Source organism: Beta vulgaris, chromosome 1 (assembly GCF_026745355.1).
Source record: "Beta vulgaris subsp. vulgaris cultivar EL10 chromosome 1, EL10.2, whole genome shotgun sequence".
In the NCBI taxonomy this organism is placed as follows: Eukaryota; Viridiplantae; Streptophyta; class Magnoliopsida; order Caryophyllales; family Amaranthaceae; genus Beta; species Beta vulgaris.
Genome location: NC_079202.1, coordinates 41,239,597 through 41,311,685, shown reverse-complemented (window position 1 = coordinate 41,311,685; position 72,089 = coordinate 41,239,597). Strand labels below are relative to the sequence as shown.

The 72,089-nt window shown below is 33.8% G+C and overlaps 3 protein-coding genes across 4 annotated transcripts; all 3 read right to left on the bottom strand.

The window, feature by feature from the left end:
- Positions 1-33,484: 33,484 nt before the first annotated feature.
- On the bottom strand, positions 33,485-34,699 carry LOC104905919 (uncharacterized). Its single transcript, XM_010694575.2, has one exon. It carries the CDS (start codon positions 34,697-34,699, stop codon positions 33,485-33,487), a length of 1,215 nt encoding a protein of 404 aa, XP_010692877.2.
- A 114-nt stretch (positions 34,700-34,813) lies between these two features.
- Positions 34,814-35,467, bottom strand: LOC125492564 (uncharacterized). Its single transcript, XM_048635192.1, has 2 exons — positions 35,350-35,467; positions 34,814-35,235 (listed from the first exon to the last, which is right to left on the bottom strand). Exons 1-2 carry the CDS (start codon positions 35,465-35,467, stop codon positions 34,814-34,816), a joined length of 540 nt encoding a protein of 179 aa, XP_048491149.1.
- Positions 35,468-37,287: 1,820 nt separating this feature from the next.
- On the bottom strand, positions 37,288-40,634 carry LOC104905920 (glutamate decarboxylase-like). 2 transcript variants are annotated; one of them, XM_048643375.2, is made up of 3 exons: positions 39,293-40,634; positions 38,709-39,177; positions 37,288-37,591 (listed from the first exon to the last, which is right to left on the bottom strand). In XM_048643375.2, the coding sequence occupies exons 1-2, from the start codon at positions 39,680-39,682 to the stop codon at positions 38,800-38,802; spliced, it is 768 nt and encodes a 255-aa protein (XP_048499332.1). In that variant the 5' UTR covers positions 39,683-40,634; the 3' UTR covers positions 37,288-37,591; positions 38,709-38,799. The 2 variants fall into 2 exon arrangements, with proteins under 2 accessions (XP_048499332.1, XP_048499338.1); XM_048643381.2 differs by having other exon boundaries at positions 37,580-37,702.
- Positions 40,635-72,089: the final 31,455 nt, after the last annotated feature.

Genomic DNA, 72,089 nt, shown 5'->3' with positions numbered 1-72,089 from the left:
CTCCATTTTCATATTTATGCGAGATTAAGAGTTGGTAATTTCTAAATTATTTCATTTCCTCTTTATCTAATCTTGTTTAGTTTATATTTTACTTGGTTAGATCTTGTATTTATTAGTTTATTATTTTCGTTTGCCTCTTTCCCCTGTTGAATCCTAGTTTTGATTATGACAAAGGAAGAAAGATACAAACTAAGTAATGAACTAACAAGTTGTTAAGTGAATGAATTTTTGCAAGGTACCATTGGCAAGAGCAAAGAGAATACTAAGTCAGAAGAAGAAATCAAGTTTGGATTTTGAAGACTACTAAGTGAAGATGCTCAAGGAACTGATACTAGAGATGCGTTGGAACAAGAAGACCAAAGTAAGGCTTATGTTTCTAGTTCCAATGTAAAGGGAAGAGTAAGAATTGGTAAGAAGTTGCGGTAATTTAAAAAGAGAATGAGCGTCTGGTCCTTGTAAGGAACAAACGAACTGGCACTGTTATGTTAAGTTAAAGGAACTAACTATTAAAAGGAACTAGACATAAGTTGATGCAATACAACGGTTAAAATACGGCGCTTGAATGTTTTACGTCTAGATTATAGCTAGGTAACCGTTTTTTAATTAGAATATATAAAAAGATGTTGTAAAATTAATTAGTTCTAATACTCTACAAGACCTGTAAAAAGGAAAATCAAAGAAAAAGCTATATCCACAAAAGAAGGAAGAAAAATAAAAAATATTAGTATATATACATGATTCAATAGGTTGGGAATAGACCCAATGTACATCAATTTCAGGATAATAAGAGTCGTCTAAAGAGTGATAAAAAAGATTTGATGGAGGATATAATATAGGGGAAGAAGTTATGAAGTCAAGACTTTGAGTAAAGCAACATGAACCTCAAAGCAAGCAAGTGAAACTGATAAAGACTCGCGAATTACATCATTCTCATCTAGAGACTTCTCCAAGGAAGGCTTTTCAACCGAGAGTTATTATTTTCCTTCAAAATATCCATCACATTGATCTTTTTTTATGGGCATCAACATCATCAATAATATATGGTTGGGGATGAGAATTTAAGTACAATAATGAAAGTCATATTATGGTGAGTAGTTAAAATCATTCACTAATGTCACATCACACAAATAAATAGCACGAGAAGTAGAGTGACGATTCGAAGAGTAATGTGTTGTAACTTGTAATACATCTAAGGGGTTGTTAGGGTGGTCTAGCAGATAAAGACATATTCCACTCATAGTTATTCTTAGCCAATCGCTCAATTAAATTCTAACAATGATCTGGTGATTGGGTTATAAATCTTCTATTAGACATAGATACAAACACCACCCTAGTATTAAAACCCCATAAATGCACTAGGCACATACATCAAATTTGGATTCCATGGTTAGGTATAACAGATTGCCAAGTCTACAATAATATTTCCAAAATAATTCATTCTCATATTGTAGAAATGAAAAAATTGCTCAAGAAATATTCGAAATAATATTGAATTCATGGAACATATATGATAATTCATGAGAACTCAATGAAAAAATTGGGAGAATTTTGATATGATGCATCAAAAATATGAAGCCTATTAGAAGAATTATCCCCATCAAAATAATAATATTAATCCATGATAAGAAAAGGGGGAAAAATATATATTCACAAAGGAAATTAAGGAGAAAAAAAATTATATATACAGTCTAGTCTAGCCAAAAATAAAAGCTAAATAAAACAAACTATTCTGCGGCAACGACGCCAAAATTTGATTGCCGTTCGCGCACCTAACTAAATTAATCATATAAGCAATACTCCTAAGTATATACTCCCTCCGTTTCCTAAAGATCTTCCCACTTATTGTTCCTACAGATACCAAGGAAAATCAAGTTGTGTGGGGGCATGGTGTGAGTAAAGTAGGAGAGAGAAAGGGGTTAAATAAATAAACAAATAAAAATGGGTTAAAGTAGGAGAGAGAAAGGGAGTAAAATTGAATTAATAATGTAATGGTGGACCATATGATAGTGACATGAGAGGGTAAATAGGGAAATTTATTTTGCCAAATAAGGAATAAAGCAAAAGAGGGAAGATCTTTAGGAAACGGTGGGAGTAGTTAGGTATAATTAGGGTCGATCCCACAAAGAGAAAGTTGTTCTATGATTAGCTCTTAAACAATGATAAAACTAAATATCAAGAGTGGTCGAATCACTAATAAAATTTATAAATAAAAGACTCTAGAATAAAGTATCCCTAAATATCATGAAATAATACAAAATACTTCCTACCCCAAACTAATATATTATTAGATGTTCACAAGGAAAAGTACACCCTATAAATTACCATAAACCTCTCCTGAGTATTTATGGATTCCCAGATCTGTAATCAAGCATAATCTCGAAGAATCATGCAAATTAAAGATATTAAACATAACACCCTAACTTCCTAACAATCCATTATATCTACTCCAGTGGAGAATTTATGTTCTTAATTGAAATCCACAAATCCATCAAAACTCAGCTTATGTTGTGATCAATACAATGGATTAATAACAATATTAGTCATCTCTAATCTAGTATTGCAATATGTACAATCAATTAAGCAAGAATAATTAAATAATTAATTTGGGATTAAAGCCATAATCATGAATTATTTCATACTAGGGCTTAACGTAATCATAGATAAAAGAACTACTAGAGCATAATTGAAATAAATAAACAAACTTGAGAACATAATTAAACTTCATAATATAAAGCAAAGAGAAATGAAGAAGAAAAAAGTACCTAAATTAATATAAGAAAGGTAGAGTCTTGGAGAACAATGGAGATTTACAAGTTTTTCTCTCTCTAGGTTCTTTTTAGAAACCCTAAAAAGTGTATACAAGAAAATATCTCCCGTAATACAACGAGTAAAATATTATTTATAGCTTTTGAAAATAACAAAACGGACAAAATAAAACACGCTACGGACGTGTTGACCTAATACTACATAAATATTCTACAAAAGATATGTTTTTTCCTTAATGAAATCAGGTTAACACGGTCGTGTCAAAAGTGGCACGCTCGCGTTGACCTGTAATTGTCATATCCTTCAGCTCAACTTCCAACAGGTATAACTTTTGATCTAGAGATTTTTTTTCACATGTAATGTAACGTTGGAAAGATCTTAAAGTCTAGTTTCTAACCCCAATTATAATTACTTTATTATCATCTTTATACAATAAGTTATGAGCAATATGGTGAAAATGTATCATATTTTGAACAACTATACATAGCGTTAATGTATTCTTCAATTCCAATGCATTTTGGGCATATGATATATCGCTTCAAAGATAATCCAAGTGCCTCAATCATCCTATTCTCAAACAGGAGGAGTACCTAAGATTATATCAAAGGGCCAAAAAAAAACACGTGAAAGCACCGTAACTTATAAGAAGGGACCTAAATATACATAAATGCAAAGTAAATGCGCTGATACTACATTAAAATGTACCTTAATATGCAACTAAATGATGTTAGAATATGCACTTATCACACTGTCCAAATACCAAAAGGTATTTTCCTTCACTTTAGCCTGCAAGAATTGTTCAAATGTTAGTTTTGGGAATCCAAACTGTTTAGGTCCCTTTCCAGAAACAACTGCCTTAAGCAAGTCAAAACTTACTTAACATTTTTGCAAATACTTCATATCCTAACCAAGCATTTATGCAACCTTTTCCCATTTCTACTATAATGATAGCATACATACATATCCTTTACAAGTACATACTTACCTCTTTTGAATTCACTTATCCAAGTGGTTTCTCGGGGGTACGAGTTGGATCTGTTCCTGTCTCTAGTATAGCCAAGACATGTTTTACCTCCATTTCCTCCAATTGAGGTAATCTTATCCAACATATTATGGCACGTAGTAGTCTGTTGACATGCTTTGTGCAATTTTCAAGTTTATTTTCTTTGGTTTTAAGTGATTTACACAAAGAATTGATCATACTGATTGCATTACTGAAATTTGAATTTGATTTTTTAAAGTCCGTTTTAATATTAGAAACCAACAACTCATTTTTCATGTCAACATAACTACAATGTTTCCCCTTTTTGAGTTGCTGCTATTCAATTTCCAAATCACAAATCTTTATCTCACACTCATCAATTAATCGACACACACATCCAGACTAGAAAAATCATTACAAACAGTTGTTTGAGAAGCTTATTTAGACAAACTTATTTATGTTATTATTCAGCATCATCAATCAAGAGATTGAATGCATGCAACATCCATATCAACTTCAATTTTTTGCTTTAACTTTAGCTTCTTCAAGGTTAAAAGAATCATTCAAGTCTTTTGAAAAGTTAAGTGGAGAAACATTTGGATCTTCTTCACTATCACTAGAAGCATTCACATCCTTAATTAGTGAAGAGGATTTAATTGTTTCTAACTTAACTTTACATTTATTTAAAATAACTTCCAGTTCAGCAACTTTGTCTCTTAGATTGAAGCAACCCTTTTCCAAGTGATCACAACTAGCACTAGCAATTTCACATACACGAGTTTTTTCATTTAGTTCTCCTTTGTTAGTTAATAACTTCTCACTAACCACAATAAATTGATCAAAAGCACTTTTAAGACAATCAAAAAAATAATCTCTATTATAATCTTGCACTTCTTCACGAATTTTTTAGATATTTACCTTATGCTCTTTTAAGCGGTAATTCTTTGCCATAAAGCAAAAGACTGGTAAACTGGTTCCCCCTTAGGTTCTATGGGGGTGGGGGGTACCAGTTGACTTGTTATATGACGTGTATTAATCTAGAAAGGCTATCATGCAGGTTTTAAACTTAGATGAATCTTCTTGTTCATCATCAAAATTTGATTCACAGTCACTCCAAATAGATGTTAACATAACCTTTTCAAGTGCCTTCTGGTATGCAAATGAGTACAATTGCTGATAATTCGGCCTTCTTTGTAGGAGTGCCATAGAGAGTCAAAAGCACCTATCTTTTGATTGCCAGTTCAGCAGGAGAAGCATCAAAACATTTTTCACTGGCTGGGCATGACTAGATATCCAAAGGATATCGAGGAGATGATAAAGTCGACTCACAAGAAGAGATTCAATAAATTTAGAAGAAATGTGCTTCATACGACTTTGATGTGTATAGTTTATTATATTTTGATTGAAAGGGATAATAATTCTTTGTATAGATAAAGTGGTTAGAATCATACAACATAATGTATATCATAGAATTAATAGAATTTTGCCTAAGAGTGTAAGTAGTAGAGATCATAGATGGTTTTCTAACCTCCTAGTGAGGCAGTTTTGGTTGGCTATATGTTGCCTGTTGTGATTGATCTTGGTCAGGGGGCATGTCTCATGTCCTTAAGTTTCTTTGTTTTGTGTTTTAATTGCAATATATACTTACACTTCCTTTCAAAAAAGAAGTGCCTTTTTGTAATAGGAATTTCGCTGTTTGTTGATTTATTTGAGACAATCCTTAATTAGATGTACAATATCACCACATCTGAAACATACGACACTTTAAGAGTTACTCTTTGAAAAACCTTTACCTCTCATTAACTTTCCTTGTGATCTTTGTAATGTTCTCAAAACGTTTAACCACCATAGTTACATCATATTCTTCTCCATGATTTGTTCCTGTCAAAGCAATAATGACTTAGCTGGTACCTTCTCACTCTTGGAGTCAACAACATCACATGGGTCATAATAGATCTGATCAGTTGCTCCAAGAACAGTTGAGTGAGATCATTGGCTTCATAAATAACAGTCACTTAGGTTGTCCATGCATCTGTCAATCTTCTTAACCATTTTTCACCAAATCCTCATTAGTAATTCTTTTTACCAAGAGATTTAAGGTCATTATTAGTCATATCTATCAGAGCAAGTGTTAATATTTTCATCTTCATATTAAAGGCGTCATATTAACAAATCAATATTTACCTCACTGGTACCCTCATAACCAAGTTTTAGAGTATCTCGTATCTCCTTGGATGATGACCATACATATATCTTGTTTGTCTTATTATCTCCAATGGCTTATTAAACAATATACATTGCCTTTGCATTCTTTTCTAGCCTTTTGAAATCAGAAGAATCATAATCACTTTCTTTCTTAGGCTCCTTGTTCCCTTCAACATCCTTCTTGGAAATAGCTAGTTGCTCATTCTTCATAATCATCCAACATTCACAATCAATTTCTAGTGATGATGTTTTTGAGTATGTTTTTCCACCAAGCATAATTTTTTCTCGTTGAACTTCGGGGTCTTGTTGTCATATCCCATATTGTATATCTCTCGAGTACTCATGATCTTACGACTCCAGGTGTTGCCCTTACAAGAAGAATTTGCTCTAATACCAATTGAAGTTTCACCTGAACTCAAGAAGGGGGTTGAATTAAGTACGCTAAAAAACAGTGCGTTTTAAAAAAATTAGAATCATGGGAACCAACTGAACTAGATCTGAGCTGCAGACACACTTAACTAATGAAAACGATACAAGTAATGGCATACAGATTTAACGAGGTTTGACTCAACCAGATTCCATGTCCTCCACCACTTAGTCACTCTTGTTAATCTCCTCCGAAGTAAGAAAAAAAATTTCAAAGCTCATGAATAGTTTGATCTACTCCAAGTAAACAGTTGAACCCCACACCTAACTCTAGATGTGCAAATTTGCACTTAACCTTTCAAGCACTCATGCCTGACACCTCAAACGCTTACCACCAATAACCTATTAGTGGCTCATATACAAAATAAAAAATTTTCTCTCAATAATGGTTACATACCAAGTTAAGTAAGAGATGTTGAAATCATAGTATATTGTGCACTCAAAGTAGAAAATCGGTTCAATTGTATAATGAGGTGCTCTTCAAATAATACTCGATTTTTTCTAGGAAAAGAAGAAACGAGTATTAGAGAGTATAATCAGTATCTATAGGCTTTGGAAAAGTGATTTCGTGATCTAGAATTAGGGCATACCTTGGGTGTTCCAAAGTTACACAAGTATATGGAAAGTATCTTGTATATTATCTAGTTTCCACAAATGAAACAAGATAATATCCAAGATATTATTATGAATTCTCTCAGGGAAATTCCCACTGGCAACCCTATACAATGAAACATTTACAACGGTAAACCATTTTTTTAATTTCAAAAATAACCCTGCACTTAGTAATAATATACAATCATGACATTAATGATGATTAAACTGTTAATTCAACTTTTAGTGTTATTTATTTACCTAATTGAGGTTAACCCCAACCCTCAACCACTACCTAGCCTACTGATATCGTCACTTCGAGGAAGAGAGAGATAAGGATATCACCAACACCAACAAGTCGCGGTCACAACAAGAGCAGTGCAACAACGGTAGCAACACTACCATCGAATTAAAGAGAAAGAAAAGATGCAACAGCATATCTGACCCCACAAACACTACCAGCAGCAGTAACGTGAAGGGGGAGAGAAGAGAGCGGCGACGAAGATCTGGGAGGGTAACAACGACATAGAAAAAGAGATTAGAGGAGAAGTCACGGGGAAGGAGTGACGAGAAGAGATAGAAAGTTATCGGGGGGGAGAGGGTGATTGAGGTATGGTGTTTCCGGTGGAAAGGTGGTGGTAGGGTGGGGATCTAGTGGGTTAGGTAGTGGGTTCAGGTTAATTTGGGTTAGGATACTAAATAGGTTTAAAGGTTGAAGTAACAGTTTAACCATCATTAATATCACGGTTGTATAATATTACTAAGTATATGGTTATATTTGAAAATCAAAAGACAAATTGTTTACCATTGCAAATGTTCCATAGTATAGGGTTACCATTGCAAATATTTAGATTAAATTCCCCTTGAGTTGGCACATTTTTTTTACCAGAAGTACTTTTAGGAAAGCATTTTCAATAATTTATGAAACCATATAAAACGGACAACTCTAAAATAGGCAAGTTAATAGTTTTAACAAATTATTTCCTTGACCTGGTAGTGTTACGAATAATCCAACTGGTTCCCGTAATCATAATCCTATAAATACCCAATCAAGAATAATCTAGTATTTCCCCTCATTTATCATGCATACAATATTAGATACAGACTAATTATATTAATAATATTCTTTATCTTAATACACTGAAAGAGTTGAGCTAAATTTTTGGAGACGTCTTGATCTTTATGAGTAAGGTTTCATTGAACTCTCTCTTGGAAATGACTTGTTTGCTGCCCAGAAGAACAATAGAGAACATAACAACAAACCTAGTTGTTTGTTTGAACAACTCAACCATATGTCATCATTTCAAAGCTAAGGCACTCAGCACATGATCTGATGATGTTTTGAAGGAGGTCCTTGTAGGATAGTAATTTTGTTGGTTTGCTTCACACCTCTGGTTTGCCAACTAATTAATCGCTAAGTTTTTTCCAAGTAGAATTTTGATGATTAATCGGTATGTCTTTGTATTACTTAATGATATAATCAACCAAACCTAAAACTCCCAGCCACAACACCCTCTCTCTAAAACCCTAAACTAAAAACTCCCCTCCACCTATTGTCTTGGGTTCGCCAGTGGCTGGCAACCAGCCTAGTCGTTGTCTTGTCTCCCTCCCCCGCATTTATCCCTACCCTCCCTCGCCGCCTCTGTTTCAGTCATTCCCACACTGCCGCGTCACCCCCTTCCCCCGCAGTCGCGTCTCCTCTTCCCCCTCCCCTTTTCATGTCGTTCTTCTCCCTCCCTTGTCGTGTCACCTTATTTCCCCCCTCCTTGCAGTCGCATCCCCTTCTCCCCTTGCCCGCCGTTGCGTCAACCCCTCACCCTTCCACTCAGTCGCGTCGAATCTCCCCCAAATCACGTTGCCCTTCCTCGTAGTTAGTTTCTCAACTTGGTGTTCAGATTCACATTCGTAACCTGTGCTTCCCTCTTCGCTTTCTGGTTTGGCTACTACGTTTAGTTTCACCTCCCGTTCCCCTATTTCTGGTTATTGCAGTTCAAGTCATAGGTTTCCCAGGTCATAGGTTTAGCAGGTCATAGGTTTCCCTTCCTTGATCCACGGTAGTGGTTAGGTTTTAGTATCCCCTTCCATGTCCCCCTGTTTTAGTCTCACTACTACATAATTGATCTAAGGTAACACTATATAGTAAAACTTTTTGAGATTCAACTTTCATTAACAAATATGTAACACGTTATTAACAATTTATTGATATGTAACACTTACATGTAACACTTTTTGATAGGTAACACTTTGACGGTAACACTTTTTCATAGGTAACACTTTGACTGTAACACCTTTTCATATGTAATACTTTAAGATAATATTTTTTCTATATGTAACATTTCAAACCTTAAAGGTAACACTTTTTGATATGTAACACATCAAGGTAACACTTTTTGATTGGTACCATTTTAGTTTTAGAGGGTAACACTTTTTGTAAGAAACATATTTGGTCTTTTAGTTCACGTATGTTTTATGGTATTATAGTATTTTAAGGTACCATTATAAAATTTTAATTGTCCAAAATCCTTTTTTACAATCGCAATTGGGTCCGAAAATAATTTTACCCTTACTAATTAATTTACTTGAAAGGTTTTTGATTGTAAAAAAAATACAAATTCCAAAATCTCTCGCATTATCTATTGGAGTTTGGAGACAAGAACTGCACAAATTGCCTAATAAGAGGTATGGGAATTGGAAAATGAGGGTGTTAAAGGAGAGTTAAATTTATTTATTTAAAAATGAAGTAAGAAATTTTTTTCCCTCTCACGTATTAAATTAGAACACTCGTTCACTATGTCTCTCGTATCACCAAACTTATAATTATAGCTGCCACATCTAACAAGCCCAAAATACACTAGTGGAAAAAAGGTTTTTGCTACTTGTCAAATGTTCTGATTATTTCACAAACGTAGCATTTGGTGAATTTATTCAATATATTTATTAAAAAGTTTCACAAAATTGTTGTCGTTTATATTTATATTCTTATTTTTATTTTTATTTTTCCTCCCTCCCAATTTTCTGTCGTCGCCTCTCTATCTATTCTCTTGCTTTACGTTTCAACAAACTGGTTCTCTTTCTCTCTCCTTCTCTCTTCCCTCGTCACCGTGGATCTTTCTCATCTCCTTCTAGATTCAACCTCCGAAACATCAACAACCTCCATTGCTGCTCTCCTTTTCTTTGTCATCACCATCGTTTTCATGCTAAAACCCCAAGTTCATTCTCTGAAGCTCAGACTCAATCCCCTATTTAGTTAGTTTCTAGTTCAATGTTCTCTCGGATTGAGCCCCATCTTCACTAAAAGTAAGTGGCTCGAATTTGTTTTCATATTTTTTATTTCTGATTGATATTGTTCGAAAACTCGAACCCTAGAATGCATATTAGGGCTTTTCGATTTTGCCTCTTTTTTGCTCGAATTTCATGATTGTTTGTGTTTATTTTTTATGTTGGTGGCTAGCTATGTTGTGATTGATTGTTAGAATTTTGCAGTTTATGTATTTCTAGTTTTTAAAATTTTTTATTCTTCCAAATCTAAACTTTGAGATTTGAAAATCTGTTTTGTAGTTTTGTTTTGCCTTAAATTTGAATTCGTTTGGTGATTGGTATTTGTTGATGAGAATGAAAAAATCTTAGTTGGTGAGCATGGAACTCACTATTTAAGATCCACGAACTTTACTTCTTTCATGAAGTCCAAGTGCACTGAAAGCTTAAAACTGAGAATGTTGTGCAGGAAGCAGTTGTTAGGATAATAATTAATCGGACTACTATTATGCATGGTAGCCTATTGCTTGAGCATTGTTTGTAATTTTGATATGATTGTAGTCATTCGTCAAGAAAAGGTGGTTGAGAAAGGTAATTTTGCAATATGAATGTTTCCCTCTGACATGTCTTCTTCCCCTCACCTCGACTCCCATACAAAACAGCTGGTTGATAATGTGATATTCTCTTTGTTTTATAATATGATAAGTGTTACTAATGTCTATGGTTTGTGAAGGATATGAATTTCTTTCGTTGCTTGTTGATGAACAAATCTAAAATTGGCTTCACTTTCAGCTATATTCACCTCCTTTTGGTTCACCACCACCTAGATGGGTTAATTTCATGCATGGATTGTTGTTCTTTCTATTATTTGAGGGTTAGACAATATTGGGTGTATTCTCTTTAGTCCTTAATTTTTCTTCTATTGACTCCTCCCCTTAAAAAAAATTCATGCCCTCGTATGTTTGTTGTGGCTGAGCTGTCAAAAAAAAAAAGGAGAAGTTCGCATCCATAATTAGGAAGCTTGCAATGTCTTTGTGAGAAAATACATACTCAAGCATAATGAACGTTGGGATTGTTAATGCATGGATAGGCAACTTATTTGGTGAATTGTGTAAAATGAGGAACTGTGCTTTTGGTTCATTCATGATATATAATCCCATTTTGGCAAAAGCTTTGTGACATGTCGTCGTGCTGTTGTGCATAATAAAAAGGAACATTCTTGGATACATTCATTAAGGAACCCTTCCATTCAATTTCCTGGTTGATTCTCAAATTAATAGCTCCTGGTATATATGCTATATGCTACATTAAAATTTGACAAAAGCGTGTAGTTGCCTCATATTGTCCACTACTTAAGGGGCGTTTGGTTGTAAAGGGGTAAAGGGAATGGAATCAAGAAAGGGGAAGATGGGGAAAGGAAACCAAAACCCTTAGATTTAATGTGTTGTTTGGTTATTACATTGTCTTTCCTCTTTCTTCTTCTTCCACCATAACACCACCATATCCCCCTCTCTTGATTTCCCCCGCCACCTCCCCCACACCCCAATGCCGCCGCTGCCTCTCCCCACCCCAGTTTCGCTGCCGCTGCCACTCCCCTTGCCGTCGCGACCACCACACCACCACCCTTGTTGCTGCAACCTCGTCAATTCCACCTTAGCCCCTTGCCGTCGCAATGTTTCCCCTCCCCTTGCCGCCACGACGTTCCCCTTCCCCTTGCCGTCGCATCCTCCCCCTTGCTGTCGCTGCATCTTTTCTCTCCCCTCCCTTTCTCTTGACTCTTCCATTTTTTCTAGGGTTTGTGGGTGGGTGGTGGTTTGGATGGTGGGTGGTTGTGGCGGATTTCAAGTGGTGGGTGGTTTTCACGTGTGTGTGTAGCTTGGTCGGGCGGCGGTTGGGCAGTTTTGGTACCGGTTGGGCGGTTGGTGGGCAGGTGGTGGTTTCGATGGTTGGGCAGTTGGGCGGTTCTGGTGCTTATTGGTGGGCAGGTGGAGGGGTTGAGTGGTAATAGTGGTTGGGTTAGGTGGTTAGGTGATTAGGTGGTCAAGTGGTGGTGGTGGTTGGGTGATCAAAGATATGGTCAATGATGAATCAAGAAAGGGTAAGTGAAACCTTGGGGGGGTGGGGGAATGAGAGTAGAGGACTTTGGGGGTAAGGGGTGGGTAAAGGAAATCATTAAATTGAGCAAACAAACAACAATTAAGGGAATCAAGTAAATTGATTCCCTTACCCTTTCCAGAATACCCCAAACCAAACGCCCCCTTAATGTCTCTGTGTAGCTTTATATGTTTTTCACTGTTGTTCAAAAGTTGCCACTTCTTTCTCTGTGTATTTTTTGATATTTTTCTTTGTTCCGTTATTCATTTGTTTATGATTCCTAACATGTTTATTTGCTTTGCCTATTAATAGATGATATTGTTATTGAGGATCTCACCTTAAAATTTCTTTCAGGATCAAGAGAATCAACATAATAAATTGAAATAGCATGTATATCAAGAGTTCAAGACCAATAGGAAAATGTATGCATTGGGAAAGATGACGGAAGATGGAGAAGATATACATGACTATTAGATTTACTTTCGAATTATCATATGTATTTGATGCTTGTTGCATCGTTTGATTTTATATTGAACATAATATCATTTGGTTTATGTTTGAAAATAACACTAATATCTGTACATAATATATTTTCATAATAATATAATTATCATTTATATATTAAATTTCTTCTTGTTTAATTATAACTTTTATTTTAATATTTGTTTCTAATAAAGAAAAGTGTTACCTATAACTCACAAAGTGCTACATAAGATGAAAAAAAGTGTTGCCTAATAATGTACAGAGGGCCAAATGAGAGGAAAGAAAGTGTTATATAATATTGAATAAAGTGTTACTATAGGTAAATATTAACATTATAAGATTTAACTAATTAGTAAGAAAGTAATACTTAAGAAATTACGAGTAACACTTCAAAAGTGTAACAAAAGGTATTGAAAGTGTTACCTAATAACATAGGTAACACGAGAAGATGTAACACCCACTTAAGTGTTACCTATTAGTTACTGTAACACTTTAGACACTTCAAGTAACACTTTTTAGGTATTACTTAAGCTCAATTATGTACTAATGTCTTGAGTTGAGAGTGTAGCTCCCCTTCCCCGTTCCCTTTTAGTATTGGTTGTTGTGTTTGGTTGGCATGGAAGCATTAGTTAGGTTCGCGAAGTGGTTGAAGATTTAGTGTTGTGGATGGTGTGTTATAATGGTTAGACTATTCGCTTAGTTTGCTTGTTTTATTAATATAATCGGTTTAAGTTTTAGTTTAGTTTTATGTAGTTTCAATTATCCTTGTTTTTTTGTGTGTGTATGGGTGTGCTTGGATTTTAGTTAGTACTTACAGGTGGGCAATAGAAAGTTCTCGGAGTAATGTGTTAGAGAAGAGAGGAGATTTACTCTTTAATGTTATTGTGGTTAGATCTTCTATGTTCGAGATTGCAAGGTTGCATCTTCGGATCTGAGATAGGGTGAATTTTTTATAATATAATTCGCCCAAAGTTCATGTGATGACCTTTGGAGTCATCACACCTAAAAATGCATCTTGGGGGAGGCCCTTAATTTAATCTGGAGCAAGTTATGACCTCCACGCATTTTGAGTTTCAGTCTTGCGAGACTAACCTTTGGTTACCCTTGCAAAAGGGTAAGAAGTCACCAATGGTTACTTTACCCTGGGATTTTGTGGCTAGTAGACATTGGGAGCTACTAGTTGAGTTGTGCAAATCAGCTTCTGAAGCTCGTCTGAGTGTCGTCTTTCAACAGGTTCCCTCTCTTATGAGGTCTGCTTAATCAAGACCTTTATTCCACACCCACCTACTATCGCATGAGCATAATCTAAGTTGGTTTGAGAATGTAATAGTTTTTTTTTTTTGTTTTATAGAGTCAGTAAGAGAAAATGAAGCTCTTCTAGTTTTTATTTTACTTTGTTTTATGCTTGGTTGTATTAAAATAACACCGTACTTTCAATCTTAATTAATACAAATTTTTCATTTGTAAAAAAAATAATATTACTCAACCAACTCCGAGCAAATCAAGTAACAAAATATGTACCTTCGGTAGTTAGGGTATCACTCTAGAAACCACCTCATTGATCAATTAGAAGATGTGTAAAACCTGCACACTTGTGTGAAATCTTCGAAAATTAGTTCCACGAAATATTGCAGATTCAATAAACATGAAACATGTATCGAAATATGAAAGTACCATATGTTAGGTGAGAAATTAAAAAAAAAAAACAGCTAAAATATTAAAGTATGAAGTAATACTAACATCGGATCTGACACACTAACTACTGCATATGCAAGAAGCAGTTTTAACGTGGGAATATATAAAATGATGAAGTGCACATCAAAAGGTAATCACTTGTCACGGGCGGCTAATCCCCCAAAAGGCCAAAAGGTGCACATCTTGCCGCAGCAACAGAACTTATGTGAAACGACAAATATCGGTTCACATTGCAATTTGTTTTTTTATAGGAGGCAGACGGCAGATCCAAGAACGAAAAAAGATATGAGGTTTTTGGCTATTGAATGTTTTTTTTTTTGGTCAACAGCTATTAAATGTTAGATATCGGGTTTGCTCTATTTAATTTTTTTTTTTAACTTATTTAAATTAATCTGCATTTATAAGCCTTTATTGATTCTTAATAGACCATATTTTAACTTTTTTTTTTGAGGGAATATTTTAACTTATTTTGTGATAGAGTATGACCTCATTTTTACTAAATTAAACTTATCTAAATTTAGATCTTATGTGTACTTATTTTAATTTATCCTAAATTATCTAAACTTTTTACGATAAGGACTGAAAATAAGGTAAACAAAACAACACGTTAGGTGCTCTATTTAGGCCCTAATCTGTTGCATTGAATTGAACTGAATGAAATTGTATTCAAAAGACCAGTGGCGTATCCAGAAATTTGAACCTATGGGTTCGAAAACAAACAAATCACCATTCATCACACCTATATAAGTTTAAGGCACTCAAAGACAATCTGCCCCTTAAACGCTTCATTTTGGGCCAAAATTATGGAGAAGTTTCACTAAATTTTTTATTCCAATTATTGGACACATACACTTTCCGAGCATGAGTGCTCAACGTTGAATTACAAAGAATTTTAATATACGTAAGGTAAAACATTATTTATTTGAGTAATAATCTCGAGATAATAGGATGAAATAGCGAAATAATATAACATATGGCATTATGGTAATACAATAAACATTAAAATATAAAAGTAGATAGAACATAATTTAATTTATATGATTTCAAATAAAAAATATATATAAACCCCCATCATCATTCTATGTTGGAGAATTTTTACTGTTATGTTTTGCTTTTGACTAAAACGAAGCAAAGAAAAGAATTAAGAAAAAAAAAGAACCTAACAATCACACAATTTGACAAATTATAAATTACTCCTAAACACGTTACTGTAAGGCAATGCACAAGCTAGTAAACATGATCTTATAGTAAGACTTGACCTACTACAGTAAACAAACAAAACTGAAGCCTCGTATGATTTCAATAAAAATATTATTGCAAGGTGGAAGTTTGAAGACAAGCTACAAGCTAGAAACTTTAACTTAGGCTTATGACCACCAAGACAGAGTTCTTTCTCTGATATAATACAGCGGTAATAGAAATTTATCTGATCCACTATGGGTTCAACTGAACCCAGTGAACCCATAGTGGATCCGCCCCTGCAAAAGACTATGGCATTATTAGGTTTAGTTTGTTGGAATTGTTATATATTCGATCCCTTTTTCCTCCATCCATATTTGTTTTTTTCTTTATTTTTTTTTTGTATTTTAAAAAAGATTTCAAAGAGGAAGAACCAAGGTTTCCAGGATTAGGATCCCATTTTAAATCGGTAAGTGAGGTAGTATCGAATCTATAGAATCGAATCGTAAGATCGTAAGATCCTATAAAATTGCAAAAAAGAGCCAAAAAATGCTACTAAATGACTAAATACACATCTTTAAGACAATATAAATGCTAGAAAAATAATTTTTTTATATCATAATATTGATGTATATGTCATAATAAAAGGGCAATCATATAGGGTGCTGACATAAAGGTTACCTTATACGCTAATTTTTTTCCTTTATTCCTTAAGTATCATCATGTCTTAATCTCCAAAAACCATCCTTCACAAAATCAATAGCTTTCTTAACCAAACAAATAGATTTTTGGTTTTCATGAATTATGATTAGAACAAGAAAGTAAGAGGAACGTATAACAATTGGCAGCAACAACAAAAAACTTCCATAAGGTTTAACTCTTTGCTCCCAACTCCAAATTGAGTGATTCTTGTGTCTAAATTTGATAAAGATTCGAGAGCTACATCTTTCATGAAGGAAGTATATGCAAATTCTGAATGTAAGAAGAATATATTGGAGAAAAACAGTACGACAACCTAAAATCAAAGGATAAAAGAGCGGGTATTTAGGACCATTCATGGGTACTCAACAAGAATAAGACACATCCATGGAAATTCGGATTTTTATTTGGTGGTTTAAATGGAGGTTGTGGTTATAGTTTTTAATTTTCAAGTGGGTGAGAAATGGTAAAATTAACCCACTATTTAAAGTTTGGGGAAGAAAAGTCCATTAAACTAATAAAGACTTAATGGTGAAGTATACTTGGTAAACAAGGTCTTTTCTAAGCCATGGAGAGCAAGGAGATGGAGCTTGAGAAAGAAGATGAAATGTGTGATCAATGGTGATTTTTCTTTTTTAGGAAAATATTAAAATTATATATACTATATTATAATAAGTAAAGTATTGCGACAACAAACATTGCTTCTGAAATAATTAAAGTAACTCTCTTTTAGAAAATAATCTTAACCATGATGGTTACGAAAAAGTTTAGGATACGCTAATAAACATAATTAGTATCTAATAAAACGAGATTAAGGTTTGGGGTATTACATCCTCGCCCCCTTAGAATAAGTTTCATCCTCGAAACTTGTAACATGAAACTTAAGGTTGTCCTAATCTCCAAATATTACCTCAATAGGTCATTCGAGTTCTAAATCCAAATTTTCATCTCGTACTTTCTAATAACCCAAATAATCATCAAATTTAACCTTAAGTTTTTCAATGTCTAATTCCCCTAGGATCACACCTAGGCGGTGCAAAGTCTAAGACTCCACACTTCCGGTTAGGTTTTGGCTACGATACCATTATGTAACGCCCCGAAGATTCATAACCTTAATTACACTTGATTGGCAGCGAAAGCGAAACTTAAGATGTGGGTTATGGACCCATTGATAAAATAATAGCCTTAAAATGATCACTATAGATATACAAACTCTTAACAAGAGTAATAATGATTAGTCATAATACATAATATGATAAAAATTATAAAATGTACAGAGTCACTTCAGCATAAATCATCCAGAGCATCCATGTCTTAACTGAACTTGGGCTATCTTCAAAAATACATGAATAGTTACATAAAAAAAAAGAAACACAGAAAAGTAACCTAAAATGAATGGAAAAGTCGTTAACTTTACTCTAGCCTGTAAAAATGGTTTAGTTCGCAAACATTTTCACGCACATGCACATACTACATCATTTTGGTAATTGTTCAGGAATACTTACAGAAAACATAAAATTGAATAGTCTACCGGCAAAGACCATTTTCGTGATCGTAGTCCTTTGGCAAGTACAGGTTTTAGACAGAACATGAACATTAACATTCAAGCACTATTGGTCCTTTACATCGTAAATAGAATTCCTCCACCTATAACTTGTCCATTTACCTGTTCAGTTCATAAGTCCAAGCCATCAGAAGCATTCACATTTTATAAAACTTGCATACATCAATATTTCCGAACAACACCCATAAATCATAAATAATATACATAGGATATACATCACTTACATAATTAAGATATACCATTCATGATATCATATATATCACACTTTATAGCATATCGTTACATGATTAGTATCACATGGTCATACATATACATATGGTCATACACATATTGGTTTAACATAAAGTGTTAAACATGATATATACGAGTAATTACATGTAATGCTAGACATAAAGGTTACACATAACCTATACGAGCAATCACATATAATGCTAGACATAAATTAACGTACACGAGCAATCACATATAATGCTAAACATAAAAGTTGCACTCAAAGTATACGACCAATCACATATAATGCTAGACATAAGGTTACACTTAACGTATACGAGTAATCACATATAATTAGTGATGGTCACTAGTGCGGGCTGGGCGGGCCGGACCGTGGGCCGTAGTGGGCTGGGCTGAGATTTCATGGCCCAGGACAAGACTGTGAAATTCATGGGTTGGGTGGGCTAGTCCGCGGGCTGAAAAATCTTGGCCCACACCGGTCTGTTACCGGTTTTCACGGTTCGTGGGTCTGGTAGGCTGGACCGGGCTGACGGGCCGCCATGAGAATTTTTTTTTAAATTTTTTAATCATTGAAATTATTCATTATTGTTACATAAAATCTTTAAAATGAATTAAAAGTATATACAAATATTAATATTAATGAATTATTTCATTATTTTTAAATTTGATTGAATTATAATATATGCAATTTGATTAAAATATACACAATTTGGTTCAATATTTACTTCGATTGGCTGGTATAGTTCATGGGTCGGGTTGGACCGGTTTCATGGTCCGGACAGGGAAGTTTTAGTAGTGGGCTTTAGTGGGCTGGGCTCAAGAAATTTGCCCACGACCCACACACCAATTTCATGGTTCGAGCTGGGCTGGATCGGGCTTTTTGCTGGTCCGGCCCACACGACCCACGAGGTGGGCTGGGCTGGATGGCCTAGATTGGCCCGCACGGTTGGCCATCTCTACATATAATGCTATAGATAAAGGTTACATACAACATTTACGGACCAAGCAAGCTTGGCCTAGTGGTAAAGATTTGGCCTCATGACTTCAAGGTCATGGGATCAAATCCCACTAGGGGCTCATTAGGGGTGAGGTTTCCCTTAGGGCCACCCTCCTAGGAATTTGACCTGCAAACCTGGTTGGTTATACTTGTGCGAGGTGCAAGTTCAGTAGGGTCCCTTCATCTTATCAACTATAAAAATATATATATAATATTTTGCTACACATAAAGGTTACATATAACATTTACGTGCTGGATAATCATATTGGGTGCTAGACATAAAGGTTACATATAACATTTAAGGGATCATATAGGATCCTTGACATAAAAGTTACCTTATACGCTAATTCATTTTCTTTACACCTTATGTATCATCATCTCTTAATCTCGAAGAATCATCCTCCATAAAATCAATAGATTTCTTAACCAAACAAATAGATTTTTGATTTTCATGAATTATGATTCGAACAAAGAAGTAAGAGGAACGTATAACAATTGGCAGGAATAAAAGACAACTTCTAGAGGGTTTAGCTCTTTGCGTCCAACTCCAAATAGAGTGATTCTTGTGTCTAGAATCAATCGAGATTTACAACTTTCATGAAGGAAGTATATACAAATTCTGAATGTAAGAAGAATATATTGGAGAAAAATAGTACGACAACGTAAAATCAAAGGACAAAGAGAGTGGGTAAATACGGGCATTCATGGGTACTCAACAAGAATAAGACACATCAATAGAGTTTAGGTTTTTTTGGTGGTTTAAATGGAGGTTTTAGTTATAGTTTTTAATTTTCATGTGGGTGAGAAATGGTGAAATTAACCCACTATTTGAGGAAGAAAAAATTCATTAAACTAATGAAGAGGTGATGGTGAAGAATGCTTGGTGAGGAAGGTCTTCTAGAAGCCTTGGAGAGCAAGGAGATGGAGCTTGAGGAAGAAGATGAAATGTGTGGTTAAGAGTGATTTTCCTTTTTTAGGAAAATATTAAAACTATATACTATATTATAATAAGTAAAGTATTGCCACAACAAACATTGCTTTTGAAATAATTAAAGTAAATATCTTTTAGAAAATAATATTAACCATGATAGTTACGAAAAAAATTTAGGACACGCTAATAAACATAATTAGTATCTAATAAAATGAGATTAAGGTTCGGGGTATTACATCCTCACCCCCTTAGAAAAAATTTTGTCCTTGAAACTTAAGGTTGTTCTAATCTACAAATATTACCTCAAAAGGTCATTCGAGTTCTAAATCAAAATTTTCATCTTGTACTTTCTAATAACCCAAATAATCATCGAACTTAACCTCAAGTTTTTAATGTCTAATTTCCCAAGGATTACACCTAGGCGGTGCAAAATCTAAGACTCCACACTTCTAGCTAGGTTTTGCCTCTAAACCATTATGTAAAGCCCCGAAGATTCATAAGCTTAATTACTCATAATTGACAGCGAAAACGGAACTTAAAATGTGGGTTATGGGCCCATAAATGATATAGTAGCCTTAAAATGATCTTTAAAAATATACAAACTCTCAACAAGAGTAATAATGATTACTCTGTATTATGATATAAATCAAAAATTGTACAGAGTCACTTTAGCATAATCCATCCGGAGCATCCATGTCCTAACTAAACTTGGGATATCTTCATAATTACCTAAATAATTACATAAATTAGAAAAAGAAAACACAGAAAAGTAACCTAAAAAAAGTGAAAAACTCAGTAACTTTACTCTAACCCGTAAAACTGGTTTTTGTTCGTAAACATTTTTCACAAACAGGCACATATATACTACATCATTTTGGTAATTGTTAAAACATATCATTGAATAGTCTAGCGGCACAGACCATTTATGTGATCTTAGTTCATTGGCAAGTACTGGTTTTGGACAAAACATGAACATTAACATTCGACCACACTTGATCCTTTACATCGTAAAAATAATTCCTCCACCTATTACTTGCCCATTTACCAGTTTAGGTCATAAATCCAAGCTAGCAGAAGCATTCACATTTCATAAAAATTGCATATATCAATATTTCTAAACAACATTCATAAATCATAAATAATATACATAAGATACACATCAGTTACATAATTAACATATAACATTCATGATATCATATACATCACACTTTATAGCATATTGTTACATGATTAGTTTTACATGGTCATACATGATTAACGTATACGAGAAATCACATATAATACTAGACATAAAGGTTGCACTTAACGTATACGAGCAATCACATATAATGTTAGACATAAAGGTTATACTTAACGTATATGAGCAATCACATATAATGTCAGACATAAAGATTACATACAACATTTACGAACCAAGTAAGGCTTGGCCTAGTGGTAAAGATTTGGCCTCATGACTTCAAGGTCATGGGATCAAATCCCACTAGGGGCTCATTGGGGATGAGGTTTCCCTTGTCATCCCCCTTCAAGGACTCTGACCTACAAACTTGGCTGGTTATACCTGTGCGATGTGCTAATTTAGTAGGGTCCATTCATCTTACCAACTTTTAAAAATAACATATAACATTTACCATCATAAAGGGTAGGTGCTAGACATAAAGGTTACATATAACATTTACGAGCAATCATATAGGGTGTGAGACATCAAGGTTACATATAACATTTTATGCGCAATCATATAGGATCCTAGATACAAAGGTTACCTTATACCACTATTAGAATAATTGCTTATTGTTACGGTGATATTGCTACGATTTTACCCATACGCAGCAATATATCACGTAAAAATAAATATAAAATATGAAATAAAGATATTGCTGCGGTTCATTCTTAAAACCGCAACAATATGGTATCTACCGAAATTGTTTTGAAAAAAATTTGACTATTTGACCAAATATATTGCTGCGGTTTTTGTCAAGAACCACACAATATATTAAAATAATATTAAAAAATAATATTTTAATGTATTGCTGCGGTTCTTGGTAAAAATCGTAGCAATATTATAAAAAAAATATAAAATGTGCGTTAGGGTTTTTTCCCCCTCTCATTCTCTCAATCCTCACCAGCCGTTTCTTTCATTCTCTCAACCTTCTCTCTCTCTCTCAACCTCTCTCATCTCACTCAACGTCTCTTTTCTCTCATCTCTCTCAACCTTCACCGGTTGCACGTTCTCTCTCAACCAGTACGTTCCCACGCGATCATCAGCGACTCGTGCATAAACAAAACGAGTCCAACAGCCTAAGCACATCAACACATTCCCACGCGTGAACGGAGCGACGCGATCTTCGTTGTCCACCAGCCTCGACTGCTCCCGTCAGCCTTTGAACAGAGCGACGCGATGAAGCCGCCAAGTCCACCGGCCTCGACCAGAGTGTTCGTGCCTCCTCTACTCCGCCGTTCGATCCAGATTGTTCGTCGACACGCTTTTTTTCGTTTTTGTTTATTTTTTTCGTTTTTAGATCTGGATTTCTTTTCTTTTAATATATTTTCTGCTTTTTAGTTTCTTTTTATATTGGGTGCTTATAACATTGTTGTAGCTAATATAACATATTATAATAATGTTACTGTAATCACAAGAAATTTAGGCCTTGAAAAATTTTAAGAATTTTTTTTTTACCTGCCTGGCGCCTATTGTTGCGGTTTTGGGCCATAATACGCAGCAATATTACGTGTCAATCAGATAATAAAAAATAACATTGTTGCGGTTTTGCCTAAAAACCGCAGCAACATTAGTAGATATTGTTGCGATTTAAAACCGCAGCAATATAATTAATACGTATTGATGCTACCCCCTTAATTGCTGCGCGCCGAAAACCGCAGCAATATGCCACTTTTTAACCGCAGCAAATAGCATTTATTCTACTAGTGTACGTTAATTCATTTTCTTTACTCCTTAAGTATCATCATATTTTAATCTCCAATTACCATCCTCCATAAATTCAATTGCTTTCTTAACCAAACAAATAGATATTTGGTTTTCATGAATTATGATTCGAAGAAAGAAGTAAGGGGAACGTATAATTATTAGCATCAACAATAGAGAACTCCCAGAGGATTTAACTCTTTGCGCCCAACTCCAAATTGAGTGATCTTTGTGTCTAAATTCATACACTACTACATTTTGAAGCAAATGCAACGAACTAATGCAACGGTCTGCTATAATGCAACACCATATTGCAACGACACACACTAAAGTAACGGTTTGTTGCAACGGGTAGTACTAACGCAACACCTATTGCAACGATTAAAAATCTATACAACGGTTTGCGCCTGGCATTGCATTAAAGTTTGTATAATAGAGATACCACGCTGCCTCTTGGTTTTCATTCTTATTTTCCCCGAATTCTCTGAAACCCTAAATCTTTGTTCTCAAATATATCACGAGCATCTAGTCACGCACTCTACCGGAAATTCTCATCCTCGTCGGCGCTGCCATTTCACATCCTCGCCGGCACCAGAAATTTTCGTCCTCGTCTTCGTCCTGCTAAGAAATTCAGTCACACTATCTACTTTAGAGTGAAGATAGGCGGCGAAGATTTTCTCAAATTCCCCTCAATTGGATTAATTCAGTTCATTTAGTTAGGTTAGTTCGAACTTCTACTCTTCCAATTCATTGATTTTCAGTTGAATTTTACTAATTTGTTCCTATATTTACATTGAGTTCGAACTTCTTTCGATCCTCTCTTTCATGGCTTTCTTTCCTTTCGTAATCCTTCACTTTTATGCCGGACTGTTATGATGATGAGAATTCGATCTTTATTCTGGAAATTTATAGGTATCTTTAATTTCTTAGATGATGTTGGTGCTATTGTTACTCTATATGAATTTCAGTTTTTTTATTTTATTTAGTTTGTGAAATACAGTAGAATGGTGCCATTGTTACTTTATATGAATTAAAGTTTTTATTTTATTTAGTTTGTGAAATACATTATAAGGGTGCCATTGTTACTCTATATGAATTTCAAAAGAGATAATTTGAAATTATTCTATGCATTGTTACCACTACCAAAAACAAAACATTAATGACAAATAATCTATGACATATTTAAAATCCCGTCGCAATTTTGATGGAAGCCCTTTGTAGATTGATATACAATTTTTGTTTAGTGATGTAATTTAGGGTCGATGATATCTGAGTATTAGTTATGGGGGTTGGATTCAATGATTTAAATAGTTTGTAAGTATAATGTAATATGCTTTTTGGAGGTACATTTTGATCTATCCTCAGGGTTGTGATGTCTTTAACCATCTCCTTAGGGTTTGGATTCAGTATAATGCATCTTAGCTAGGTAAGACAGGCTAATTGAATCTTTCTTATGTGAAAGACTTAATTTAACTAGTTGATAATTTGTTTAAGTTGGTTTACATAGGATTTGAGTGTTCTTCACTTCTCTGGTTTAATATACTTATTATCTTCTGTTATCAATTTGACTTGATGAGGATTTGTCCATCTTTGATAAATATTGTTGAATTGGATATAATAGGAGGGAAAGTGAAGTTGTTAGCAACCTCATTACAACATTTTCTTTGCTAAGGAAGCTATTGTGTACGGAACTTTTGTCTACACTAAAATTATGCTTGATGGGATGTGATCAAATATTTGTAGATTTATTACCAAAAGAGAATATATGTAGTCAATTGTTGTTTAGACAGTCAAGTCCATTTAATTGTGGTCGGTTAGCTGTAAGCTGCTTAAATCACGTGCCAAACACAGCTTGAATCACATATCTGAACAAATTAAGGGAAGCAATAACTTGAAGGAAATAAAACAGATCAAATAGAAAAAATGCCATGAGTTAAATAAACTCATGCCTTGGATGCAAACAAGCTCTATGTTGTGTTTTGCTCCCTTTTATGTTCACTTATTCTCTCCTTAGTTTTACTTTCAAATATGTTCTCTTTTATTGATTTGGTGCCATCTGATTAAATATGTTCTCTTGGGCCAAATGCCTTATGTTTGATATAGTAATACTTTTGTGAAATGGCTCAAACATAATTTGGGTGTATAATTTATGGTTATTAACTTACTATTGCCTGTGCATTATTATTAGATAGTTCTTCCAAGTTTTTTTTTTTATTTAAGTCTTTTACATTATTTGATAGCATTGTGTTTACACCAAATGGCTTATGGTCGATATGGTAACACTTTTGTGGAATGGCTCAAACATAATTTGGGTGTATAATTTATGATCGTGAACTTAGTATTGCTTGTACATTCTCTTGAGGAAAGCTTTATGCTGTCTGTTGAGTTTAATGGTTACACAGGAAAGGATGAAGTCTTTCCATCTTGTTGAAGTATATAACGAGCGTTTCATACATGTGCAGGTCTTATCTTCATCATGGTGGTGCTCATAATGATGTGTAACTACAGTGACTCGTATTGTGCTCTATTCAATATATACTCAAGTGATGCAGGACTTTTGGAGCATTTTATATATATGTAGTGACTATATAGCATGCTCTATTGTAAGAGTGATTTATTGCAACATTTTAAATGTCGACGTTCGCTCGTAGAGAATTGAAAATTCATGGATTTTGTTTAGTTTATTAGTTAATAGATTTGTAATTATTTACTTTGTAAATTTGCCCATGGGCATGAATATTGTATGCATAATTTTTGAATCAATTATAAAATTTCATGTTTTTTAATACATTGATCTACTATTACTACTACTAGACTATGATGAAATTAGAGAGTTGCATTAGCTAGAGGCGTAAGGCGTAGTAATAGGTGCTAAAATGAAGCATGATATTAGTAATAGAAATTGTGTTGCAATGTATATGGAGGTGTTGCAATAGATATCATAATGGGACACAATATGAGGTTTAGGGGAGTTGCAATAGCTATCCTATGTTGTTGCAATAGATATATAGGTGTTGCAATAGGTTATCTAGCTGATGCAACAACTATTTATACCTATTGCAACGGCTCTGTGGTAGCCGTTGCAATAGTCATAAATATCGTTGCATTAGGTCTAATGCAACGGCAGCAACAACAACGATTGTTTGACCATTGCAATAGCTCTATTGCAACGGTTTTTGGCTCTACTGCAACGGTTTTTAAGGGTTGCAATAGCTCATTTATGTAGTAGTGTCAATAACCTTTCGATATTTACAACTTTCATGAAGGAAGTATATGGAAATTCTGAATTTAAGAAGAATATATTGGGGAAAAATAGTACGATAACCTAAATCAAAGGACAAAGAGAGTGGGTATTTAGGGCCATTCATAGGTACTCAACAAGAATAAGACACATCACTAGAATTCATATTTTTATTTGGTGGTGTAAATGGAGGTTGTGGTTATAGTTTTTAATTTTCAAGTGCTTGAGAAATGGTGGCATTAACCTGCCATTTATAGTGATTTTAGGAACAAAAAGTCGACTAAACTAATAAAGACTTAATGATGAAGAATACTTGGTGAGCAATGTTTTCTAGAAGCCTTGGAGAGCAAGGAGATGGAGCTTGAGGAAGAAGTTGAAATGCGTGGTCATAGTGATTTTTCATTTTTAGGAAATTATTAAAACTAAATTGGAATAATTGATTCTAATAATACAATCTTAGTCAATCAATTTTTAATAAACCAACCTTTCAGTTATTCCTGAATAATGCAACCTTTATACCCCTTTTATTGCTTTGATTCAAAATGACTTAAAAAAATCTAAAATATTAACACGTAACATTAGAAGTAGGGGCATGTAGCCAAGGAAAGGGAAAAATGGCAAGCTGCAAAATGTGGCTTACCAAGTAAGCTGATTATCAACATGTCAAAGCCCATTAAAAGCAAATAACCCCAAAAGGTTGCATTATTCAAGAATAATTGAAAGGTGACTTATCAAAAATCAATTGGTGAAAGATTTTATTATTAGAATGAATTATTCCAACTATATATTATATTATAATAAGTAAAGTATTACCCCACTAGTGGAAAAAGGTTGATTTGCGTCGACCCGAGACCCCTATTTGCGTCGGACTTGGGTCCGACGGCACAGGTCTCGACGCAGATGATCTATATCAATGATCTGCGTCGAATGCAGATCCGACGCACATCTTAATCTATTTGCATCGCACCTCGTATACGGTGCGACGCAGATGGCTATCCCAGCCTAATTCTCAGAGCTTCGCACATTGGGTATTGTAGAGGGTAATGTGCGTCGCACATTTCCTAGGGTGCGACGCACATTAGTGATTTGCGTTGCACCTTGGGCTACGTGCGACGCAAATTCCTATTTTAATAAAAAAATATTTTCAGAAGTAGGATATACTGCAACATTCGAGGAAAAACAAAGAGGATTCTTGAACAATTGAAGAAGCGAATTGAACACAACAGAATAAACCAACAAAATTTAATAATTTCATAATTTTGCAACTCCAACACAAAACAATAAAGCACCAAAATTCCATCATTTACAACTCGAACAATGAAAAAATCAGATACTAAAACTACGAGATCTCGAGTAGAGAGACATTGCGAAGTCGAAACAAGAAGAAGGATATCATCCTGAAAGAGGTACCAAGAGTTGTGAACGAAGGATGGATGAAAACCATTTGGCCTAGTGGCCTTATAAGGCCGCGTGCTAAAGATTGCATCCTTAACCTCCAACATTGACGGCTCATGGAAATAGAGCTCAATTGAGAGTTTTAAATTAAATGTGCAGAAGATTGGACACTTGTTCTAAGAAAAAAACTACGAATGTGCTCACCCAACTCCTGATCACCCAAAACAACATTCCTCGACTTAGTTTGTAAGGGTATTAATCCTTCTCTTATTCCTTCGAATCTGCAGATTTTTACGAAAGTATGTAGTATTCTTATCTCCCTTGACACAAGTCATACCAGCTTTAAGAAAGTTATAGTGGCTCCCTTGGTTAAGATATTTGATATCTCTTTTTGCAAGTCCTCCTCAAGAGTCAAATGAAATAAAGAGTTAGGGTGATACTAAAGATACAATTGGATACCATCTAGTCTCTTAATGGCTCGATTTTTACGACTATAGATGTTCCCAAACACATGTCGATTCTACACAATCAACTCCTCTCGAACTAGATCAAGATTATCATGAACTAAATCATTATGGACCCAAGCCTTCTCTGCCACCTCACGATACAAAGGATGAAGAATCCACATTAAGTTAAAACGAAAGAGCTTCTCCTCAACCCTAGAACCGGCTTAGACAACATAAGCTTTATGGGGCAGTGATCTGATGTAATTTTTTGTAAATGATATAAAGCACCCTCAGGAAAACAACCATACCACTCACATTGACCAAACACGTATTCAACCTCTCATGGATTAGGGCCCCTTTCCTCTTATTGAACAAGTGAACCTAGATCTAATAAACTTCATATTTATAAGCCCACACGCATGCATCCTTCTTGCACACAAGTTTTCCCTAAAGCGACTAACAGGATCCCCCCCCCCCATTTTTCATTTTGCTCTAAAACTTGAGGGGAAGTAGGGGCCGCTAAGATAGGCACGGGTATTCCGATCTGGACAAGAGGAGCAACAGAGAAGATGAAGGGGGAGAGGATTCGGGGGAGGATAGGGGCGGAGGTGTAACAACCCTCCCTAGTTAGCAGCTTAATTAAGACTAACTACAACTAATTAAAGAGTTAACCTACTAATTAGAGATGTTGTTAATACAAATTCCTAAACCACCTTGCCCTTGGGAGGTTAAGAAATCTATATATACGTGAGCTTGGTTCATGAAATCAACTTAAGACACTTAATTATTACATCATAGTCTAAGTATTTAGATGTTTGAGTTTAAAAATATAAGTTACATCACATAGTCGATTTATACAATAAACATAACGCAGTGGCAGAACACATAACACGAACATTCCAGACTAAGCTAATCTTTGATCTTTAGTTAAATCCTGCAAAATAGCTGAATATGCCCTCACCAGGATAGGTTCAAAAGAACAAAACAATCAGCTTACGCTGGTACACAAGTCCCACCAGTTTATGAATGTTAAGGTGGTTGAAAATAGATTTCCATTCTGAAGTAGTATCAGGATCGATGAATCTCAACATTTCTATTCGCTTGAATATCATAATACTTCTCATTTTGAAATAAAGTGGCATAATAATATCCACATAACATAACGAATAACTTTTCATGAACAAGACTTCTACTCTTTCCAACACTCACTTAAATATATCCAAAAACTTTTATTTTTCAATACTTTATCAAACCAACTTTATAATCAACTTAACTTATCAAAACAAGTTTCGGAAAACATGCTTGCTATGTCAAATTCCGCTATATTTTGAAAGGTGACTTAACAACCATGTCTCGAAAGAATGCTATGATTAATAAAGATGATAAAAGGCTGGGTTATCAAGATATGACAGTAGTTGAAGGTTCATAGAGTGCTCTTAACATATAAAAGATTACTTCACACAATAGAACATAGGTCAATTTAAATGGTTCTCGATTTGGTGTTAATGAACAATGGTTTTATGCAATGATCACTTATACTTCTTGGGTTTATCCAAAGTTTAGGTTTCACACTTAATTATATAAAGAAGCAGTAGGTATTCATCATGAAAAATCGTTGAAAGGGCCAAAGGAACAAGGGATTACAAGTTCAACAAGTAATTAAGCAAAAAGTCGAGTTTTTAGGTATTGTGTACTTCTCAAACATAAGTTATACTGAATATAAGAGGAAGATGTGATACGAGGTTGATCAACAATAAATATAAGTACTTTCCAGTAGTTTATAATAGAAGGGAAGCAACAATGAAGGCATCTACACAAAGCCCAATCGAAGTAGAAGCACGGTTTGATCGGTTTCAGAGGAACTTGACATGCAATGATTTCTAATTCGAAAATCATCAACCACGATTCATAATAAACACATTGAAATCAACTACTTATAACTTCTTAACAAAACAGTAGGTTTCCAACACCAAACATATTCGTAGCTTTCATAAATTCCTTAAACAAGTTTTATGATAACAATTAAGAAAGTAAAGTATCAAAGGGTGGTTCTTGTGTACCTTAACTTGGTGTCTAGGAAATCAAATCTTACTGAGTAACTTTTACCACCTCTCCAGAAACCTTTTAGGACCTTAGGAAAAACATGCATCACCTTAAAGTTAGTGATTAACCCAAAAGAAATCAAGTTTCAAATTAATATACCTCATGCATGCTGAAATTCAGCCATAACTCACCTTTCTTGGTTTTCTTTAGGGTTACAAAAATGGAACTTAGAAACTAACGTCTGCCCAATAAGGAGGACACCTTTATGAACCTAGTGAAGTATTTGCATGCAAGTTTCAGTGCCAGGACCTAAAGAAAACAAGCTGGCAATGGGTCTTCAACTCGCTAGAAATGGAGTGAACGAGAGAGAGAATTGTGTTGCTCTTTTTTTGTGTTTGTTTGTGGAGTGTTTCTAATGAAAATGAATGAGGGTCTTGGTATCCTATATAGGGAGAATGGGTAATGGTAGGATCGGAATTTCCCATTTAGTATTGGGGTTAAAATCGTCATTCTTTTGCTTATGAACACACCAGGGTTTCTCGGCTTTTAATTTAGGTTCTTTCCTAAATCACTTCTTAATCCTTAACTGTTCTTAACCAATTTCCTTCAAATTATATTATATACCTTAATGGAAGTATCTTGACTTAATCACTCCTTAATTTTACTTCCCCGATCATCAAAACGATATTAACGACTACGTACTACCAATTTCCTAATTCTGAAACGATACTCAACTTTTCAAACATAGTGCATAAATTATTCAATTATCACATAGCTCTTGTTATTAGTTAGCTAATAATACATAATATCCATGTCAACAATATAACTCACATAACAGTCATTAAAACTCTTAGATTTCATAGCGTAATGGTCACACTTAATTTAATCGTCATTAGCATAATTGATCATGGATTATCGATTCTAATCTTAGCTTAATAAGTCAGGCTATTACACTCTACCACCCTTAAAGAAGTTTCGTCCCGAAACGTATAATATACCCTGGAATAATTGGGGGTATTGTTCTTGCATATCCATTTCTTTTTCCCAAGTTTATTCTTCCGTCCCATGATTGGTCCACAGTACTTTAACTAAAGGTATTGTCTGGTGCCGCAACACTTTTTCCCGTTTATCTAGGATCCTTATAGGTCTCTCCTCATAACATAATGACTCGTCTATCTACAACGGCTCGTAAGATAACACCTGTGAAGGATCATGTATATATTCCCGTAGTTGCGAGACGTGGAAGACATTGTGAACCTTGGACAATTCTATTGGCAAGGATAATTCATAGGCGACTTCCCCAATTCTTTGCAAAACCTCGAATGGTCCTATAAATTTAGGACTCAATTTCCTTCGCAGACCAAATCTTTTCACCCCTTTAGTAGGTGAAACACGAAGAAATACCTTATCCCCTTCTTCGAATTCCAGCTTCGTTCTTCGTAAATCAGCATATTTCTTTTGTCGTCTTGCGCGACTTTCATTTTTTCTCGAATTACCCGAACCTGCTCCATTGTATCTCGAATTAACTCAGGTCCAACTGGCATACCCGGACTCACATCATCCCTACATATAAGTGTTCGACATTTACGCCCATACAAAGCTCCATATGGAGCCATATATGCTAGATTGATAACTGTTATTATAGGAAAATTCTATTAATGCCAATTTATCCTCCCAAGAGCCTTTAAATTCTAATATTCGGGCTCGTAACATGTCTTCTAATATCTGGATTATTTGCTCGCTTTGCCCATCTGTTCCTGGATGGAATGTTGTGCTAAATTTCTGAGTCGACCCCAAAGCTTCTTGTAACTTCTCCCAGAAATGTTATAGAAATGGAGTATCTCAGTCAAAAATAGTAGTGGTTAGAACGCCGTGCAATCGAACAATTTCCATGATATATGCATCTGTTAGTTGTTTCTTGCTACAAGTTACTCCTATGAAAATAAATTGTGCTGTCTTTGTCAGTTTGTCCACTACAACCCATATAGAGTCATTTCCCCTCCTTGATTTAGGTAATCATGTCTCAAAGACACTGGAGATCGAATCCCATTTCGACTCTGGTCCTGGCAATAGCTGTAACAATCCCTTTCCACCAGAAATATTTCTTCACATCCTGAATCATCTTATCTCTACCTGGATGAACTGAATAAGCACTCTATGCGGTTCTTTCAAAATCCTATTCCTCAATTCCTCGTCATTAGGGATGCACCATCTCCCATTTCAACGAACACTCCCATCAGCATATTCTTGGAAGTCCACAGTCTCATTCTTTTCTATCTTTGGCTTCAATTCCTTGATAAAGTCATCCTTTTCCTGCTTTTCTCGAATTTCTTTAAAGAGAGACGGTTGCATCACAATTGCAATCAATTCTCCTTGCAGTAGGCCCCTTGCAACCACTCGCAAATCTAATTGCACCGATTCTTTATATAGCTCTTCTAGCACAGATATCAATGAATTTATCTCCCGATGAGGTCTTCTACTCAGAGCATCTGCTACTTTTGTGGCTTTTCCTGGATGATATTGAATATCTATGTCATAATCTTTAAGTAATTCCAACCATCTCTGTTGCCTCATGTTCATTTCTTTCTGGGTGAAGATGTATTTCAAGCTCTTGTGATCAGTATAAATCTTGCGAGAGACTCCATATAGATAATGTCTCCACAATTTCAGTGCAAAGACAACTGTTGCCAACTCTAAATCATGTACAGCATAGTTTTTCGCATGCATCTTCAATTGCCTAGAAGCGTAAGCTATAACTCGATGGTTATGCATTAGTACACACCCTAACCCTTCCTGGGAGGCATCACTATAGACCTCAAACCCTTTTGTTCATGAAGGTAGAGCTAATACTAGAGCGCTAGTCAATGTTTTCTTTGATTCCTGAAAAGCCTTCTCGCATTTCTCTGTCCACTGAAATCTTGTATTCTTCTTGATTAGATTCGTAACTGGCAGAGCTATTCACGAGATATTCTCCACGAATCTCCTATAATATTTGGCAAGCCCAAGAAAGCTTCCAACTTCCCCAACATTGTTAGGTGCAGGCCATTCTTTTACCGCTTTTATCTTCCCAGGATCAACTACTATACCTGCCTTGGTTACAACATGCCCTAAGAACATTACTTGATCCAACCAGAATTCACACTTACTCAGCTTTGCATAGAATTTCTTTCTTCGTAATAGTCCTAACACTTCTCTCAAATGTTCTTCATGCTCTTTGCGATCTTTAGAGTATACCAATATATCGTCTATAAAAATTACCACAAACCGATTAAGCAAAGGCTTAAAGTATCTCTGCATTAAATCCATAAATGCTGATGGTGCATTGGTGAGCCCAAACGACATCACCACAAACTCATAATGTCCATATCTAGTTCTGAGCGCTGTTTTCGGAATGCCTTCCCCACTATGCGCATCTGATGAGACTCCGACCTTAAATCTATCTTTGAGAATATCCCTGCTCCCTTTAACTGATCAAACAGCTCATCTATTCGGGGTAATGGATATCTATTTCGGATTGTGATTTTATTAATTCCCTGATAATCTATATACAATCTCTTTGTACCATCTTTTTTCTTCACAAATAACACTGGTGCACCCCATGGAGACACACTAGGTCGGATATAATCTTTTTTCAACAACTCTTCTAATTGCTTCTTCAATTCAGCCATTTCTGCAGGAGCCATCCTATAAGAAGCTCTGGATATCGGTGTTGCCCCTGACACCAAATCAATATGAAAATCAACCACTCGATGTGATGGCAATCCCGGTAAGTCTCCTGGAAATACATCCAGAAATTCTCTCACCACTGAAATTTCTTCAATTATGCTTTCTTCCTTTTTACCCCCTTCCATTTGATTCACATAACGGATACCCTCAGGTACTATCTCTGTATCATTCTCAATTATCATATTATCTTTTTCTGTCGGCCTCGCCATTTCTTCTCTATATACAATCTTATCTCCACTTGGAGACCTCAATCTAACGGCTCTAGCGTAACATTCTATCACCGCCCGATTCCTACTCAACCAATTCATTACCAAAATCACATCATGATAATCCAAATTAAAGGGTATCAGATTTACCCGCAGTTCTGACCCTGCTATCCTAATTTCATAATTCTTAAATATCCATTTACAACAAGTCGACTCCCAATTAGGCAAACAAATAATCATATTTAAAGGTTGAACACAGGGTTTATATGGCAAGTTGCTAACAAACATATTCGAAATAAATGAATGTGAAGCTCCGGAATCAAATAACACATTGGCCATCGAGTTACATACAAGAAACCTCCCTAAAATTACATTACCTGGTAACTCCTGCATCTCTGGAGTCCCTTTTGCCTCTGTCTTAACAACGAATAACTTCCCTGATGCTTTCCCTTGACTGACAGACTGAACCCCTTTTCCGACCTTACCTTGGCTCGAGCTTCCATCTTTAGCAGTCAACATCAACATATTCCCTAATTTATTATTTCTTCCTAGCCTTCCTGTTTCTTTCCACGAGGGACACTCGTTAATTCGATGTCCAACATTCTTGCTCTTAAAACACACCATTTGCTGCGAGCAATTTCTACCATAATGATTCTTTCCGCAACGATTACACTTCCATTATGTCCTTCCACTATTACCACTCCCAGCTTGCCTTTTAAACTGAATTGGGGCTGACACTTATGTCTTTGCTTTCTTGAATCCTCCCTCTTTAAATTTTCCTCCATTTATTTTCTTCCTAAATTCTTCATCCTTCATTTCAATTCGTTCCTGTTCTAGGGCGCGATCATATAGTTCTTCAAAAGTTGTATATGCCCCAATTCGCTTTTGGCACTTCAGATTCCGGCCTTCAAAAAACCGCATCATTTTCACCCTCTCATTGCCTACAAAATCAGGCGCAAACCGGGACAGTTCCAGGAATTTTGCTACGTACTCCAATACGGACATTTTTGCTTGCTTCAAGAATAAGAATTCGTTCTCCTTCATCCTCCGCAATGCCGGAGGAAATAACTTATCCTTCATTTTCTCAATACACTCTGCCCAAGTAAATTCCGATTGTTGGGCTACTCCTTTGGTGGTATTCCACCATATATCAGCTGGTCCTTCCAAATAAAAGTAGCCATCTTAACCTTCATGGTCGCAGGGCAACTGACCACATCAAGCAATTTACTCATGTATGTAATCCAGTCTTCAAATTTGACGGAAATTAGATTCACCATCATAAGTGCATGGCTTATGAGCAGCCAAACGCTTATAAAATTTCCCTTCATCATCATTCTTATTTTGGTTTTGCTTTTCAAGTATCTCCAACAATCGAGCATTCGTATCTTTCATTTCTTGTAACTGCTTATCTTAATCTTTCTCAGCATCCAACGATTCGGATGCACTTCCTTGGCTTGCCATTCCCTTTATATTCAATTGCAATACTCAGTTGAATTTTCATACATTGTTTCCTTCATAAGTTTACTTAATACATTAATTTCAACTTCACAACTTTATTTCATGTATATAGTCCATGATATCATAGCAACTTCGCTTGTTATTTATTTACGTGTTTCATACAAAGACACTGATTTATTTTTTATAATTTACTTACATATCTCATGCAACATGTTGATCTTGTACAAAAACTTAACACTACATAAATAAATTACATATATTAAAAGTTCCCTTCCGCTTATCTCCATTCCTTGGTCACAGTCCCTACTTAATCCAACCTGCATGGATCATAATAGTACCCACTGTCGTCAATAATGATGGGCGGGGCCTGAGGAACATAGTTAGGGCTACAAATCTTACATCCTTCCTCAGCCCCATAGCCCATAGGTGGTATTGGATTGGGTCGTATGAGTAGTACTTGAACCTTGTGATGTTGGGGTTCTTGAGCTAGAACGACTCTTTGTTCCACCGGACGACCCCGACAACCTCCATACATCCCAGCCACCCGCTCTTCCTCTCTATGGGTAATTCGCTCATACATTTCTTTCCAATGAGGGTCATTTGGGTAAATTTGCCTGGCTTTGACATTCCAGAGTGATATCCATTTCTCGCCTAACTTTCTCTACTGTGCCTTCCCATCTTATCAGACCCTTGTCTATATTCTCCATGGTCACCCCATACCCTTGAAATGCTCCCATAGCCACATACAACTTCAACAGACTCCAATAGGTTCTATGGAAACTAGCCCATGGCTCGCAAGTCGGTAAGGTCTTTATTATAACGTACGCTCGGATTCCTGTCCGCTAATAATGATTATTACTATCAGGCCCCATACCCGCATTCCACTCCTAAATGTGCCCTAACACCTCATTAGCATGATAAATTGCATCATCCCACCATTTTCTAACCGCGGCATAGGTGTCGGGTTCCTTCAGATAGGATACATTCTGGTTCACACTCTCACTGGATCTACTTGAAGCCATCTACACAGAATTTCTAATGTTTATACAATCATCACATACATAATCTATGCACATAAGTTCCATGCACATCAACACATATTCACATCATCACATATGTAATTATTTATTATTATTTTTCTTTGAAAAATATACTTATAAATATATATCATTATTCATTAATTTTTGAGCATCCCTCCCTAGTTAGCAGCTTAATTAAGACTAACTACAATTAATTAAAGAGTTAAGCTACTAATTAGAGATGTTGTTAATACAAATTCCTAAACCACCCTGCCGAAATCTGTATATACCTGAGCTTGGTTTATGAAATCAACTTAAGATAATTAATTATTACATCATAGTCGAAGTATTTAGATGTTTGAGTTTAAAAATATAAGTTTCATCACATAGTCAATTTATACAATCACTAGTGGAAAAAACATCAAGTGCTCCGGTTAAAAACCATACAAGTGCTCCGTATGTGACCCGTAGCAGACGTCATACGAGCACTTGAGTATTTATCAAGTGCTCCGGTTGAAAACCGGAGCACTTAAATTTATAAGTGCTCCGGTTGTCTTAAAAACCGAAGCACTTGTGAATTTTATATATTCAAAATACGTCAAGTGCTCCGGTTGTTGAGAGAAAACCGGAGCACTTGTGAGTTAAGTGCTCCGGTTTTTTCCGAACAACCGGAGCACTTGACGTATTTTTTTTATAAAAAATTTTTTTTTGTTGCTGTTACAGCAACACCACTAGTTGGAATAATACCATGCCCACGACATTGTTTCTTGAACTCCTTGCATAATATCAATACCAAACATATCCCCCTCCCAAGACTTACTCTTCGAACAAAGAGAAAAGGACAAACATCACATTATTTTTCATAAACAGAGATCATTTATTTCCATCAAGAAAGTTTCAGCAATATGGATACAGGAGCAAGAATCCTATATCCAACTACTAGACAGAAAAAGTGTGCACCAAGCTCAATTAAAGTAATCACGCCATGCACACCAAGCTCTTTCAGTCGCAATAAGTTGCTGGGAAAATGGAACAACACCTGGCAACACAAATTGGAAACACCTATATTAGGAAATGGAAAAGCCTGCTAGCAAGGTTCTTTCGGTACGATCGAATTGGAGGCCAACCCACAACTGGAGTAGGAGCAGCTCTAGAGAATTTCACCAATTCATGATACAACCAAACCAAAGTAAATAAGTTAACTAATTATACTTTCAATCTTGTAAGATACTATATGCAACTAGACAAGCAAAAAATAAAAAGAACACATCAAATCACAGAAGCAACCAAAAGGAAATTTTCTATACATAAACAAAACTATGGAAAATCAAGAAAATACATAAACATGAGATCATTGATTATGCTCCTTAATCCTTTGTCTTAAATTCATCCAAATCATTATCAATACAATACTCCATCAATTATAATCTTGAGAAAAGTTTACCAATAGTTATATAAATTTCTAGATCATTGATATCTGCCTGCCTTGCCTACCCTTTTATTCAGAATTAGCTAGATACTGTTATAGGTATGAGGTTCACTAATTGGACTTACAGGCATTTCAACAGATTTGCATTCACTTGATCAGTTGCATCAACATAAGGTAAAAGAAAATAACACAACTCCTGTTCATCGCAAAGGACTACACTGTACTTTTGAGGTTTCTTAGAAAAATATTTCCCCTGTTTCTGTTGAGTAAAGTTGGCCATGAAATGAATGGTGGTGTACACCAAAAAACTTATAAACCCTTGACCAAGTTAAAATGTACATTCGAACTATTTTGAACTCAAACAATTAAGATTTAACCACATCCAAACTTCAGAAGAATCAACTCCCATGCAGTTTGAATCATGAACCATAAGTCCAATTTCCAAATTATAAATGCACTTTTTTTTTCTTCTCAAAAACAAGATAATATTAGGAATTTCTGAAATAAGAAAGATATGATTAATATGTTTAGACATTAAAAGATATGATTCATAATATTCACTCTTCAAAACTACAAGGAAGTTTTTTCATCAGTGGCTTTCCCATCTAGGGAGCTCAAAACAACGAATTTCACTAGTCAAACCCAATTTTGTGGTAATAAGGTCTGCAAGTTGCGAGATGATCTTTTCTTTTAGATATTACGGGACAGAAAGCAGTAAATCACATACCTTTGGAGAAGTTGAGTATGAAAGTAGGCTGATCTGTTCCAAGGTAATTGATGTGGAAAATAAGATCTTCTGGCAAATCATCTTTGCTCCTCTAGACAACCCAGCCGATTCTTGCATAAACAAGACTGTATTTGTGACCACTAACATTTATACTCTTAACCAATGGCAACAAAAAATCCCACTCAATATCCGGATAGATAAAAGGAGCAATGAATCCACCAGTAGCAGCATCAGCATGAATGGGTGTGTCCCATCCAGTCTCCTTATTTATTTTGGTCTGAAGTTCGTTAAGGAGCTTCACGTCCTCAAACTCTCCTGTCAAGGTTGAACCTAGAATAGCTGCCACACAGATGGTATTCTCATCCACCATATCCACAGCTTTCTCTGAATCCATCACATAATATCCTTCTTTCAATTTCACCTCCTTCAGCTCTACCTCAAAGTATCGAGCAAACTTTTGCCAACAAACCTGCACATTTTGCATTCTCTCGAAAACTTAGTCACCTCAAATTTCATTTAGATTGGAGGATCAACTACTTAGAAGAGCATATTTAAAAGAAAGGAAGAAAAAACTTAAAACTCACCTGCACATTTGCTCCGGTGACTATATTAGGTTTGTCACACGGTTTTCCTTCTGCTCTTCGCTTTTGCTGCCATTTTCTTTTGAATGCTAAACCCGCCAACATGATTACCTCCGACGACCCTACCGTGCCTACACCAACTACAGTTTCTTCTTCGCCAATAGGAGCGTTAAACAGGTGTGCAATTATATTTACACATCGATTCTGTACAGCAAGCAGATCCTCATCAAGAGCAAATACACTCATTTCTTTCTTATCTTCCAATACTTCCATTAAAAGAAAACATACACAATCCACCATTTTGTCTTCCTTGTCTATTGTAGTTGGCATCAGGGTATGGAACTTGCATGGATCCTTATAGAATAAGATTATATGCAAATTTTCTGAAATCATTCTTTTTATCCTCAATCTAAACTATATATAAGCAAGACTTGTTTGTTGATCTGTGCGGTGTGGGTGCGTGGCGGCTCTTTAATTAAACTATTTATAGAATAAGAAGGTGCCAACAATGTTGTTTTCCCATAGTTAATACAATTTCATCACCAAATTTGATACTTATAGCATAATCTTAGAAATGAGGGAGCAATACTATGGAAGAAGAAAGACACAACACCAAGTGTGCACAAACATAGCATTTTGAACTGAAGAAAAATCTTCCATGGACAGTATTTTCTAAGAGAAAATGCAATGAAAGATTAACTTTCCTTTGTTAGATTACTTGATAAAAGATTTAGATAGAAAATGAAAAACTAAAATGGAGGGGAGGGGATGGAAGAAAGGAAATCAAGTGGAAATAGGGAACAAAATGACATATTCTTTCCTTAGGGCATGTTCTCTTCGGCATAAAACAACTGAACTGAACTAAACTGAATTGAAGGGAACTGAATTGAACTGAAATGAAATGAATAGTGATATGTGAGAGTAAAAGTATTGTTTACTGAATTGAACTGAATTAAAGAGAGTTAAACTGAATTGAACTGAATTGAAGAGAGTTAAACTGAATTGAACTGAATTGAAGAGAGTTAAACTGAACTGAATTGAACTGAACTAAAATAAGCTGGGGAGAACATGCCATCATTCCGTTCAGAAAACTATATCTATTCTCGGGAAACTATGAGTAAACAGAGAAAAATAAGAAAACTACTTTCCTCGAAAATGATTTTCTCGAAAACATAGTAAGAGTTCTGATTTATTGCATGTGGTACCATCAACTATGTTACACAGACTCTTCAATCTTCATTTCACCTCTATGTTGGTCCTCAATACTTCGACATGGTTATGTACAATTTGACACTCCAGTTGAGCCAAAATCAAGGATAACTTAAATAAAATAACCTGAGTCTAATACTTGGACATGTACCCATGTTCGAGTCTCCCGAGTAACACATTTGATGCATATAATAGATTATTTTTGTATGACATAAAAGATGAGACTGGAAATGCAAAAGTAAAGAGATGAGAATGGATGACTTGAAGTTCAGTGGTGACAGGGTACTCATCCATGTCAACATAAGTTTTGTTAATAGAAGCTATAATTAGCTGATCACATTCAGGCTCGTAGTCACAAATGATGCCAGATTTAACCTTGGATTCCCATCTAACATCAGCTCATCGTTTATTATCTGGTAAGCAGCATCCTTTGGTATTGATTTCTCGGGCATTTTAAACCTTCATGAAAAGAGGACAATCTAACAATTTAGCTGAACATTGATTTATGCATCTTATCATTTGTAGAACTAATTTTTGCTAAACTTCTTACACCTCTTATGCCTTGGCACACTTAGCTAAACTATCTAACTTATGGTGGTTGCGACTAAAACTTAACCTTTCCAAATAAGTCCAAGTAAGTTTAGTATTACACTACATTATTTTTGCGACACTTTCCTCGCCACTTTACTTATTTTTTTTTTGGAAATTCAAAATTGTTATTGATAACCAAAAAAATAGGGTAGTACAAACACCAATTCTCCAACTTCAGAGCATAAAAGCATCAGTATCCAACCTTACCCACCTTCTAGGAAGGGTTGTAAGGTAGACCCTTCATGTGCTTCCCTGAAGGCACAACTAAACCTAGTTAACAGCCTAGTAAAAAGAAACAACAGATTATCTACATAGTTGAACTTTCATGGAATCAGGAATTCTACAAGCTACATTGAATAAAATTAAGTCTATTGTCTGATCAGGTAACTTGTGATTGCCTTCAAATACTTGATCTTCTGCAAACAGCATGCCATATAACTGGTTCTTATTGTTCTTCTTTCTGCACTTACTAGTTGCTGTAGAGATTTCGTCTAGGAAAGCCATAGGTCTTCTAGCTATACCCAAGAGATTCAAACATTTCATCCATATATCAGTAGAGAAGGGACAGTTGAAAAATAGATGTTGAATATCTTCTTCTGCAGCATTACACAAAACACAAGTGGTATCACTGATCATATTCCATTGTGCAAGTCTAATTTTGGTAGCAAGTCTGCCAAGTACAGCCAACCAAGTGATAAATAAGCTTCTTGGAGAAGCCTTGTTGTTGCATATTAGCCTCTTCCACCTTACTTGGGTAATAGGTTCTCTAAGAGCTTTATAGAATTTGCTAATAGAGAACTTCCCATTGTGTTCATACTCATGAAGTTTAGTACATCATCAAAGTAAGATCTGCAACTCATGATTTTTTTAAAACCCAAGACATACCAACAGGATTCTCATGTTCCAAACATTGTTACTCTTGATATAATAAAGTGAATCCATTGGATCCATAGCTTGTCCTGCTTTAAAGCTATAGCCCAAAATTGTTTAGCTATGGCTGCTTTGTTCCAGTTCTCAGGTTGATGAAGTTAGACCTCCTCCAGTTTTAGGAAACATGTTTTTCCCATGAAACTAGAGTCTTCCTTGAAAGAGAGTCTTTACCTGTCCAAAGAAAGGATCTGCAATGGCTTTGAATTTCTTTTATAATCTTCTTAGGAAGAAGGAAAATTTGACACCAGTACACCTGCATACTTAATAACACAAATTGCACCAATTGAGCTCTGCCAGCATAAGATAGAAGTTTAGCAGCCCAAACTTTAGTTCTAGCCATGATTTTCTCAACCAGTGGTTTACAAGTAGCATAAGAAAGCTTCTTTGTGGATAAGGGGACACCAAGGTATCTGAAGGGAAATTCTCCTTTAGGGATCTTCACAACATCTTCAATTTCCTTTATAGTGTCATTCCTAACTCCCCCAATGTAGATATTGCTTTTCTGCAGATTAGCCTCAAGACCTGAAGCTTTTGAGAACTTAGTGAAAGCATTCATTAGTTCACTTTACTTATTTTTACTAAAGGTCACTCAACTCTTTTAATTTGTTGTGTGTGAGAGAGAGACAAAGAACAACATAGCCTCAGCCTTCAAGGACATGGTCCAAGGACCACCCTTCACAAAACATATACTCCATCCTCCCACCCTGCTTTTTCAATACTTACATATTTCCTCTGCTTAAATTTTATGGTTAGATCTAAACAAATTTCAGCATAAATCCTCACCAACATTATACTTTCTTTATCTTAACTTGTATGTCATATTTAAATACAGTTAAACATTAAATCTGACTAATACATTCAACAAAAAAACTAAGGCTCCAAAATTTTGTTAGATTCATTTCAATATGTTTTTTCTCAAAATGGTGAGAAGTGCTAAAGAAATATGCCATTAAAAATAAAGATTAATTTGCTGAAACATTAGATAATCCGTTACATAGATATTACTTCGTTTACATCTTTTTAAATACACATATTATCAAAAACGAATCTAGAATTGAAAAAATGACGAAATTGACGTAAAGATAGAAATTCAATGGAATGAAGAATACCTTCGAAACGTTCCTCGAAGAATTCAAAGACTTTAGCATATGCGATAGTGAAAAGAGAGAGAAAGCTAGGGTTTCACCCCCGATTCTCCATTGTTAACTCTATTAGAAATTATTCATAATTTTCATTCACGAGTGATGGAGGAGAGAGAAGGAACCAAAAACTAAATTAAAGAGGGAAGAGATTGCAGATTCACCTGCCACCGTGAGAGAAGGAGAAGAGCAGGTAGGTCGTCCGCCGTGAGTTGGGTCTTGAGAAATGGAGAGGATGGGGTGTGAATTGACAGATGCAAAAGAGAGTAAATGCTGGTGCAAGACTTTGAGGGAGGGAGTTTTAGGGCCCAATAGAACACTCAAGTGCTCCGATTTTCGGCCCAATCGGAGCACTTGAGATCTTTTTTTTTTCCAAGAATGATACGAAGACCATGTGCTCCATTTTTAAGTTCAACCCAAGCACTTGATAAGTAGCACAAGCATTTTTTTCCACTAGTGAATAAACATAACACAGCAGCACATAACACGAACATTCCAGACTAAGCTAAGCTTTGACCAGCACTTAAATCCCGCAAAACAGCTAAATCTGCCACCATCAGGACAAGTTCAAAAGAACAAAACAGTCAGCTTACGCTGGTACACAAGTCCCACCAGTTTAGGAATGTTAAGGTGGCTGAAAATAGATTTCCATTCAGAAGTAGTATCAGGATCAATGAATCTCAACATTTCTATTCGCTTAAATATCATAATACTTCTCCTTTTTGAATAAAGTAGCATAACAATATCCACATAACATAACGAATAACTTTTCATGAACAACACTTATACTCTTTCCAACACTCACTTAAATACATTAGTACAAAACTCAAAATATCTAAATTTGGGAAGGAACACGGACAAAGCCAATCTCCAAACTTTTTGAGGGACGTCTCCCTACCTTTCTTATCTTCTACTTTCAAGACTTTCTAGGTCATGAGCCTATATAATGGAGCAATACCCGCTCTAATGACTCAAAGAGAAAACCCGCTCTACGAATGTTGTTCATCACTGCTAACGCACTTACTTCCCTTCTAAAAACTAGTCTTTAGTATTTATTCAACTTATACTTAAATATATCCAAAAACTTTATTTTCCAATACTAGATTAAACCAACTTTATAATCAACTTAACTTATCAAAACAAGTTTCGAAAAACAAGCTTGCTATGTCACTACTACATAAATGAGCTATTGCAACCCCTAAAAACCGTTGCAATAGACTCAATAACCGTTGCAATAGAGCTATTGCAACAGTCAGACAACCGTTAATGTTGCTGCCCTTGCATTGCAACAGTCTTGGACACCTAATGCAACGGGCAGTTGCAACACCAAATAACCATTGCAATAGTACTAATGCAACTCATGTTTATTGTCTAATGCAATGCCTCTATGGTATCCCATGAACTGTTGCATTACATATGATGCAACATATTTCATAGTCTAATGCAACACCTCTATGGTGTCCCATGAACTGTTGCACTACATATGATGCAACACATTTCATTGTTTAAGGCAGCGCCTCTATGGTATCCATGAACCGTTGCAATTTTTTTTCCATATTGTGGCTATTGCAACGACGGATCTATAAATTTATATATATTAATCTGTTAACTTGATGTTGATGCAAAGCTGAAATAATTCAAAACAAATTCCAAATAAACATAATGATAAAAAATTAGATTTCCAAAAAGAGCCATAAATATATTCAAGGTCATCCAATCGTTCGACAATTTCCAACACCAAGTACTTAATATAGTACTATCGTATATATTTCAAATCTCAAGAGAAGTTTGATCACCTAATATATTTATTTCCAACCTGTATATATGCACCAAAAAATATCTACTTCTAGCGTAAATATATTCCCGAAAAATAAGATTACTAGCTAATTGCCTAATTAATTTCAAAACCATGCTCCACTTTTAAGCGAGATCCACTGCCCAAAAATTGTCATTCGTGCGACTGCAATTGTTCTTCATGTCATACATTTTCCTCTCCTTGATGTACCTATAGAATTATACAAAAGTTTAATAAAGCATGACATATGGTTATAATAATATACATAGAGAGAATGGACTAATCTATCATCATGGGACAGAACCAAGGTTAGAAGTAAGCTCTCAATGGAGTTCCTTGTATACAGCTACCAACAATAATAATATAATAACAAAAAGATGATAAAAATACTTCATAGCTATTTTTGGAAGGGAGACTTAACAACAATGTGTCGAAAGAATGCTATGATTAATAATTAAAGGTGATTGTTTAGAAAATTTTTGGTTGTATTGGTTATGTTTTAAAAGTAATATACTCACCTCTTACTTATCAAAAAATAAAATAAAATAAAGGTGATTAAAGGTTGGGTTATCAAGATATGACAGTAGGTGAAGGTTCATAGAGTGCTCCTAACATATAGAAGATTACTTCACACAAATAGACACATAGGTCAATTTAGATGGTTCTCGGTTTGGTGTTAATGAACAATGGTTTTATTCAATGATCAATTATACTTCTTGGGTTTATGAAAAGTTTAGGTTTCACACTTAATATATATAAATAGGTAGTAGGTATTGATCATGAAAAAGGTTTGAAAGGACCAAAGGAACAAGGGTTTACAAGTTCAATAAGTAATTAAGCGAAAAGTCATTTTTTTAGGTATTGTGTACTTCTCAAACAGAAGTTATACTGAATATAAGAGGAAGATGTGATACGAGGTTGATCAACACTCAATATAAGTACTTTACAGTAGTTCATAATAGAAGGGAAGAAACAATGAAGGCATCTACACATAGCACAATTGAAGTAGAAGCACGGTTTGATCGGTTTTAGAGGAACTTGACATGCAACAATTTCTAATTCGAAAATCACCAAACATGATTCATAATTAACACATTGAAATCAACTACTTATAACTTCTTAACAAAACAGTAGGTTTCCCACACCAAACATATTCGTACCTTTTATAAATTCCATAAACAAGTTTTATGATAACAATTAAGAAAGTAAAGCTTCAAAAGGTGGTTCGTGTGTATCTTAACTTGGTGCCTACGTAATCCCCCACAATTTCAAAGAATTTTCATAAATATTAAAGTATTTATGTGGTTATATTTAAATCCAAATGAGTTCGGAAAATGATTTGACTTTTAAAAAGGGTTGACTATTTTAAAAGTCAACTAAAAATATTTTTCATAGCTTATAAAATTTGTAATGTTTTAATTAAGCATGTTTTAATAAGAGTTCTGATTACTAAAAGTATATTTGAAAAGGAAGCTTAATGGAATCAAAAGCGCAAATGTGATAAAAAGGGAAAGAGCTAATTGATGACTAAAGTCCTAAAGAGCCCATCTCATTAGTCATCAAAGTTTCATTAATTAAAATCTCTTTTCCTAAGCTCAAAAGTAAAGCCTCTATATAAATATCCTAATAAACCCAAATTTTACCCTACACGCTTTATTTCTCTCTCCTCTTTCCACGTGATTTCTCCCCTCTCTCACTCGGCACTTTCTCTCTCTTCTCCTTTCTGCGTCGTTCTTCGTTCTTCCACAAAAGTTGTTTCTTCTTCTTCAAGTAACGTTTCTTGTTGAACAAGAAGCGTCACAAATCTTTTTAAGTGCCAAGAACTTGCTGCCGCCGGTCTTTTTCGATCCTTGCTGCTGTTCGGCGCCTTCCTTCCTCCATTGTTGTGGTTGTTTTTCTTTCTTCCTCTTCAATATTCCATTAAAGTACTAGTTTTTATATTATTTTATTATTTATTAGCATGTTTATGATTTAAATTGTTGTTTTATATGCAATATGAATTTCGGCTATCATATATATAATTATAATAAATTTCAGATTTATTATATTAAGTTATTTTTAGTTTTTATCATGAAAACTATAGTTTTTAGGGTTTTTAATTACTAGAAACTATATATATAAAGTATAAATCATGAGATTTGGTTAGTATATAATTTTATATGTATTGAATATATTTTCAGAAGATTTATTAAATTTTATAAATGCTGTAATTTCATAAAATAAGTATTTTAAGGGTTTTAAATGATTTTTAATCACTAGAATAGTTGTACTATACTAGGGATTAAAAATAACGAAAGTTTGGTACGTAAAAACGATTTTAAAACACGTTTAAGGGGGTTTTGATCATTTTAAAGTTGCTGTAAATTTTTAGTTCGAAAAAAAAAGCAAAATTTTGGCCGCCTCCTCTCTCCTCCTTTTTCTCTCTTCTCTCTCCTCTCCCACAAAACCCTAATTTTCAATCTAGGGGCTACCACTACCCTTTTGGGCGGTGGTAAGCCCCTTTTCTGGTTTTATTACTAGCTTTTTACGTTTATGTTTCTAATAAATCTTAGTCTCTCTCTAATGGAGAGTTTTTCTACCCATATATTGGGTTATGTCTACCCATATATTGGGTTTTATCTCTCTCAATGTGAGAGTTTAGAGAATTTGTTTTTGGGTTTTTCTGTATTTCAAGATGTTGATTTGTTGATCAAAATTTGTGCGGAGTTGCAACAGATGTCAAGACTTCGTTCACAATCACTTGAATTGAATCCGATTCTACTTCAAAACTACAAAAGATCGATAGACCCCTTGCAGAAGGCTGCATCAGACAGCGATGTGAAAGACAAGGGTTTTCAGAAGTGTTAGAACTACTCAACGATCGTGGTTTTATCATATTAGAATTGTATTTATTTCATTTGATATGTATTTGTTTAGTTTCGACTTTTATTGTAGATGTCGTATGACTTTGAATCAATGAATTAATGTTACTTTCAACAAAAAATAAAAAATTTAGTTCGATATATTTATTTTCATTATTTTATTTTCTAGCCGAAGATTTCGTAGTAGGAGACTTTTACCGAGTAAAAGTGGCCTACAGATTTGTTTATACAAGGTACGTACATTGTCTACGTGCTATATGATTTAGAAGCATGCTCTAAGAATGTTTTATTTATTAGTATCATGTATAGGACTCTATTTGTTCATATGTATGATTACTAGAATTGTTTTACATGTTATTTGCCTGTGTGCTACATGTAAACTAGAAGTATTTATGATTATAAATGTTTGTATGGAAGTTTGATGCAAGCAGAATAAGTCAAGTTTATGTATTAATTCGTGAGTGAATTAATGTAAGTTAGATTGAATCATGTTTTACATGGATTCTTGAGTATTATTATTATCTTATAAGAATCTTGGATCTTATTTGGTAAGTCACAAGTTATACCTATATAAAGGTAAAGTTTATTGTTGGCTAGGTTCAACAAGTAAGTTGGTAAAGTATAAAAAGAAGTTAAAGGAGTCTTGATTGATAAGTTGTGAACACTTGTTAATCTAAAGATAAAAAGGAATTCTGTTATGATTGTGTGATTATTAGTTATGTGTTGCTTGTTTGTTGTGTCAACACAAGTACTAAAATATATTCAACGTAAAGTGAAACGAGAATAGGTTATAGACTTTAGACTGTTGCACGTCTAGAGTTGGACACTAAGGGTTGGAGTACATGGTGGTAGCCCATGGCTTTTCTAGGAATGGATTGATCACCATCCCTCTTTCAGTTCAAAGGTTCCTCGATATCGCAAGTCATTTTGGAATATGTGGTAGCTCCCATATCTCCTATTTTAGATAAGTCAACTCGTCCAATAACTATTCCATTTAAAGAAAGAAATAAAGTTTAGAGTCTAGTTCAGTAAGAGTTGTCTGCAGATTATTATATGTTTATATTATTATTTATCCCTGCAAGTTATATTTTTGTAGTATCATGTTTAGGGTTATTTATGCCTGATATGTAGTACTCAGCTTTGCTGATTACGTGCTTGTTGTGTTTGTGATCATGGCTTTGCTTATTGATCCTGTGGTGATCTTTCGGGGGAGCAGAGTCAAGACAACATTGACATTACAGGTTCGCAGATGCATCTCATTGGGAATCTGGAATGGAGAGACTCTTGTATTACTAGTTGCATTTCAGTTGTTTTCATAGGAGCTTATGTTTTCAGACAATAGTTTTAAGTTGGTGTGTTTTAGTTTCAGACATTGTTTTTGATTACATAAGTTTTAATAAAGTTGTTTTAGAAAGTTGTTTTACGCTGCAAAATTCTGAGTAAGCCGAAACGTTATCACACGGGCAATAATGCCTGGGTAATTCTCTAAGGTTTATTATAAAAGTATTTTCTAGAAAAAGAGAATTATCGGGGTGTTACAGCCTAGGAAATCAAATCTTACTTAGTAATTTTTACCACCTCTCCAGAAACCTTTTAGGACCTTAGGCAAAACATTAATCACCTTAAAGTTAGTAATTAACCCAAAAGAAATCATGTTTCAAGCTAATATACCTCATGCAAGCTGAAATTCAGCCATAACTCACCTTCCTTGGTTTTCTTTAGGGTTACAGGAATGGAACTTCAAAACTAAAAGGAGGACACCTTGATGAACCTAATAGGGAAGTGTTTCCACGCAAGTTTCAGTGCTAGGATCTAAAGAAAACAAGCTGATAATGGGGCTGCTTCAACTCGCCATAAATGGCGTGAATGAGAGAGAGAATTGTGTTGCTCTTTTATTGTGTTTGTTTGTGGAGTCTTTCTGATGAAAATGAATGAGGGTCTTGGTATCCCTATATAGGGAGAATGGGTAATTGTAGGATCGGAATTTCCAGTTTACTATTAGGGTTAAAATTGTCATTTTTTTACCTATGAACATACCAGAATTTTCCCGGCTTTTAATTTAGGTTCTTTCCTCAATCACTTCTTAATCCTTAATTGTTATTAACCAATTTCCTCCAAAGTATATTATATATCTTAATGGAATTAAGTATCTCAACTTAATCACTCCTTAATTTTACTTCCCCGATCATCAAAACGATATTAATGACTACTACCAATTTCCTAATTCTGAAACGATACTTAACTTTTCAAACATAGTGCATAAATTACTCAATTATCACATAGCTCATGTTATTAGTTAGCTAATAGTATATAATATCCATGTCAGCAACAGAATTCACATAACAATCATTAAAACTCTTAGATTTCAGAACGTAATGGTCACACTTAATTTAATCGTCATTAGAATAATTGATCGTGGATTATCGATTCTAATGTTAGCTTAATAAGTCAGGCTATTACAGGAGGATACTGGGGAGAGATGGATAAAATAGACATCTTTTTTTGAGGATTTTCAAGGATGTTTGTGGTATGATGGTCTTGAGATGGGGATATTGTTTTAAGCACATTAGATGGAGAGGGAGGCTCACATAATTGAAATATTATTGGGTGATGTTTTTCCGGGATATGAATGATTATAGGGGACTTTGGACAAGTCACTTCATTAGTCTCAGAAGAGTTAAGGAACTCAAGTTTATCTCCCATATATATGATCCTTAGAACCACAAGTCGGCGGAATTTGTAGAGACTTTAAAGCTTGGAAAGATTTTTTGACAATAGTGATAAAGTCATCATTTCTTACTTTCTCTTTAGATATTACTTCATTGGCACAACTAGAGGTGTCAATTCAGTTTAACAGTTCAGTTATGGTTATAACCAAACAGTTCAGTTGATATCAGTTCAGTTTGTACCAGTTGAAATAATTAACAGTTCAGTTCAGTTCAGTTAACGAACTTTTTAGTTCAGTTTAATTCAGTTTTTTTCCTTTTCATTTTCAGTTCAGTTCAGTTGCAGTTTAAATCAGTTTTATCCAAACAGTTAAACCAACCAACGGTTGAATCCATAGCAGTTAAAATTTGTTCTGGTTATTTTCAGTTTCGTTTCGGTTTATTTCAGTTATTGACGAAAACCACATAACTTCGGCGACGATCGCATGGGCTCGAGTAGAAGTTAATCACACTCCTGTATTTGTTCGGGAAAAATTGAGCTTCATGTCGGTTTTGGCCAGATGTTTTTTGGGCCCGATTAAAAATTAATGCAACAAATAAGTGTTGTCGGCACTTCCGCAATTGCCTTGAAAAAAACAGTTGTACTTCATAAAAACGTGAATGAAAGTGACATCGGTAAAAGTGTATTTTATTACTGATATACTTCCTCCGTTTTTTTTAGATGTTACACTTTTCAAATCACGGACTCCTAGGTAATTTTTGGAGAGGATAGAGATAGAGAGAATGAAAAACAAAAGGGTCCCATGTGAACATGTGATAGGAGAGAGATAGAGAGAAATTATTACCCAAAATAAAAGTGTAACATCTAATTCAAAATTTCCTAAAATAGAAAGTGTAACATCTAAAAAAAACGGAGGAAATATATGATTTGGAATAAGACAAATTTATATAAGTCGATATTCAAACTTTTAGTTGTATACAAATCATATCATATTTGGTTTAAAAAGGACGTCTCATATCAATATAAATTATTATAAACTTTCTCAAAAGACGAGTTAGACATTTTAAAAGAGTTGATTATATTAATGTCTTACTCTTAGTATATTAGTTCAATAGATTAATATAACTATACTAGTCATTAAGCTCTATACATTTGAAAATTGAAAGCTTATAATCGACGTCAAATAAGTTGATGATATGGATTAGCTCAAGGTATCTATGTGTAATAAGTGAAATCAAGATAACAATACTCCATTTAAGTTAATCGTTAACAAGTTATATGTAATTTGAAACTCACGTATCTTAGCCAAACTAAAAGAAATTGCAATTGATATTAGATTAGATGAATGTATCAACGTAAGTCGATAAAGTAATTGAAACTCAAAACATTTACTTAAATTGAAACATGTTGTTATTGGAATGAGTGTATCAATGTAAGTCGATAAGCTAATTCAAGATGATAACAGTACTCTACTTAAGTTAATCATCTTTAAGTTGAATTCATTTTGGAACCGAAAGCATCTAATTCAGTTGCAACAATTGTAGAATGACGTAACTCAGTAGATTGGTTAATATAACAATTCCATTTAAGTTGATCGTCTATACGTCAAATTCATATTGAAACTCAAAACATCTATTTAAACAGTACCCTAAATTGATTTCAAGATAATAATAGTATTCTACGTAAGTACTTATATTACTTATTAAGTTACAAAATAGTAATATAAGTTATAACAATTAACATGTCAAACTTATATTACCAATGCTAAAAGTAACTAAACTAAACTAAGACTTAACTTATATTATTGGCTAATACATATATACTATTGACTAAAGTTATACTCGATTAACATGTCAAACTTGCATTAATACATGTATTGATATACATTAAAGATTTAAACTTTAAAGTGATTAATCATAATGAATAATGATCAATCACTAATTTATCAAATTCGGATTATAGTTTTGACTTTGCAGGTTGGACATTCGATAATCAAGATAAAGTACTCTTGTTCTTCACTTCTTTGTGAGCACAAACCACTTAACAATCAACAATCATAATCTATAAGTCCATACTCCATACTGATTAATGATTAGACTATTTATTAGAGATATTAAACTTAGTCATTTAGTTAGTTATTGATTTATTTAATCTCATTGGGTCACTATATAACAACAAAAAAAAGTTAAATAGAAACACCAACTAGACTGCGGGGCATAAAGTGATGAAATATGAACTTATCAAATTATAAATAGGAAAGCATGAAAAGTATGAAGTTTATAATTTATTTGAACTTAATTAACTTACGATTAGTGAATACTGATTAAGGATTGATACATTAACGATCAAAGCACAAATAATCCTAATTTGTTCATTTAGTTAATTTTAATTAATGATTGATACTTTGGTACTAAGGTCTAAGTACTAGTAAACACTATCTAGTAGTCTAGTAAGTATAATAATACGAAAATATAAATTGTCAAATACTAATTAACAAATAACTGATAAAGTGATAACATCTTTGAATGCTTGCAAGTTCGTATATTCATAATTTGTGCAATATAACAATGTAACTCAGTAGATTTGTGCAATATAACAATACTTCATTTAAGTTAGTCGTCTCCAAGTTGAATTCATATTGAAACTCAAAACAACTACTTTAACAGTACCGTAAGTTTAATTCAAGGTAATAACAATACTCTATTTAAGTTAATCACTTTAAGGTGAATTCACCCTGGAACCGAAATCATCTAATTAGTTGCAACAGGTGTAACTAAATAGATTAGTTCAACATAACAATGCTCCATTTAAGTTAATCATATAGTTTGTTATAACATATAGGGAGGTTTGCTAGATTACTGTATCGTTTTGCACATTAAAAGATCTTAATTGACTAAATCTTATTGCTTATTAACAAGATCTTGCTACGAAGACTATAACTATCGATTAAAAAAAAAACTATTCCTTAAACCTCATTGATACAATAACACATCAATATAAGTATATTGTTATACTATAGTTCACGTAAATGACTATAATCAGAACATTCAATTCAGCAAGTAACAGTTGTATAAGTAATATTTCAAGAACAAGAAATATAGTTTCATAAGTAATGACCTTATTAGAGCAATATAACTAGTATAACTATTTACCGATTGACATTTATGCTTATTAAAATATTCAAGATAATATTTTTATTCCCTGATTAAAATACCAAAAAATGAGATATTTGAGACATAAATATTGGTTCAATAAATGATATAAATTATGAATTAATTACTATAATAAATAATTATAATTATTATTTGAAAATGGATTTATAAGGTATGACATGTGGGATTTAGAGCATGGGATTTAGTTGCTTTGGATAATAATTTAGTAGAATTTATAAGTTACGAAATTTTAATGTCGTTTTTTGTGTTTGAGAAGAGAGAGATTGCAATTTGCAATGTTAAACCAATCTTAGGTGTTGATTTGAAGGAAGCATAAATCTAACTACAGAAAATGATGCCAACTCATAAATCCATGTGTTACGAAGCGGGAGATAGGATTTCAATTAAGCGCCAAATTCTCAAAAAAGAAGAAAGAAAATGAAACTTAAGATTGCAATTTTGGCTCTTGAAATTCACTGGAAAACTCAAATACACACTTTTTTTTTTTCCCGCCATTACAATTCACTCCTTTATAAAACAAATCAACCCTTTCAAAAATTTCAATCACAAAATCCAATTACTAAAACATTTTTCTCTCTCTATCTACTTTCTCCTCTCTCTATATATCTTTCTATTTCTATTTTCCTCTCTCTTCAGTTTAAGCACTAGAAGTGTAGATCTATAAGAATGGCAGATTGGCAGGACGAGGAGCGATGAGCAGCAACCCCACTATTACTTTCAGTTTCAAGATCTTCAACCCCAAAACCCAAAATCCTCAAACCCCATCACTCTCTCTCTCTCTTCCCCTGTATATCCCTCTTTCTTTCCTACCTGACGGCCTCGCCTTCGCCGACGCTTCCTTCTCCGCCTTAAATGAAATTCAAAAACTACTAAATAGAACTAATTTTTACTTGCTTAGTCTATGAAATTAATGACAATTTTGTTTTACCAATGAGATTTGTTGATGTAAATCTACTTATTTCACCAATGCTAGCTAATATAGCTCTTTTTTTGTATATAAATGATCGTGTAAATCTACTTATTTAGAAAGTTGAAATTAGTTCCTGGGCTAATAATTGTTGATGTAAATCTGCATTTTCTTTTTGGGTTATATTGATTTTCTCCTATTTTGTTCTGCTTTCTATTGCCCTTTTATTTTATTTTTATTTTTAAACCCCCCTTTTATAATGGGTTTCTTGTTTTATGTACATCTTTTAATTTGGAATTTCCAAAGTATTTCTCATTTTCTTGCAAGCAACAAATCTGCGGGTGATGAATACAGAGTTCCATTTTCTGTCTAGACAGTTTTTTTATTGGGTTTTGACAAGTTATGTATATATAGCAAAAGATAAAATTAAAAGTTTCAGTTTCATATAGCTATAATATCATAAATTCATATATTAATAAATCTTCATGAGTTCATATATTAATAAGGAAAATGATATACATAGTTCTTAGGGCTATGTATAAGATGCTTAAAATAAAAATAAAATATTGAATCAAGCATTACCCTATTTATAAATTGTCATAATAAATCTTCATGTGAGTATATCATAAAGTTGAGTAAAATTTAAATTGAGTTTAGAGTGTAAAGAAAGTGAACTTGATATAGTTGAAAATTATCATGACATTAAATTATATGTCATAAATTCAAGTACTAATAAAAAATTATCATGACAAAATTTGTATGTGGATTGGAGTACTATCTTGAATTTGGGTAATATGTGAATTCAGTTCGGGTACAGTTAAAAATCAGTTTAAAATAATTTCAGTTTAAATTGATTTCAGTTCAGTTTAATTCAGTTTTAGTTTGAATCAGTTCAGTTAATTCAGTTACATATTCAGTTCAGTTGATCGATCAACTTTTCAGTTTTTCACAGTTATTTTCAGTTACAGTTTGTTTCAGTTCAGTTGCAGTTCAGTTTTGGTTTTTCATTTATAGTTTATTTCAGTTTCAGTTCATCATTTTTCAGTTGATTTCAGTTACAGTTACTCTCCTTTCAGTTTAATTCAGTTCAAATTTTAGTTGTTTCAGTTCAACCAGCAGTTCATCAACCAAACTGACAGCTCTAGGCACAACCGTCGACCAGCCTTACTAACTACCCATTGGACATTAGAATTTGGTTTTGACTTTCTAACCCACTGTCCTATTCTTTATATTCTACGCGTAGAGCCCACGCTCTTGACCAAAAAATTAATACCTCCATGGCTTAACTTCTCGCATTTATTGTAGGGTCAAGGACCTGGAAGCTTTCAATTTCTTGGAAGTACTTTTCCAACCAAATTCCCTTTGGCATTTCCTTATCATAATTCATTAATACACATATATTTCCATACCTTTTCCCTTCCCATTTAGAGAATTATTACTTATTTTTTCTAGTTGTCCTAATTCCTTTCCTATTTTAGCAAGGAAACATAGTCTAAAGAACTCCATTGGTAATTCTGGTAATTTAATCAAATTTCACCCACATTATGTCGAGCTTTAGACGACTTGAACCCTGGCTCCCAACTCTACACCCACACATGATGATTAAGAATAATCTAAGGTCCTTCTGTAAGGGCTTTAGCTCTTTCCTCAATGGAACTGCACTTGACCGAGTAAAACCTTTTTCCTAGAGGCGTTAGGGAAGGAATTCGTCCAATACTCCAAATTTTCTTTAACTCCTTAGCGATACATTCTTTGACAAGCGATTTTCCTACCAATTTAACTATATATGAAGCTTCCAAGGCTCACAAAGAGCCTCATAATCACTCTAAGAAATAGCTATAAATGGATCAGAAGGGGAGGCTAGGGATGGGATGGAGGATTAGACAACATGGCCACATCCAATGAGGGAGCATCAAAAACTGTAGAGGACATAACTTTTTTGAAGTAAGGAGCAGGCTGAAGGGATGAAGGGGTTGGAGATAAGGGTGGTAGAAGCATGCGAACCACAAGCACATAGGGGGAACTCCCCACTAGGGGGAATTTTCTCTCTGTAAATGTCGCTGCTCAAAAGAGTATACTTATTAGTTATTTTGACATTGTTTATAATGCACTATTTCCACAGTTCTTTGAATTATTGAATATTGTCTACTAAACAATAGAACCTATCAAAAATATCATGTGAGTGAGATCAGTTAAGTTTGTTAATAACAAGGATATTTCACGATATAACTGAAACTACTTTAGATTATTATTTTTTATAAGATACATTTGTTTACTGTTGGAACGACTTTGGAAGTAATATTCATAGTCTTCCTTATCATGCAAGAAATATTATAATTACAAAATCTCAATAAAAGTTCCTTAGATGGTTGGAAGTAATATAATATTCTTATAGTCTTCTTTGAAATTACTGTAATTACAAAATCTCAAAAAAAAATAGTAAATCGTTGGAAATAGTATTATTATAGCATTCTTTAGCATGAAATTATTATACATATATGGCATGTATTTTGTTGATCATTGTTGTTCATCTTACTGAAAAAGATAATTAGAAAATAGAGTATATTTCAATATAATAGTCAACCAAATAAATTTAAGAATACTTTTAGTACCAACATATTGTTCATGAAAGAAAACTTTGTAATTAGTTTATTGGAGAAATCCATATATTAGTGTCTGGAACAGGTTAAGGTGAAAAGTATCAAATTGATAATCATTTCGCACTCTATTTTCATCATATACACTCTAAGTACCACGAGCTTTGGAAAAATATTTCCATCAATTCATTAGGTTGCATTTCAAAACATAGAATTCATTTCAAAGAGTGGAATTCAATTTAGTAGAATTGAAATCATTGAAATTCGTTTCCTACTTTTGTGTTTAATTTGGTAAACATGAGAATTTTAATTCCGGAATTTCAAATTTTGGGGACATATCAAACCAAACAATTCCAATATCGACAAGATTATTCGTAGATCAAATCACCCGTTTATTCTTTTATGTAGCTCAATTCCGCTTTCTTGTGTTTCCATCTCTCTCCTAAAATACTACTTCTCATTGCCTTCATCAACATACTTGTCGCGACAAATACCATTCGAATTGGGATGATAATCACATATTTCAAGATCGAAGAGAGATAGGTGGAATCTATTAAATATTATTTTTTAAAAAAAGTCTAGATTACTAGCTCTAATATTGAATATCACAAGAAGAAGAAGTGAAGAAGGGAGAGAGATAAGAGATGTTTGGGTTATTTCCTTTTTGGCAAGGTTCTAAGAATTTCAAATTCCATGTATAAAAAGTGAATTTGCCATCCCATATAATGTGCTTATTTGAGGAAGGGCTTGGATTTTAGCCAAATCCAAATACAATTTCTTAAACTTGCAAACAGTTGATTTGCTCCTATTCCTCTTTTTTAAATGAAATTCTTATTCCCAAACACATCATCACATTAACTAACCAAATGAAACATAGATAGTGACATTCCATATGTGTATACATAAATGTGTGCGCGCGCATATATGTTGTGTATATATGTGTTTATATATATATATATATATACATACATACATACATATGTGTATATATATTTATGTATATATATATATACGTACATATGTATAATTGAGTTCATATAAGAATGCATACTTATATGAGAAATGAGAATGAATTTCACACTCTATAACTCTTTTAAATAAGTGATGTAACTCTAATGAAAAAGTGATGTAGCTCCAAAAATAAAATATTTGAAAAAAAAAATTCAAAAACAACAATTTTTTTTTTGAATTTAAACTTTTATAGAGGTAGATAACTCTAATGAATAAGTGTTGTAACTCTAAACCAATCGTGTGGTTAAGATTCATTCTTATTTCTCATGTAAGGAGCATTCTGTTATTTCCCTAGGAACACTACAAGAGGGGGGTGAATTGTAGTTGTAGAAATAAACGTAACTTTTTGCGAAAATTTAAACTTAAACGAATAAACAAGCTAGAGGAACACAAGGGATTTTTACGAGGAAAAACTTCTTGGGCCCAACAAGAAGAAACAACCTCGACCACTAGGGATTTTAAACTCAACTCTTTCACTAATTAGGCCAAACAACTTTGTTACAACCTAATTCTAACTCGACCACACCTTGAGTTCCTAAACTCAAGTTCCTGAGCCACTATTCCCTTAACAGTAGTTCCTCTCAACTTCACTCGAAGTTTTCTCACTCATACAAGCTTAACTCAAATCCTCTCTTAGTGGAATTAGAGTAAGAAAGCAAAAAACAAATGGCTATTACGAGATAATGAAGGCACTGACACTTAATTACTTAAACTCACTTAATTACTTAGTCAGACACATTTTGGAACTCATTTAAACTTCAATATTTATAATGACAATCACAAAGGACGTGGGAGTAAAACTCGATTTCATGTTAAGTCCATTAACCCATGATGTTCCTTCCCCTAAGGAACACGTTTCTCATCATGTCCCATGATCCCATGATCTCATTATGAACGTGGATATATTTTAGCCACAACTCCTAAAGATTAGGAGTTTCTTGAGTTTTATCCGAAAATCAGTTAGACTTAAAAACAGATTTTATTATTAAAACTGAATTTTTAATCTTTAAGAAAATATTATCTTTTAAACAAACACTTTATAAAACCGGATAATTATTTTCTTATTTTTCCGAAAAACAAAATCTTTGCTTTAAAAAGATTTTCTATTAAAACTGATTTTAAATTAGATAAAACTAATTTCCTATTATTTAGGCATGACTTACTCAATTGCATAATTGTACCGTTTATACTTTTGCACGCCTAAGTCTAGTTCCTTTTATAAACCAAGTTCCTTTAACAGATTCATTTAGTGCCACTTAGTTTGTTCCTCAGAAAGGAACAAACTCTCATTCTCAAATAAAACTGCCACTGTTCCTTACCAGCCTTACTTTGTTCCTTTACAATGGAACTAGAAAATAAAAACGCCTAGCTCTTATTCTTCTTGATCCAATGCTTGCTCCTGTATCAACTTATAGAAACTTCTTTACTTAGCCTTAGAAATCTTCTCTTGACTTCTTCCTTAACTTCGTATTCTCCCAGTTCCTTTCATTGATACCTTAAACATCATACACTTAAATAACTCATTAGTTCACTACTTAGTTTGCATCTTTGTTTACTTAGTTTGCATCTTTGTTTCTTTGTCATATCAAAACTAGGGTTCAACAATTTCCCCCTTTTTGATGATGACAACAAAGGTACAAACTAAGGCGATAACAAATAATATAAGTGAATGAAGACGATAAAACAATAAAGAAGAAAATGAAAAATAAAACACAATTAAGTAAGTTACTTAATGTTTGAATTTTGATTTTTCATTTACCTTAACCTATTTTTGATTTCTTCATTTACTTTATCCTAAATTTTAAATTATTTTTCAGATTTTTCAGTTTATGTACAGTTTGTTCCTTAAATCCTTTCCCCCTTTGTCATCCTCAAAAAGAATAGACTATGCATGTATTGATGAATTGATTTAACACCTTAAGACCATATGCAAGCACCATTGGTGGTCAAGTTAGAACTGCAAAGGGAAACTTGCTCAAACATCAATCACATAATACTAGCCATTCCAAGGAAGAAATTATGCATAAACAGTCATAAACACAGACATAATAGCAAAAGTCATTGTTTATATATAGCACTTGTTCCATAACAAAACAAAGAAAGGAAAAGAAAAAGGATTAAACAAAAGTCGTGTTCCTTGAAAAGGAAACAGGAACAACAACAACAAAAAAAAAAAACTAAGAAAGGGAAGGGGAATGGTGTTCCTCTACAACCTCTTCTTCAACCACATCTTCCAGCTTCTTCATTACCTCTCCGATGATGTACACCAACTTGTTCCTTCAACTCCTCCAAAGCTAGGGCCATAGTATCCATCTTCTTTTGTTACGCAATCACCGTATCACTTAAAATCTTCATAAGACTCATCATTTTGTCAGTTTTAGCATCCAAAGTCCAGTGAAGGTGATTATAAAATTGTATCATGTGTTGAGCAGGAAGACAAACATCATTAACCCAGCTGCAGTAATCCGGAGATTCCTTACCCTTGGAACCTGAGGCAGAAGGATGATTTTGTGGAGGAACTGGAGGAGGTTGAGTGGAAGGCTCATCTGTTCCGGGAATGGAAGCAGAAGGAGAAGGGTTGTAAATGGGAGGAAGAAATGGTGGTGTTGGTGGAAGAGTTGTGGAGGTGGAAGTAAAAGGGTTAGGTCCTATTATTTCATCCTTAATCTGCTCAAAACTGGAAGGAACAGAAAAGGATGAGGGAGAAATGGAGGTTAGTTTTGTGAAAGGAACAGAGAGTTTTGGGGATGTTGGTGGAGTGAGTTCCTTAAGAGTGGATGGTTCCTATTCCTCTGCATCTGAAAGGACTAAAGGGGAGTCCTTGTTGGAAGGAACAGAAACAGTAGGAGCAATTTTCAAACGATTGCTCTTCCTCACTCTCTGAGGAACAGGAGGGGTAGGCTTTTTGGCAATGTGTTTGCGCCTCTTTGGTTTCGGTTCCTCCGGCTTAGGAACATGTTCCTCCAAGATAACATCATTATCTTGTTCCTCTATGTCAACCTTAGGCATTTTCCTTTTGCTTGAGGAACTAGGAGCTATTCTCCCTTGAATGAGTACTCCTTCTTGGACAGAAAGATCAAGTCCATTATTAAGAGTCTTCTCATTCAAGATGTTCCCTTGTTTTACTCCTAATGTAGGCCAACCAATGAGTCTCACTTCAAAGTGATGAGGGAGAGAAGTTATCAATGCGCCATACCCAATAACACAATTGTTTTCGATACAATGGGTAAGATGTTGGATAAAGAGAGAAGGGAAGTTTATTTGAATGTGATGGTCCAAACAAAACATATAACACATATCTAAGAGACCCACTTCATTCCTCTTTTCAGTGCGAGGAATGAGTGCTCTCCATACCAAGTTGAATAGGACTTTGTGAAGGGGAGAGAGTAGGTTATGGTTTATTTTATTTTGACCAGCAGTTCCTCCAAAATATTCCACAATTTTGTCCTGAGGAAAATTCGGAAAAGAAACAGTTCCTTTCCGTTTAAAATATAAACCGGTTCCTTTGCAAGGAACTTCCCAAACTTTGCCCAATGTGGCTTTAGAATTTTGTCCATTACGCCTGTTCCTTTAGAATGGTAGTTAATTCAAGGAATTCTACTCTATTTGCCCATTCTAAATCTACACAAAAACCCAATACATACCTAGATTCGCTTCTTTCGACCCGTTTCTTGGAAGATGAAGAAACAGTTCCTTTGGAAGGAACAGGCGTAATTTCTTCTTCTTCCCCCTGTGTTTGTTCCGGGGTTTCTTCTTCATCATCTTCCCCAATTAATTTTCTTCTTCGCAAGCTTCTTCTTGGAGATTCTAATTGTTGTTCATTCATGGGGGTTTCTTGATTTTGGTCGATTTCAAGGGTTTTGGTAGGAGAAGGAGAATTTTCCATTTTTGAGGTGTTGGAATTTTTGGATGTTGGAAAAGGAGAGTTGCGTGAGGTTTTTGCCATGATTTGAGGAAGAGTTGAGGTTTTTATGGTGTGTGAAGAGGTGTGATGAATTTTTCGGCTATGGTGAAGATGAAAGGTTGGAGGAACACGATTTCTAATAATGGTGAATTAAAGAGGGAGTTTTGCATGTAATAGTATTATGACACGCGGGAAAAAATAAACAAAATAAAAATAAAAAGAAAAAAGAAAACGAAAAGATATAATAAGAATCAAGATTTAATTAAATCTGATTCCTTTTATTTTGGTATTTTTCGGATTTTTCGATTTTATGATTTTAATTTTGAAAGAAAAATAAATGCTAAGGAACTTGTGCTATAGGAACAACTAATGCTACATATCAATGTCCTTCATTCATGCATGTTTCTTAACCTTAGGAACAGTAAGGGAGTATTATGTGACATTTGTGAGTTGTTTAATTCTTTGAATTCATGTTTATGTTTTGAACATTCCAATTTGCAATGGTCTTAGGCAATTAAACACAATTATTTTAGCACACAAAGTCACTCAAATTGATTCAAACATGGGGGAATGATATAGAAACAATCACTTAATTTTTATTAACCTAACTCAAGCCTTAATTTTCATATATATCTCTTTGCAAAGGCTTAGTTAGATATCAGCAATCTGAATTCTCAGTTTGACAAAACTCAAGTTTAATCAAACCTTTTTCAACATTTTCTCTTAAAAAGTGATGTCTGATATGTATATGCTTTACTCTAGAATGATGCACTGGATCTTTAGATATACGTATAGCACTTGTATTATCACAATAAATAGGAACACATTCAAAGTTTATTCCATAGTCACTAAGTTGTTGTTTTATCCAAAGCATTTGAGAGCAACATGCAGCAGCGCTACATATTCTGCTTCAGCAGTGGATAAAGCAACTGTGTTTTGTTTCTTGGTACTCCAAGAAACTAAACTATGACAAGGAATTGTGCCATACCTGAGGTGCTTTTCCTATTTAAAGATCTCCAGCATAATCTGCATCTGCATCCTTTTAGCTCGAATGTATCACTTCTTGGATAGTAGAGTCCAAGATCATCTGTTCCTTTAAGATATCTAAGAATTCTCTTCACAACAATGAGGTGAGACTCCTTTGGATTTGCTTGAAATCTAGCACACAAACCAACACTGAAAGCTATGTCTGGACGACTAGCAGTTAGATACAAAAGTGAACCAATCATTCCTCTATATTTTGTTTGATCAACACTTGTTCCTATGGAGTCTTCATCTAATCTAGTTGAAGTTCCCATAGGAGTGTGATTTATCTTTGATTTTCGAGGCCATATTTCTTTAATAGTTCCTTTATGTATTTTTGTTGGTGAACAATTATTCCTTTTAGTTTGTTTGATTTGTAGTCCAAGAAAGAAATTTAACTCACCCATCATACTCATTTCAAATTCATTCTCATGAGACTTGAGAATTCTTTGCACAATGTTTCATTAGTAGCTCCGAATATGATGTCATCAACATATATTTGAACAAGCAAAAATTCAGTTCCTTTAGATTTTAGGAACAAGGTTTTATCAACCTTTCCTCTTTTAAAATTGTTTTCTAAAAGGAACTTTGATAATCTCTCATACCATGATCTAGGTGCTTGTTTTAACCCATAAAGAGCTTTATCAAGCTTGTAGACATGATTTGGGAGATTATTATTTTCAAACCAGGGGTTGTTCAACATATACATCTTCGTTTAGATAGCCATTTAAAAATGCACACTTAACATCCATTTGATATAGTTTAAAACCCATGTAAGCAGCAAATGCAATTAAAATTCTAATGGCTTCTAATCTAGCTACAGGAGCAAAGGTTTCTTCATAATCTATTCCTTCTTGTTGATTATAACCTTTTACTACAAGTCTAGCTTTGTTTCTACAATGGTTCCATATTCATCTAGTTTGTTTCTAAACACCCATTTTAAGCCAATTACTTTTTGTTGTTTAGATGAGGAACTAGATGCCATACCTTGTTTCTTTCAAACTCATTTAATTCAGCTTGCATTGCAGTAATCCAATCAGAGTCAGTTAAGGCTTCTTCATGATTTCTTGGTTCCATCATTGATAGGAACGCATGAAATGCACAAAAGTTCCTTAACTGAGATCTAGTTTGCGTACCTTTGGATATGTCGCTGATTATGAGTTCCATGGATGTGACTTTTGTTTCTCCAAGGTTTTGGTTGAAACTCTCTTATAGGAACATGTTGTTCCTCATGAGTTCCTTGAGTAGATGAGGAACTCTGTCAGTTGTTCCTCTGTTAGCCTCGGTGGACTCAGTTCCTTCATTTGAGGAACAGGAACATCTTCTCCTCCTTGAGGAACAGGAACATCATTGATGTCTATTTTTCAAATTCCTCGTTCCTTTCCTCTTTCACTTCTTCTTCTTCTTGTGAATCTGCTCTTCTACTTGGTTGGTACCAACTCATCTCATAGTCATCAACCTGTATGCTTGGATTTATTTGTCAGATTCATCAAAGATTACATGAATGCTTTCTTCAACACACATAGTTCTTTGTTATATACTCTATAAGCTTTACTATGTGAGGAGTATCCTAAAAATATTGCTTCATCACTCCTTGCATCAAATTTTCCAAGATTATCTTTTCCATTATTATGCACATAACATTTGCACCCAAATGTTCTAAAATAGTGATATTTGGTTTCTTTCCAAATAAAGTTCATAAGGAGTTTTATTAATGATAGGTCTCATCATGGCACGATTAATTATGTGACAAGCAGTATTAACAGCTTCAGCCCAAAAGTTCCTTGGAAGTTCACTAGCAATTAACATGGTTCTAGACATTTCCTCCAAAGTTCTATTTTTCGAATTCTTTCCCATGATCTGATCTAGGCCATTATCTCTGCTTATGTCATCAAATTTATAGTTTTCGAATTCTTTCCATGATCTGATCTAATGTGCATTATTTTATGCCACTTAAGTTTTGAACTCTTTTAGCAAAGACAAGGAACTCATCATAAGTTTCATCTTTACTAGTGAGAAAAATAACCCAAGTGTACCTAGAGTAGTCATCTACAATCACAAGTACATACCTCTTTCCACTTCTGCTTTGAATTCTCATGGGTCCACATAAGTCCATATGAATTAATTCTAATGGTTTAGTGGTACTTACAATCGTTTTAGATTTGAAAGAGGATCTTACTTGCTTACCTCGTGCACATGCATCACAAACTTGATCAATATGAAATTTTATGGATGGTAATCCTAAAACAAGATCTTTTGATCTAAGTTTCTCAAGTAATGAAAAGCTAGCATGTCCTAGACGCTTGTGCCAAGAAGTGAATCATCTTCAATAACACTAAGACAAGTTAAATTGATTTGAGGAACAAGGTCTAGATCCACAATGTATGTGTTCCCTTTCCTTGTTCCTTCCAAGATAACCTTCTTAGTTTTAATGTTGATGATCAAGCATTTTTCTTTATCAAATTTTACAGTATTTCCTTGTCACAGAATTGAGAAATGCTTAATAATTATGTTTTAGACCTTCAACTAAAAATACATTTTCAATGGAGTGTAGTGGTGACTTACCAACCTTACCCATGCAACTATGTTACCTTTCTTATTATCACCAAATGTTACACTTCCACCTTCATAGGTTGTGAGTGAGAGAAACTTGTTTTGTCTCCTGTCATGTGCTTGGAACAACCACTATCGAGATACCATGTGTTGTTCCCCTCACTCCAACCTGCAAAAATCAACTAGTGTTAGTTGTAGGAACCCCATCTTTCGTGGGTTCCTGTTCTTGACTAGGATTTGTTTTGACAACCCATTTTTTTACTTATTGTCACATTTTTCCCAATCATCTCAGATTTTAGTTGACATTGATTTATGTAATGACCTACCTTGCCACAATACATACAAATTATCACTAGGTAGATCAACATATTTCTTTGTCTTGTTCCTTTTCTTGTAGTTTTCAAAACCAAGACCTTCCTTCCTCTTGGTCTGTGGTTTCTCAATCCACTTAGGAACTTTCATGATTTTGCCTCTGTTCCTTGCGACAACCAGTTCCTTTTTAAGATTACAGATCTGTTCCTTTAAAAAATTTTTCTCTTTATTCAAATTTTCAATCTCAGATCTGTATCCTTTCAAAGGGTTGATCTTATATCAAAGGAACTCAGAACAGGGACAAACCTTCAAGTGTGAAATCTCTAAATTAATTAGATAATTTTCATTTTTCAAACTTCATATATTCTTTGATTTTTAATTTTTATCAAATAAATCAAAGAATCTTGTTTCAACGTCTGTTCTCATTTTCTTAAGCCATTCTATGTGTTCCTTGCAAACCTTTAGGGCTTGTTCCGTTTGTTTACGTTTTTCACGTTCATCTCTACATTCAAGAATTGCATCATAAAGAAGATCATATATTTCAGCCTAGTTTTACATCTAAGTCTGACTCATACCATGTTGACTTACCTCAACTTTTTCTTCATCTTCTTTTTCGTCAGTGTTTGCCATGAGGCAAAGGTTTGCTGTTTCTTCAGTTGGTTGTTCCTCTTCTTCTTCCGTCTCTGAATCTCCCCAAGCAGCTATCATAGCTTTGCGCACATTTCCTTAGAGAAAGGTGCTTTGATTCTTTGTTCCTTTCAGCAAAGCGTTCCTTGTTCCTTTCTTTGGTTTTGTCATTTTCCCAAAGAGGACATTCCTTGATGAAGTGATCTGTACTACCACATTTATGACAAGCAGCTTTGTTAGAAAATTTCTTAGTTTTACCTTTGAAGTTTCCATTCTTCATGTTCCTGTACATCTTTCGAAATTTTCGAACCATGAGGGCTGCTTCTTCTTCTTCTGAATCCGAATCATCTTCATCATCTGCTTTGAGAGCAATTGATTTTGATTTGGAGCTTTCACCATATTAGTATCAAGGTGAAGCTCATGAGTCATAAGTGACCCTGCCAGCTGTTCTAAGTTGAACTTAGTGAAGTCTTTTGTTTCTTGAGAAGTGACTTTGCCATCCATCTGTCCTTAGGAAGACTCCTAAGAACCTTTCGGACCTGTATCCAAGAGAAGCCAACTCATTAATAATGTTAATAAAACGAGTAAACATGTCTCGAATGCTTTCCTTAGATTTCATGCAGAACAGTTCATATTGATTCATAAGTAAATCAATTTTGATCTTTTAACTTCATTAGTTCCTTCTGGGTTACTTCTAGTAAATCCCATATTTGCTTTGCGGATTTGCATCCCATGATCCTATTATGTTCATGGGGTCCAAGTCCACAATGCAACAGTTTAATAGCCATGGCATTTACTTCCATTTTTTCAAAATCAGATTTGTCATAATCAGAGAGGGGTTTTAGAGTTACCTCATTTTTGTCATTTGTAGTTGTGACTTCGAAATCACCAACTTCAATGACTCTCCATACCTGATAGTTTTCAGCTTTGATGAATATCTCCATGCGGTTCTTCCAATAGTTGTAGTACTTCCCATTGAACATAGGAGGCCTTTGAGTGGAATAACCTTCTTCAAGTTTCTCGGTGGTATTCATTGTTCCTTGGATCTTTTTCTCAATAGGGTTTCCTATCTTACGTGAGTTCTAGCTCTGATACCAATTGTTATTTCCCTAGGAACACTACAAGAGGGGGGTGAATTGTAGGTGTAGAAATAAACGTAACTTTTTGCGGAAATTAAAACTTAAACGAATAAACAAGCTAGAGGAACACAAGGGATTTTTACGAGGAAAAACTTCTTGGGCCCAACAAGAAGAAACAACCTCGACCACTAGGGATTTTAAACTCAACTCTTTCACTAATTAGGCCAAACAACTTTGTTACAACCTAATTCTAACTCGAGCCACACCTTGAGTTCCTAAACTCAAGTTCCTGAGCCACTGTTCCCTTAACAGTAGTTCCTCTCAACTTCACTCGAAGTTTTCTCACTCATACAAGCTTACTCAAAGCCTCTCTCTTACAGAACTTCACTCAAAGTTCCCTTACCCCAAAAACCAAAATACAATTGATCGAAATAAGCTTAGTGGAATTAGAGTAAGAAGCAAAGAACAAATGGCTATTATGAGAGAATGAAGGCACTGACACTTAATTAGTTAAACTCACTTAATTACTTAGTCAGACACATTTGGAACTTATTAGACTTCAATATTTATAGTGAAATCACAAAGAACGTGGGAGTTAAAACTGATTTCATGTTAAGTCCATTAACCCATGATGTTCCTTCCCCTAAGGAACACGTTTCTCATCATGTCCCATGATCCCATGATCTCATATGAACGTGGATATATTTGCCACAACTCCTAAAGATAGGAGTTCCTTGAGCTTTATCCGAAAATCAGTTTTAAAAACTACTTTTATCTTTAAAACTGAATTTTTAATCTTTAAGAAAATAATATCTTTTAAACAAACACTTTTAAAACCGGATATTATTTTCTTATTTTTCCGAAAAACAAAATCTTTTCTTAAAAAGATTTTCTTTTTAAAACTGATTTTAAATTAGATAAAACTAATTTCCTATAATTTAGGCATGACTTACTCAATTCATATTAACCGTTATACTTTGCACGCCTAAGTCTAGTTCCTTTTATAACAAGTTCCTTTAACAGATTCGTTTAGTGCCACTTAGTTTGTTCCTTCAGAAGGAACAAACTCTCATTCTCAAATAAACTGCCACTGTTCCTTACCATTCTTATTTGTTCCTTTACATGGAACTAGAAAATAAAACGCCTAGCTTTTATTCTTCTTGATCCAATGCTTGCTCCAGTATCAACTTAGTAAACTTCTTTACTTAGCCTTTGAAATCCTCTCTTGACTTCTTCCTTGACTTCGTATTCTCCCAGTTCCTTTCATTGATACCTTAAACATCATACACTTAAATAACTCATTAGTTCACTACTTAGTTGCATCTTTGTTTCTTTGTCATCATCAAAACTAGGGTTCAACACATTCTCATGTGATCTTGCCTCTATATATGTATATCTATGTATATTATGTGTATATGTGTATATGTATATGTGTATATATATATATATGTATATATATATATATATATATATATATATATATATATATATATATATGTTATATATATATATATATATATATGTATATATATATATATTTAATATATATATATGTAATATATATATTATGTATAATATTAATATATATATATATATATGTATATATATATATATATATATATATATGTATATATATATATATATATATGTATATATATATATATATATATGTATATATATATATATATATATGTATATATATATATATATATATGTATATATATATATATATATATATATATATATACATATATGTATATGTATATATAGATATATGTATATGTATATATAGATATATGTATATATATAGACTTAAATAACTCATTAGTTCACTACTTAGCTTGCATCTTTGTTTCTTTGTCATCATCAAAACTAGGGTTCAACACATTCTCATGTGATCTTGCCTCTATATATGTATATCTATGTATATTATGTGTATATGTGTATATGTATATGTGTATATATATATATATATATATATATGTATATATAATATATATGTATATATATATATATGTATATATATATATATATGTATATTATATATGTATATGTATATATATGTATATGTATATATATATATGTATATATATATATATATATGTATATATATATGTATATATATATATGTATATGTATTATATATGTATATATATATATATATATATATATATGTATATATATATATATATGTATATATATATATATTATATATATATATATATGTATATATATATTAATATGTATATATATATATGTATATATATATAATATATGTATATTATGTATATATATGTATATATATGTATATAATATATGTATATATGTATATATGTATATATATGTATATATATGTATATATATGTATATATGTATATGTATATATATGTATATATATGTATATATGTATATATATATATATATATATATATATATGTATATATATATGTATATATGTATAATATATATATATATATATATATTATTATGTATATGATATATATATGTATATGTATAATATATTATATGTATACTATATTATATATATATAATATATATATATATATATATATATATATATATATATATATATATATATATATTGATATATATATATTATAATATATGTATTATATGTATATGTATATATTGATATATGTATATATATATGTATGTATATATATATATATATATATATACATACATATATATATATATATATATATATATATATATATATATATATATATATACATATATATATATATACATATGTATATATAGATATATGTATATGTATATATAGATATATGTATATATATAGATATATGTATGTATGTATATATATATGTATATGTATATATAGATATATGTATGTATGTATGTATGTATATATATGTATATATGTATATGTATATATATATATATTTGTATATATATATAAATATATATATATATATATATATTATATATATATTAATATATATATATATATATATATATATATATATATTATGTATATGTATACGTATATATATATATATATATATATATATGTATATGTATACGTATATATATATGTATGTATATATATATATCCCGGTCACATACAAAATCTGGTGAGTATTCCACAAAATCTGCATACGTTCTTGTTCCTAAGCAATAACAAAATGATATTTGTAGCATGACAACTCCATTGCATCTACGTTTCTTTCGCATTATTTTAAGTTTGAATATCGTGCTAAAATGGAACTTTTTATTTGGAGCTCTGGCATAATAGTCTCGAAACTTCTGAGAATTTGTTTCGTCGTGGACTTAACACTTTAAATTTTTGCCCTATCTGTTTGGGTGACATTGAATCTCGTCACCATCTTTTTGGGAATGTCCTCTTGCTTTGGAAGGTTGGTTTATTTCTAATTTATCGATTCACAATTGATAATGCTACAACAACTTTTGAGTACTGGCTTTTGCAGTTTATTAATAAAGTGAGGGATTTTGGAGGTATCCATGTCCTCTCTTTTGATTGCCTACATTGGCATCATGTGGGCTGTCTGGACAAATAGAAACAATCAAGTTTTCAGACGCATATTCGAGCCACATTTGAAATACTTCAACAACAATCGAGGGTGGCAAACATCAACATTTAGTTTTCTCTCATGCCACGATACAACCTAATAGGGTTCTAGGGGATGGCGGTCCGGCCCCAAGTTTCCTCTTTGCCACCTTTGGTTGCTATAAAAAGCTCCTTTGAAAGCCCTTTTTAGGATAGATGGATCATGGATCAAGCAAACACAAAGGTGAGCGACCACAATGGGTCGCTCATTTTCCAGGGGTCGCTATCTTAACCAGCCATGGTCAAAGGTTATTAGCCTCCTCCGCTCTTCAAACGGGGGCTAGCGCCTGCCTACTTGTTGTATCTTAGGCGCGTTACACTACTCTCTCACGTATCCTGATCTACACCGATTCTGCTATACTTGTTCGACTATTGCAATCTCCTACAGCTCAAGACATTTCGATACAGCATATGATTAATGATATTCGATCTACGGTGGAATTTTTCACTTAGTGTCGTATCGTCAAGGTTCACAAGAATGATGTTGCTCCAACTCATGAGTTAGCAAATTTTTGACGCTTGTCTACTTTTCCTTTCCTTTCATGTTGATTTTGCTCTTTTTACTCTTTTTTGTACGATTTCTTGTTGTAAATTTTTTTTTTTTAAAAAGTACGATTTACTAAAATATGATTTGTTTTCTTTGTGAAAGTTACCATAACAGACCAACTCCCGATTAAGATCTCAAAATTTTCGATTAGATTTCTTAGTCCCATACGCAACAAACTATGATAAACAAGACAAACGTTAAATATGCTCGCAGGTGTCAACAGGCATCTACGACCAATCAACATTAGCTTTTTTTTTTCTTT

Bases quoted from the DNA above. Each gene is read 5' to 3' on its own strand.
- LOC104905919 (XM_010694575.2), bottom strand. From the start codon at position 34,699: ATGGTGTGTTTTAAGAGCAAGAATGTTGGACATCGAATTAACGAGTGT.
- LOC104905920 (XM_048643375.2), bottom strand. From the start codon at position 39,682: ATGATTTCAGAAAATTTGCATATAATCTTATTCTATAAGGATCCATGC. The intron at 39,178-39,292 runs GTGAGTTTTAAG...CAAAATGTGCAG, and splicing joins TCACCGGAGCAAATGTGCAG to GTTTGTTGGCAAAAGTTTGC.
- LOC125492564 (XM_048635192.1), bottom strand. From the start codon at position 35,467: ATGAAAGATACGAATGCTCGATTGTTGGAGATACTTGAAAAGCAAAAC. The intron at 35,236-35,349 runs GTGAATCTAATT...TTTATTTGGAAG, and splicing joins TAAGCCATGCACTTATGATG to GACCAGCTGATATATGGTGG.